The 72,089-nt window shown below is 40.1% G+C and overlaps 2 protein-coding genes across 5 annotated transcripts; one reads left to right on the top strand and one right to left on the bottom strand.

Annotated features, from left to right (window-relative positions):
- Nucleotides 1-21,092: 21,092 nt before the first annotated feature.
- zic4 (zic family member 4) lies at nucleotides 21,093-26,528 on the bottom strand. Of its 3 annotated transcripts, none has more exons than XR_004105927.2 (3): nucleotides 24,576-26,528; nucleotides 21,848-22,344; nucleotides 21,093-21,673 (listed from the first exon to the last, which is right to left on the bottom strand). XR_004105927.2 is itself a non-coding variant. In XM_031304886.2 (3 exons), exons 1-3 carry the CDS (start codon nucleotides 25,738-25,740, stop codon nucleotides 21,905-21,907), a joined length of 1,497 nt encoding a protein of 498 aa, XP_031160746.1. In that variant the 5' UTR covers nucleotides 25,741-26,528; the 3' UTR covers nucleotides 21,093-21,904. The 3 variants fall into 3 exon arrangements, 2 of the variants coding, with proteins under 2 accessions (XP_031160746.1, XP_031160745.1); XM_031304886.2 differs by having other exon boundaries at nucleotides 21,093-22,344; nucleotides 24,576-25,205; nucleotides 25,314-26,528; XM_031304885.2 differs by having other exon boundaries at nucleotides 21,093-22,344.
- A 3,054-nt stretch (nucleotides 26,529-29,582) lies between these two features.
- zic1 (zic family member 1 (odd-paired homolog, Drosophila)) lies at nucleotides 29,583-32,967 on the top strand. 2 transcript variants are annotated; one of them, XM_031304887.2, is made up of 3 exons: nucleotides 29,583-30,861; nucleotides 31,285-31,448; nucleotides 31,852-32,967. In XM_031304887.2, exons 1-3 carry the CDS (start codon nucleotides 29,901-29,903, stop codon nucleotides 32,050-32,052), a joined length of 1,326 nt encoding a protein of 441 aa, XP_031160747.1. In that variant the 5' UTR covers nucleotides 29,583-29,900; the 3' UTR covers nucleotides 32,053-32,967. The 2 variants fall into 2 exon arrangements, with proteins under 2 accessions (XP_031160747.1, XP_031160748.1); XM_031304888.2 differs by having other exon boundaries at nucleotides 29,584-30,861; nucleotides 31,855-32,967.
- The last annotated feature ends 39,122 nt before the right edge of the window (nucleotides 32,968-72,089 follow it).

The raw sequence follows: 72,089 nt of genomic DNA, 5'->3' as shown, positions 1-72,089 counted from the left end.
GTGAAAAATTAATGCCTTTAATTTTGGTTGATGGCAACATCAGTGCAGCTCTGTAAATTGCACTTTAATGAGATTTTGCTACAGGGGATAATCTGCAACTGACAGAAAAAACATCTTGAAAACATCTGTAGACCTATGATTTCACTCTGACGATTCTACCCCCCGTAAATCTCGGAGCAGAAGGATGAGCAGAAAAATGGCCACTTTATGATCTAAACTGTTAACAAAGTTAAACTAAGAGAAGTAAACTTAAAATATGTGTTATCACTCATCTGAATGGCCAAATAGGGCAGGAAGCAGAAGAAGGATGCAATATTTAATAAGATGCTTACTAGAAGGGTCTTACTGAAACCTAAGGAAAGTCAAAATAATGTCACTCAGCAAGCACTGTGCGAACTAATCATAAAAGAACAAATATTTTAGTCTGATGTCCAGATCAAAAGATTGTCAAGGCTGATCAAGAAGCAGAGCATCTGGCCAACTATTGCATCTGATGATAAAATACAAGACAAATTCCATGCAGATATTTGATCATAAAAAAAACACAGTGCTTCCACATTTGCAAACAATCCAAACTGAGCCCATCTGAAGCACTGTGGTGTAGTGCTTCCTTCCTTGGGGTGTCTGGACAAAGTCCCATGGCGTGACTCTTCCAAGGAGACAGATTTGGACGCCGTCCAGCAAAAGTAGACCAGATCATCTGCAGGCCGAGCTAAGCCAAAATCCCCCCAAATTAAAACTGACACATTCAATCTCGTCAGCACGGTATTTTTGATGTGTCTTTCTTATACTGTTACCTGATCTCTTTGCAGCACCACGACTATGTAAATCTCATCTCTTTTATAGGTTTTTTTCTCTCTCTTTCTGCAGCTTTAACCCCACTGCTCTCCATTCAGTGTAGAGAGGAGTGGCACTGAGAATCTGCAAGGTGAACTGTGAATGTCTCATTACTGTTTTACACGTGTCCAAAAATGTCCACCTGGTCTCTATTTTCCTTATTCTCTCTTTATTTCCCTGTCTATGTTTTGTCTGCCATTTGCTTGCTCTGTCTGTCATGGAAACAATAGCGTGCCTGAGCTAATTACAGAGCAGACAGCAAACTGCAAGGTGGGATGTGGTGAGGAATGCTTGCTCTCATAATGAATGTAAACGCCGCATTGGAGGCAAGTGATGGAGTCCCACCCTGTCTGATTTGGTCCTGCTTTTTTTTGGAATTCCTGACATTTATTGGCCCATCCTTATTCAATGCGTAAAGCGCTTAATGTTTTCCACCTGCAACCTCACAAGCCTGCAGCGGAGAAAGACATGTTTCCAAATGTTTCATGGTGAGAGTTTGTCTCCTATCAAAGCGGTTCCTTCACTCAGTTTCCCTTTTACTTCTGATAGCAAACAACACATATTCGAGTACACCCTAACTTTACAATTTGAGAACAAGACAAAACAATCCCTACTGGAGGCTAAGGAGGGACTTTAGAGTTGTATTAAACTAACAATAAATGTTGTGTTCATGGTTCCATGTGGTAGAGCAACCATGCTTTTCAATTCTGTTTTCCCCAACAAGAGTGACACAATTAAATCAGCTCCAGTGATTGGTGCTGTGGTCAGTGCCAACTTGGGATCTCGCTCCCAGCACGGTCCTGGGTCTTCTGCAGTTTGAGCAGACAACTCTTGTCTGGTTGGTGGCCGAGCTGCGCTGTCGGGATGGCAGCACCTGTCAGAGCCAGGCACATCATGCCAGCATCTCACTAGGAGCTCCTGAACCCCCCCAAAAAATGACGGCCTTGTGCTGCATAAATGTGGCATCTCCCCTCACCGCACACACCAAAATACACTGAGCTCAGCCACTGAGAGCAGTGTGGAAATACAGCACAGTGTGTGTTTGTGTGTGATTGCATGCCCGTGTTGTGCAAGTTGGTCTTGGTCTCTTGCTCTCCCCTCTCTGTCTCTCTCCATCTCTCGCATGATTTCCCTGACTTGGGCTCCCCAGGGGTTAGTCATCTTGGTCATCAGCTCCACTCGCAGGTCAATTGTAGCAGCAAGTGGTCGGCCAAACAATGCAGAAAAAAGGAGGAAAAAAACGTTATAGCCATGCTGCACCACTGCGCTCGTATCACCAGCGCATGACAAGATCAGAGCAGAAAGCTGGCCATAAACAAGCCAATGAGTGGTGTGAGAGATTTGCTGAGGCACTTAAAATGGATGAAGAGAATGTGGGAAAAATGGAGAAACAGAAACCCGTTTTATATATATATATATATATATATATATATATATATTTGCATCAAATGTGCCTCTGTGAATCTTTGAGTGACTGTGGCAGGCTTTTTTCTAGCTGATCTCCAGTCGGGGAAACAGTCCTACCGGGGGAAATTAACTGGAGAGCCTTTGCACACAGGCCCCATAGACTAATGAAGAGGCCCAGAGGATATTTGCAGGGTCACACAAAGGAGGTGGTATAGATGGTGAATGAAAATTGGGCATTAAGCAGGATGCCATGGGTAGCCTCAAACTACTGCAGGCCTTGCTTCTAGGGAACCATAACTGTAAGAGGATTGCCGTACCATTTTTTATTTATTAAATTTCTTTCAAGAAATGAGATGATTATTCACAGAATATCTGCATGTTTAGCAGATAAACTGTCATCATCTCTCTTACCCTGCAGACCCACAAAATGAAAAATTAACATTTATTCGGGGCCACAGGACTTTTATTGGCTCCATATGCAGGCTACAAACCCACAGGAAATTTCAATTTGAAGCCACTTAACTTCAACACTATTGCAGTTGTCTCCAACAATGAAGCATTTAGGTTTTAAGTATTAGGAGTGAATCCCAGAATGCCAGTGTCAAATGCCGTATACCAGTCAAGTGCAGTGGCCACAAGGCATCACTGTGAACGCTGGCATCCACTAATGTTTTACGACACTGCTACTTACAAAGGGATTCCAACTGTTTGCCCAATGTGAGGTAAAATGAAATTAATAGCACTGACCGTATATTCCGAGCCAAGTCCCACAAGCTATTGTGATTCAGAAACCTGTGGTGTAATATTACAGCGATTGTTGAGTTTCTGTATTTGAAGATTATAATATTTAAATCCCATTCTTTTCATGTTTCATCTATATACAATCTACTGCTAATACAATCATATGCAGATATATATCCTTTCAGCTACAACATTCTTTGCAGTTTAGTTTTCACCATTAATATGCTGTGTAGTCATTTTCCAGTGGAGAAATTATTCAATTGTTCATCAGATTTCGGATTTTTTTTTTTTTTTGCTCAGCCAAAAGGAAGCTGCAATTGCAGAATCTAACTATCCGTTTACTTGATGAATTCTATTCCACTGTGTTGTTTGATAAATAAGGAAATACGTCAACGCTTGCACTATGTACAGTAATTAAAGTGAAAAATACTGTCACAATGTAAATCCTTAATTGGACTCCCAGAGAGATATTGAAAATTTGTCTTTAATAATAGGTGATGACTGGGGACAGAAAAACAAAGCGTGTTGAAATGTGGCTCGTGAAGTTCAATTAATCACAACATAGAAAACAACCAATTTAGCATAGCTCATTCAGGGAATCACCAGGCCCAGGTAATGCACTTTTAATCATCTCACTTCAGCACAGTAAAATAGAGAGAAGTCTCACACTCTGGGAGGATAATGTTTCTCTAGGTGTTGCAAAATGTTCCATTTTAATAAGACACGATTAATAATTAATTGGTAACAGGTCTGCCATCCTTGGACTACACTTTACATTCACGACATTTGTGCTATTTGTTATGCAGCTACAAATCTGGTGAGCTGCTTATCTAAATACCTCCATTAACATGTTAGTCAGTGAGTCCATAAACTGTGTGCTAAAGTATCGGGGCAGGACCTGATTAGCTGGGGTCAATCAAATCATATGTGTGAATTGACCTCGCATTCCACTGCTTTGACAAGTGAAAGCTGTGCACTTGGTAAAACAATCTCGCATCAAAGATAAAAGTTTTCTGGTGTTTACTATTCTCTCATTAACAACGCTCCCAGCCATCTGTGGAGTGCCGCAAACACACCTGCTTCACCGTGGGCTCGTAATGGCTTTTCTCAATGTGCATGTGGGTCTCCAACTATCTCAAGGAGAGAGGGCTGTTATAGACCTGTCATTCCAGGATCATCAACCAGACGCACAGCACCTTGTATTCCACTCGCATAATTATGGATATTGTAAAGCATTCAAAATGATCAATTTAGCAGGCTCTGTCACCAGAGGCGTTATTAAGCCACTTTGTGTTGATTTCAATGTTCATAATGTGGTGTATTAAAGCACACCCAACTGCGTGAATTTGGTGCTCTGTTGCAGAACATGGACTGGTACAGCTCGAGGCAGGATACAAGTATGTTTGTTAGTAGAGTCATTTTGAGCAATATCCATTTAGTTTGAGACCAAAATCAACAAAGTCTCTGAAACCCTTAGATGCTGCCATCCAAAATTGTCACAATATTCGAATCCTTCTCATCGCATAAATCCCTGGATGACAATATTAGATTTTTTAAGCTCCGAAAAGTAATATCTGAAAATAGATTTTTGTCATTATTAACAGCAGATTGGATGGCCCTTAAGAGGTGTAAAAGGTAATGCAGTGGTTAAAAAGACATCTAACTGCATGCAGACTCATTTTGAATAAGAACTCTTAATAACATTGCCACCTTTGAAGTCTCACACTTTAAACTGAAATGCCTCACGAAAAACCAGAAGCAGTGAACCACATCAGGTGCTGAGATGAATGGACTCCAGCAAATGAACTTTGGCAAGACCCCTTTGGATCCTTTGAACTTGCTATAGGGTCTGTTTCTGGTCTGTCAGGGGAGTGTTGTGGTCACTCTGTGGTTTGGTCATCAGGCTTTGGCCCCTCCGCTCCTCTCTGCCAATGTATCCGTTTCCAAATGGGACTGACGCAGGCCTTAGACATACCCTGCTGAGGTCCTCTGAAACCAGAGACCCTTGAAGTGGACGTCTGCCTGTGTCCAGTCTGCTCCCAAAAACCCTGTCAGATCCAAGGACTCTAAATGTGGCCTTCTGCATGAAGACATTTTGGACACAGCCTAGTGTCTCGGTTGGTTATGTCCCTGCCCCCGATGCCTTGGCCCTGTACACACCACCACCACCACCTCCACCATGCTAACCACCAGCAGCCTCCTGCAGACCAGGGAGCAGACCACCCTGGGCTGGTCAGCAACCCCTGCTTACACCTGCCATAAAACTTAAAAGCTACAGTCTCATCCCCCAGCTTTGAAGTGTTCAAAGCATAGCTTAGTGACCTTTGATGCGACTTTGGCCGCAACACATGTTTTGCACCCATGTATAAACGCAGGCCGCTCAGTAGACAAGGCGGCATTGTTTACCTACATGTGCAAAACGTAAGGGCCAATGCATGGCAACCATGCATGGAGCCACTATTCCCACACGTCAAGTTCCCCATGGTGGGAAACTGACATGAGTCGAGCAGGACACCGCTTTGAGCTAACCTATTCAGCCACCATGTGTTCAGCATTACTTAAACCACTTTCACTGTGCCCTCGCACTGACCACTAGATCACAGTCGTTCTTAGATATAAGATAGATGCAGCAGTTGGGTCACTTGCCTCTACCATTATATTGGATATTCAGAGTAAAAAGTAACCAAATACATTTACTTATGTATACTTATTTGGTACTGACCAAAATGTGTCTTTAACACAAGTATGAACGCTGTAATGTACTGAAAGTAGGGATGAAATGCCTGGTCAGATTCATAGTCTTGTTAACTTATTCTTCAATCAGATATTTACCGTTCTAAATCAGTTTGGCAATTTTCAAGTCTCATCTGATCCCACACTGAACAAATACACTGTTAAAAGTAAAAGCCTTGCTTTGAAAAGTTAATGAAAGTGAAAGTATGCGAGTATTTCTGTATCTGCAATATGTACTTTAAGTGTCAAATTACAAGTACTCATTGCAGCAAAATGGCCCCTGTGAGTGTTATACTGTCAATACATTATTATTGCTGATGTATTAATGTGTAAGGAGCATTGCACTTCTGTAGTTCGAGGTGGAGCTAATTTCACCTATATACTGTTCAGTAGTTCTATCTGTAACAATGAATCATTTTCTAAGCTTTTTAAATGTTTTCTATATATGAAATGTTTTCTTAATTTGTGATGCAACTCGTACACAAATATAGTGCAGTAAAGGTTCCCTCTAAACTGTAGTGCAGTTGAAGTATAAAGTGGAATAAAAATACCCAAGTAAAATACAAGTACCTCAGATGTGTTCTTGGTAGTACTTGATTCAATGTCTTAAATTTACATTTCACGGCTGCATTTAACGTTGGCTTTTTTAGTTTTTTAAATGAATGAACCGTTTTGCAAAATATTTTGATATTCCTAAATGTAATGTTTGAAAAAAGTATTGGAAGTTGTGGTATCAGTGCCGACAACCAGGTGTTGTATTGGCATTTTATCCAAAAATGTACATGTTCATGTACAATATTGATGTACTTGTACTTTATTTTAGTCTTTTCATTATGTGCAAATCTATACTTCTACACTACTAATTTGAGGGTAAAATATTGTACTTTTAACTTGACGTGCACAGGAAGCTACTAGCTACTTTACAGATTAAATGTACTTTAAAACATATAATACGCTCATAAATGCAGTGCTTTTACCTAAACAACCAACAGTAAAGTAGCAGTAGCTTATCCAGGATCAGACACAATATCAAAATAATCCTTACACATACTCCACACAGTAATATAAAGCTCTGAAGGAACCATGCTGCAAAATGAGTTATTTTACTTTTAAACGTAATGGAAAAGATTCTGCTAAAACTTCTGCTCTTTAACTTAAGTAAAGGTTTGTATGTAAGACTTTAACTTCTATTTGAGTATTTTTAGATTATTGTATTGCTGCTTTTCCTTAATTAAAGGATGTCAACTCTTCTCTCACCACCATGTGTATCATTTTCAGGGTTCAATCACAGCAGCACCAGGTTACAAAGCAAGTCAAGTGTGTAAAATTGTATTCTTAACTCCTAAAAAATGCAGCATGCTCTGTTCCGCTGTGTTCCATAGTTTCCGGGTGTTGCTTTTTTGAGTGCAAACTTAAGTGTGATGAGTTATTATCGATGTCTGCTGGCATCTTAAACACGTACACAGTTACAACTATAATCATGTTTACTGTGCACATGTCGAGGATTATATTCTACCCTCTGCCTCTTCCTCTCTCCTAAATAGCATTGCACCATTCACTGTTCATTATAAATAGCTGGCTGTTTTACAAGGCATTAAATATTTGACAGAACAGTAAGCTCATAATTACACAAGACCATGGCTGTGTATAAATGTCAAACAAAGCAGGCTGATATATAGCCTGGCCATGGGGTTTACATGCTTCACATGCTAGTGTCTGAATGACAAGGCTCAAGATGATGTAATTATAACATGAGAGGCTTTATAAGTGCGTGAACCGTCACAGTATGCACAGAGTTAAAATAGCACAAGCTTGAGTCTGGAATAACCTGTTAGCAAAACATAGAGTCCCCTTTATTTACACAATGTGTGCCAGACCTGCTGTGCATAGTCTAAGTACACCAACAATGAATCTCAATTACAGTGCAAATAGTGCACATAGGATAAGTTGAAACATAATGCTATTTTTCTGTGCATTCCCTGCACCAATCAGAGAGGCAGTTCTGCTGATGCCAGTCCTGTCCCCGCTCAGTGGAGCCAGAGGAGCTGGCCTTCTGCTAACTATAGACTGAGAAATCCCGAGTGCGTTTCTTTTGGCCTCGGGGCGGCTGAGCGGCCCACACAAATGTTGATGAGGATGAAACGGCTCGACTGTGCGGTGTCTGCACTGTGACCTATGGAATGTGCCTTCAAAGAGGATTCTCAGGCTGCATGAATTTCTCAGAGGATTTCACTCCCATGGCACTGTGTTAAACCAGCATGTATTCACTTGGGCTTACCCTGCAATTTATAGTAGGCTGTGATATGGATAGTGCAATATGAAATGTCAGACCTGGTCTGTGCTGCTTTTCATTGCCTTTCTTTGCCCAGCAAGTTGCATGGCTACTGTCCCTTTCCTGTTGGTTCATCCACTCAGTGTGTCCCCCCCGTCACCATTCATGGGACCCAATGCCTGAAAAGTAGCAGTCATTTCATCTATGTGTTTGCTAAATGTTGACTTTCACGCAGCGCATGCTCAATGACGCAGACAGGAAGTCAAAGCAACACAAGCAACCAAACCGTGTTGTCCCTCAGCACAAAATGCCTGGACATGGCGCGTATGAGACAGCAATGCCATAGCACCAACATCAAAACAGTATGAGGCAGAAGCTGTCAAGTGTGGCTGTCAACACCTCTATTTCAGCAGACATGACAGGCCCTTTAAACCTTGATGGATATAAATCAGGAGGCCATTTTGAAACAACAGGGTCATATTCAATCCTTGTTCAAAGTGTGTGTCCACAATGTGGACTCCACATAAACCCTGCCAGCATGGGACTCCCCGAGGGCATGCTGGCCTCCCATTCTCATCTCTGCCAGGCAACAATTTAATATTTAATTCTTCTAATTGTATCCAATAATCTCTCATTACTGTTAATTGAAATGCTTGGCCTTTTAAACTAATTTCCGCTGTTTATGCTTAACTTTGAGGAATTGGCTTTCGGATTGGAATTTATATACAAACGTGTGTGGATGAAGAAATGGAGGGAAAATATTTTGTTCTATCTGAGTCAGCAAATGTTATTTCGGGCCTTAAACGCCATAATTAATATATCTTAGATTTGGTAATAAAAGTGACAAATATACAGAAAACGTGTTCCCAAACTGGTTTTAGTTAAAGTGATACAGATGACCAAATGGAAAACACAGTAGAAAAATAGGATTTTTTTTTGACATGACATATTAGTAATAATTAAGTAGTAACAGCTCTGCAAAATCTAATTATATCCTGTGAATCTGCCATGCTAAACAGGTGAGCAAACTCTTTTCTGCTTATTAAAAGGTGAGTAAACAGAGTTTAAGTGGGTTTATGCAGCCACTCCATCCCTAGTTAGGAAGGGAAATCAAGCACGACAACAAAACTTCCGTTCTTTCTCTAAATCTTCCGACCCTCTTTCAGAAATTTCCAGCCCCTTCATTCCTTTCACTCCAATGGGACTCTACGGAGAGCCTTTGTACTCCGCAGATCAGGCTGTGTCCACTACTCCCACTCTTTTCAATAGAGAGTAAGAGGACTGCTAAGGGCTGGAACGACAGTGTTACCCATGCAAGCAGAACATCCCTCTCTTTTTGTGCAGTGGGTTGGTGAGGGGGCAGTGGGAAGGATGCGGTCAGTCTGCTCCGGGATAATAGAGGGCTGGGCAGCTGCCTTTGGCACAACAAAGGGACTAGTCTCCTGTTAGTGCTGTTTACTTTAGTGTTGTTTCTATGCCGCCAGCGTGTCAGACTACCTGAAAGGCCGTATGGATAAAAATGTGCGTAGGCCTTACAATTGAGACATTTCAGCCACCAGCTTCCCGGTCCTGTCGGGTTTATTATAGGCAGAAATAGGAAGTTTATTTCTATCCCAGGTGTGCTGAGGCTTTTTCAAACCACAACATTTGAACATTTAAAGGAAAAAAATGCCAGTATATGAAATAACAATACGTCTTAATCCGTACACAGGGCAGTCATTGGTGTTTGACTCTTGATCCGTTAATTTGAGATTATGGGGAGCAGAACATATAACCATCCTAGTGTGTAAATCTTCGTGGGAGTGTGGGTCTATTTGTCTCAAAATAATTGTGTGGTTTGTTTTGTTTCTTTGGTTGAACGAAAAACGAGTTGATATATCCGTTTTTAAGCACTAACCATCTGCAAAAAAATACACCGTAGGCCTATATAGTTGATCAATGTATTAATTCAAAACTAAGTCTGACATGATGATAACTTCACAATAAAGAAACCTCGGTGTAGAGTGTTTTTAAGACACTTTCAGAGACACAGCCTGCAGAAAAAAGGGTCTCCAAAATCTTGCCAACACTTAGAAGTCAACATCGTCCATCTTTTCTTCACGCAAAAAGGCTTCTTGAGCCGAGCCTTTGATCCCTTTGATTTCCCCCCTTTCCCTACGCCAGATCTGTTATGCGCTAAAATTCTTTGGTTTTCCATAGAAACGTGTCCTTTCCGCGGGGATATTGATGTTTTTTTCCTCGCAGGGGTTATGATATGGTGAATCAGAATTTCAAAGCCGGGGGACAATACTTGCATTCATGCTTGTTTTTTGTGTGTGCCTTTTGTCGCGTTTTGTCTCGTTGTTCAAATCCTCATTTCTCAAATGAATACAAATATTTATTCTGTGAATGTCTGAGCTCAAGTCACTTCGGATGCTTTTCAAACTAGTCTTTGTCGAAGCAGCAGGTTACAGCGCCAAGACGCTCCAATGTGAGGGCGCAGAGACAAGTCTGTCTCCAAACACAAGAGTTGACTTAACGCCTCTTTTTATTCGGCTTTAGGCACCTCACTTCGTGACAAAGTTTCTGAATTTAATAAGTCAACAAATGTCTTACAGTTTGGTGAAAATATTGATCCTGAATATTCCTAAATTTCTTTCAAATCAGTGAGTCTGCTGGCTCTTTTCTCTCTGTAAAACATGTAATAAAAATCTATAATTTGCATTTACAGTACATTAGCACCCTGTTGTCACCCATGTTTAGCAAATATTCCCTCCCAGACATGGATCACAGATGCTAACTGGACAAACACTAAAGAGACTCTGCTACATCTAAAAGCTTTAAATTCCTCCAGTTGGGGTATTAAATCGACACCCAGACCTTTGTCAGCCCTCTCCTCCCTCTCCTTTCTGCGGCCTGACATGTCTGATAGACCACGCTTTCTCTCCGCATTGTCGCCCTGTCATCTCAACAATGTACATCATCGGGACACCAATTCCAGAGACCTTTGATCTGCAGACCGAAAGGAACAAAGTTATGGAGAGAAGCAGATGATAGAGGTGGACTCCCCCCTCCCCCCACCCTCAGTCCCAGTTGGAAAAAGCAGAAAGACAGAAATTGATTATCAGTACAACCCACAATGGATAAATGCAACATTTGCAAGGACTCCCTCTATTGCCATCTTTTATGCAAAACAACTAAATCATTTTTAAAAAGCAGCCCAAATGATGAATTTATTTAATTCTTAAAGAATCATGCAGCTACTGTGTCAGCAAAGACAAAGCCATGCAAGACACACAATATGTAACTCACTGCTGAGTGCAACAGCATTATTTCTTTCATAGCTTTTAACAACTACACGCTGTTTCCATATCTTCATATTCTTAAGGAGGTATAATAGACTGTAGCCTGTAATTATTGTGCAAATATTGCTGAGAAATTTTGAGGGAGCAGTAACTCAGTTTGCACGTCTTTCTACAGGCATATGGCATTCCACACATCCCCTTTGTGCCCCTAAGGCCATCAGAGCCTACATTTAAAATCTGCCCTAATTATGATATTCTGCAAGTCTCGTGGGAGCTTTTACATTTGATACAGTCTGTGTAATCCTTGTTTTCACCCAATGATCTTTACCTCTGAGCCAGAATATAAGAACATGCAGAAGTGAGTATATTGTAAAGGGTGGTGCTCTTTGGAGTAGAACTAAACCCCTGACATGTGTTGGAAGGCTGCTGTTGTAGAGTTAAAGTACTTTGTGTATGAGTTACAGTTTATTGGTGCCAAAATATTCCAAATTCACATTTTGACAGCACTGTATCAATGGGATGTGAAGTGTCAAATCACATCCTTATGTGTCTATTTAAGTCTTTTGGGGTCATGATGTAAAAGTAAGCGCCTATACATAAGTAAATACATACATAAATACACAAGTTGGAAAATGAGTAGTGTTTATACATATTTTTACTTGGGTGAGTTTACAGATGTGCATCAGGGACTGTATTTCTGCATAATTCAAGATTTGGTTACTTTAAGAACTGTGTCAGTGCATATTTGTAGAATGCCATGAAAGCATGCTGGGACGTATCAACTTTTTTATCAGTCCAGCAATTGATTTTCACCCAAAAGTTGGGTGAGCCTCACTCTTGTAGTGCAGTACACTATAACCTCAAAGATACAAATAAAAATCACATGTACTTGAACATTACATCATGTATATTATGTAAAATCTATGCATGCATAAGCAAAATCACAAAAAAGCACCAACACCTCCAGCACTCAGCAGTGTAATTATTAGTCATTTGATGAAGCTTTGTGAGAGGATCTCTGCTGTCTCTGTTTTCTATGCCATCTCACACGCTGCCACTCATGATAAATGAACACATTCCTGCTCCCCTATAGGCTGCGAGCAACGCCATCATGTCCCCCCTGTCATAAACAGCAGTCGTTTACTGGCTCCGTTAGTATTTCTATCGCTCCCAAGCAACTTTCCCGCAGTTTACTGAGTGAGTGCTGAGAGTAACTGCAACATAGAAATAAAGATACTGTGAAAACTGACAACTAGAGTGTTACAACGTGTCAAAGGCCTGCTGAAAGGAGGGTCAGACCCACTGTTGCGTGCATCAAAATAACTCCTCTAGTGATGCCACGCATATCTGCGTGCATTTATTTCTCTTTTTGGCTGATTTATTATATTTTAGGTATTGACATGAGTCATGACTCATATATTCTCGCACGGTGTAATCGCGTTATAGTGTTAAATCTAAGCACTAAAACACAAAACATTTGATATCGGGATGGTTGACAAGCTAAATAAATTATTTCTTTCTGGTTTTAGGTTACATTAATAACTTTTTCATTTCTAAATGATTAAAACATAGAAACATAAGCATGTTTACTCTTTATTTACTGCACCAGAGTTAATTTAGGAAAGTGGTCAAAAATACTGATTGTACTTCTAAAGTGAAATCTAACTAAATGTATAGCTAAAAAAAATCTTCATTCAGATGGATGCTGTGGGTAACGTAAATGTATTTTTTTTTTTTTGGAAGATTATGTTATTTTATTATTTTTGTAATAGGGCTTGCCCCCATTAAGGCCTACGGAAGATTATTTCAATGAAGACAAAAAAAAAAACATGTACTTATGAATCTGTAATTTATTTTATTTACAATATTGTTCATTTGTCTTGTGATGACTACAGTTCAGCCTAGTATAATACAGCACCACATAATTGTATGTAGGCCAGTGTTTGTTTACAGTCGACTCATGAGAGAACAATGGCAGAAAACCTGGAGGAATCCCTCCGAGAGCTCCACTGACCCGTATGTCCATCCAGCAGAGATGTAGCTAGACCTATGCGGTGACACGAATGGTAACAAGTTTATCCCTCCCGCAATATGAAGCATGTGCGTGTAGAAGCTTCACGGGGGCCCTTCAGTGCGTTTAAAACATGTTTAGAGCACACAGAAGCGAGACATTAATCACCTATGGGAACTAGTATCGGCCTGTTCACACACTGCAGCACATGTTGGCAGTTTTTAAACAGGTTTTTGAACCATATCTCTAGCATGTTTTCCTCTTTATCCAAACCTATTTCACTGTGTGTGTTTTCCGAGCAGATCACCAACAAGTTTCCAAACACCTATGAGCCATTGACGTCCTCTCCAGCCCGTCTGACTGCGAACATCCATCCGCTCAATAGGACGTGTCACGGCAGCGCATGTCCCCTCACAAAAGACAATTGTGATTTAGACAAACATTGGGGAAAACATAAAGGCAAAGGTCAAGTCCTCTTTCAGTTCAAGTGTGCTCCGATTCACCTACAACACAACGGGGACAAAGAGTTGCAGCTACCTCCGTTTCTAAAGGGGGATGTGATTACCCGCTTCATGGTGGAGGAGGAAGATGCTGACTCTCAACCTGATTCAGATGAAATTAAGAGCAAGAGTATTCTCCACAAATCAGCAGCAGGATTCTCTGGGCTCCTTAATGGCAACCCCCTTCCCCTCCTCCCCTCCTCACCCCTCGCCAACACACACACACACACACACACACACACACACACACACACACACACACACACACACACACACGCACACACACACACACACACACACACACAGAAAGAGAGAGAAGCTTGAATTCCGGATATATTATTATAGATTATTATTATTTTTCTAATTATCACGCCACCCAAAAATATGCATTTTCTACAATTTTTTTTTCTTCTTTTTTTTGTATTACTATTATTGCAAGTTCAATTATTTCTAGAACAGAGGGATTAGAAGAATAAGTAGTGTTAATTGCGCGGCAGGTATAACGAGCAGGTCTAATCCTTCTTCCCCCCTCTTTGTATTGAGTTTTTGTGGGCTTAATGAGTGGCAGGTAGGGCTGCTTCCTGCTTTCTCACATACTCAAATAGGCCTCTCACTGCTTGCAGTCCTGGACCCTGGCTGTGTACAGGAAACAATTGATTTTGAGCATAAAGTTAATTATGCCTAGAAATTAGACAGCCTTAACGTTGGGTAAGGACTCAGAGGTTGATTTCCTGACAGCTCTTAACACATTCTCACATCACATATCACTCACGCATGTGCGTTTTTACTATTTTTACTATATGTGCAATAATGTGAGGGGAGACGACTCTTACCTTGTCTGCTCCTGCACTGGCTGTGCTTATTTTTAGCATATATATTCCTTAGAGTAAAGAAAATTAAAATGTTGCTCTGCCAGTAGGTGATTTTCTCCAGCCCTAATGGAGAATTTGCGGAAATAAAATGGACAAAAAAAATCATCTGGGCTTGGTTCTGCACTGGTCTGAGTAGTTTCCTAGGCTACACAAATCAGTATTATGAAGATAGCCTAAGCTCAAAGAATGTCACAGTGGTCGACTTATTATTGAAACCAAGAAAAAAAAATCTTATTGAAACTTTTCCTTTTGATGAATTAACTCATGGACAAGGAGGATAAGCCTCGCATGGCGCCTTCTGCGCTGAAGTAGGAATAATTTAAAAGAAAGTCCTGCTTTGTGTTTCTTTGGACAGAATCAAGTGCCTTTAATTCTTAAGACTCTCTAAAGTAGAATTGTTTTTACACGGAGTTATTGCGTAAAAAGTTGTATTATTATTACCATTATTATTATCATCTTTGCAGCTGAAATGAACTGTGCCAATAAAGTTTTCACGGACAGAAAAAGCCCCTGACCTCTCTGAGAGGGACTTTAGTCTACATATGGTTTACACGTCAAATTGAAATCGCCTGCCGCTGTAAGGGGTTTCTTTAATTCTATTACCGGACGTGGGCTCGCTTTGTTTCAATACTGTCGTATCAAAATGATTGACAAAGTAATAAACGCGTCATGCTGCTGCATCTGATTATGGCGCAGCATTTGCATTGGACATTGAGGGGAATATGACAACCTTGACACACTGGGGATTTGCTCTGTCAAATAAACACGTCTCCAAGGATCTATATTGTTGCGGTGACAATACCTCCCATTCATTGAATTTCAAAGTATTTCAAGTTCGTGTGTATCGTTTTGATCAACTGTATATAGAGTGCGGGGGTGTGCAGCATTTGCAAATGCTGGGTCAAAGAAAGAGAAATAATAAGGACGATTGAATATATAAATGCTTGGCCTGAGCATAGGTTAACTTTACACTGGCGACACAGTTCCATAATTAATATCTCCCCCTCCTCTTCCTCATTCTTCGTTTCAGGTTCAGTCCTTTAAGTGCCTCTTTAGCTGCGTGCACTGCGAAACAAATATCCATTTTAACAAATTGTTCGTTACAGTGATGGAATTGTGTTTTTTTTCTTTAAGGAAGTGGAAAATCTCCCACGTGGGTGATTCTTAACTCGTCAAGCTCGCTCCAAAAAATACTCAAAATACAATAAATAAATAAATAAATAAATAAATATATATATATATATATATATATATATATATATATATATATATATATATATATATATATATATATATATATTTTATTTCGATCTACTTTAAAAAATAATAATAATAATAATATTTTTAGGTGTTTTTGTGCAGTGTAATTCTCGCAGAAAATTGACACTGCTCTAAAAAAAATTTTTTATAATCTCACAACATTTAATACTTTTTATACAGGCTACTGGCATTATAGATGGAGGCCATTTATATCCCATGGCGTGCCCACCTACAGCAGGTGATCCTGGTGTCGTAACGTGTCAGCGGTGGCCTGACATAAGTATAATAATAGTTAATAGAGCGTGATAGAGAGAATGGTATTAAACCTAACAAAGATGTGTCAAAAGCAAAAGTCTATGTCTTCATTAGCCTGATCTCCAAGGACCGTCGAACATTTCATTAGTTTGCAATTTATGAATGTTTGACAAATATTAAAGAGTATGTAAATATGAGGGGCATAATGTCTTTCCTGCGGGAGATGGCGAAATGACCCAAACTCTTCGATACTGCTAGATTGATCACGCGCATTATGTTTCTTCTCAAACTGTGCGTTTGCGTGTCTGTTTTAGAACATATTTCCCATCTGACGTGTGAAATAGTGCAGATAAACCAATGATTCATAATGTTGGCCGCATTTGCATCTCCTAATATGTGTTATTTTGATATATGATGATATACTGTCTCCTTTATCGAGTGTATTAACGCACTTTTGCCATTATGGCTTTGGCTAAATCAGTAGGAGGGTTTTTGTCCTAAAACGGGCCATTTCCTTGTTTGTGAACCACATCCAGGATAAATCCTTATTTTATTTTCATTTCAGCAGCACTGGCTATCTTTAACTTCTCAAGTTACATTTTGTAAAGTGCTGAAACTTGAAGCATTCAAGGCCCCTGGAACATGTCTATGGCAGAACTGAATATTTTTGGTTGAATTTCGACGAACCCTAACACACCTGTTCGCTGCTTTTGTCAGATATTGGTGTCACATAATACGCTCTCTCAGATCACACAGGGGTCAGCAGAAGATGAGGAATTCAAGTTATGATGAATTACTGTACGTCAGATGGACTTAATCGCCAAAGGGCAAGTCCTGAAATCCAGAATCATTCATTCTGCGTGATGCATAGCCCACTTTTACAAATCTGAAGTTTGTCTACACGAGTCTGTACAGGCCTGAGCTCTCAATTTTTACATTCATGTTGGGTTTTGGAATCTTAAATAGGCTAATTTTCTTAAGTGTGCTGTTATGTGAAATATTGAGAAATATTTTTCTAAATGACTCATGTTGGAAGAAAGTGTTTATACTAGGCCTATACGTTGTTTTTTTTTTAAATTCCCCATATTTCACACCCTCTTCATATACACATGCACACATAAGGTCTGAATAGACTCCAACATTATTTAGATCTATATGTTGCTCAAGTGGCAGCAACAAGTTCCACTGCATATATGTAATTGCTTGCATTAATGAAGTCATCACAGCTCTCTTGCTAACTAGATAGTTCAGACTGCGAGATCAGATGAGAGAAGAAGATCTTAGATCAAAAGAGACCAAATAAGCGGGTCGCTGAGCCATTCATGCAGCTGCATTGAGACCAAGGCCAACAGGCGTATCATACACTGAAAGGGAGCTGCTATTCAGAGTGCAGGTGTGAAGTATGTGGCACATTCTGCCATCTAACGTGGAGGTTGTTAGAAACCCATGTTCGGGCCTATAGGCTTACTAGGGGGCTGATTCGCATTGGAGGGAGCCATCTATGGGAGTTAAATAACTTCGTTTCCTGAAATCTCTGGATGACGGTAATCCTAAAACCTGGGGAGTGAGGTGGAGGGTGGAGGGTGGAGGGTGGGGCGGTGTATAAGGTATTACTGGCACTGATTCTCCGGATTGTGACTTATGAGGTTTGCCTGCTATATACAAAAGCTACCGCAGGGGTGTAGCCTTAAACCTGCCTTGACTCTGCTTGCTTGCCTTTTTATATGCGGAATACAGTTAATTTAGCTTTAAAGGTTGTCATAAATCTTTATGACGGAAGCTCGTGGTAGCCTATACATCACAGCCATGTGATCTTGTAAATCCCCTCGGAAACTAACCTTGGAATATTATCAGAATAAAATATTAAATATTCATGACAAGCTTTATGATTGTACTTAACTTGTGGGTGTGCATAGTTTGCCTTTTGACCTCACTTGTGCACACTCGATCAAAGTCTAAGAAATTAAGTGTAATGCCCCTTTACGAAGAAAAACAGAATACTATTTTAAATAAGCAATAATATTTAGGGGGAAAAAAGCTGTAAAATAGTGCTGACATGGGAGATATTTGTAGCCATATTTATAAATCAAAACTCTATTTATTTATGTATTTATTGACTATAATAAATAGTAAAACCAATGTATCTTTTTACTTCGATCAGTGTTTGCCAGCTCTATTATAACAAACTCTGTCCTGCTTTTCCGGTCTGTTTGTGGTGGCTCTATTGCACCTGTCTCTCCTCTTTCTCTTTATTATCCATGCCAATTTCGGCCACTTCATTCCTGATAATTATGACCTGGTTGGTGTTGGAGGTGCTGATGGTGGTGTTGGAGCGTGGGGTGGGCGTGGAGGAAAAAAAAAGTGTGATGAGTGTGATGTGTGTGTGTGTGTGTGTGTGTGGGGGGGGGGGGGGAGGCTTTTACTCCTAGACTGCTAATCCCCCTATTAAAAGGGTTTTGTTCAATAATGCCGGACAGTTTCCGGAAGTAGGATTACCGCCTCCATTATTTTACAAAGAAATGATATTTCACACTCAAATGAGCCTTATAGGACGCAGCAGTAGTGGTGAGAGGGCCTTGTGAGGAATGAAATGGATTCATTTTCTTTTATTTCTTTTGTTGCACTTTGGAAGTTCAAAACCTCCCTGTTCTTTTCCTTTTTTTTTTTTTTTTTTTTTTTTTTTTAAACATCATCTATTCTATAAATATTGATGTGAATATGTGCATTTCCTGTGAAAGTGCAGTGCCGCCCTCAGTTCCTGTTTTGGACTGGCACTGCATTCGTGCTGCTCAAATGGACATCTCTCTTTTTCACACACACACACACACACACACACACACACACACACACACACACACACACACACACACACACCTGTTCTTGATTCTTGACCCCATAGCTGATATCAGATCAGAGGTGGTCGCTCAGCTGAAAGTGGGGAGCCCCAATGAGTGAACCCAACGGGCTCAGTTGTTAAAGATCCTCTCTTACAGTTGGAACTGACCGTGGTGTCCAGTGTCTGCACGCCGGGAATTTAACTTTTACGATAAAGGCAAACAGTCATCACATGTGATCTCTGCTGTGGAACAAGCACGCCACTTCACTTCAACCTCAAGTTACTTCTACTTGTACCAGCTTCACTTCTAATCGAAGAAAGGGTGTTTATATTTGGTCAAAGTCTTAAATATTTAGGCGTAAAGGTCACTAAACTGTTGCTGAGCAGACGTGCACAGTCCTGCAGCACTTGCGCGTGATTTTATTTCTCTTTGTGGCTTCTAAATGAATTCAAGGCCATTTCTTCTTTGATCTGTGCCTGCAGTAAAGATCAAATTCAGAAATACTTCGGCTGGAGAAAATAAATGACACAAGGACCTCATGTTTTAACTCTCGCTTCTTTTTCTAATGAAACAACCCTTTTAATGTTGCCTATCCTTCACTTTCAGCGCTGAATGGAAAATGTTTTTACGCGACTCAGTTAGTTCTTGTCCATTTTGACGACTGGAACTAAAAGCTTTAGACGGCCCAATAGAGAGCAGCCCAATAGAGAGGAGCCCAACAAATCGGTGACAAAAGGCTTTCCGTGTCATCAACGTCGTTCAGACGACCTAGAAGAATCCCTCTGATATCAACTTCCACTTCAAAGACTCTCACTTTCAATTGAGATCCAACTATCTTGTTGTTGTATTTTCTTCCTTCCTTTTTTCTTTACGCACAAGAGCTGGTCACAAAAGAGGCATCATCATCATCATCGTCTTCTATTTGGTTGGTTTAGTGTTTATTCTTTTCTTTGAGCTGGGCCTCTTCCACTGAGCAAACTCTCATGCACTTAACCAAACTCTGTAAACGTATCAGAGAGTCGTAGCGGTGTTGTTTCCACCCACTTCTGCGTTAGTTAAGGCCGGGAGTAAAATGTACCCATATGACAAAAGTTTTTTTCCCTGCGGAACAGAGCTCTTCAGGTTTCTTGTTAGCTGTATGTTTACACTCCTCTACAAACTTATTTTAAGCATTTTTTTTTATAGGCTACAATTCGTAACAATCTACAAATAGTGCTCAACGTTGAAATAATTATTGTAGACGTATATCATTAACTGTTTAGTTATGATAGGCAGCCAAGCTTTTATGGTTTTACATATTTCATGTACGGCGCCTAAAATATGATTATGGTCAAATGTATCCATTGGGCAGTTCGGCCCTCTTGCAATGCAAGTCTATTATGGTGTGGGACAAGTTCGTTTCAGCGGCTTCTCCTTTGATTGTCGTAAAGTAGGCCTGGAGCAAAAGAATATATTTTTCTTCTTTATACTGCCCTCGTCTGCAATATAAAGGACATAGATTACCGTTTCCTACCCCATGGGAAGCAAATATTACATTCTTTAGAGCGGGCTTTTGAGTCCACGGACTTGGCCCCCATATCATTTGAGTTTGACTTGGCTATTGCTATAGAAATCTTAATTCACCATGAGGATTCACCGTCGTGAAAAAAAAATGGCTCTTTGTACAAAATGCTCTTTGAAGTCTGGATCAGAATATTGTAGCCCTTCATCAAACTCTGCCCCCGTCTGCATCAAATCACAGCTCAGCTGAGAAAGTAAGACTTATATTAAAGTGGTCCCTTTCACCGAGAAGCACTTTAGAAAATAACATATTTAAATGTATTATAAAGGACCTTTCATTGCTTTTTATTTCTTTGAGATTTAACTGTTTTATCTGAATGTGAAAAGTAGACGTGGATATAGTATTACTGAAGCTTCCCTACAAGCTGTGTGCAAAGAAGACAACCGTATTCTTTTTTCTTTTCTTTTTTTTTACCGAAATATTATCTTTAAAGACATGAACAAGACATAAATGTTCCCCAGAAAACTTTTAAGATAATTGATAACCGGCTGTAAATTCCATAGAGACCCGAATGGCTCAGCAGAGTTTTCACTTTAGTCATACAAGATTTATTCAAAAGACTCACAAAATACAAGGCAATTCGGTACGCATTTTGAGTGCCGCTCGATTTCAGATATTTAAAAAAAAATATATTGATGATACAAAATCACAAAATGCCCACTTTGATAAAACATTTATAATTTCACGGTCGCATATCAAATACTGCAGGCGTATGAAACAGTTCAATTGTTGACCCTTTACACAAATGGAAAAGAAATGCTGTAAACATAAAACGTTTGTACAAATAACTGCAGTAATTAAGCAACTGCTTGGAGACAGATCCTTACGAAACATCAACACATCGAAACTTACAAAATTTACAAATGTACACTTTCCCCCCTAATTGAAACATGCACTTTGGTTCGATAACACAAAAGCATTCAATATCAGATTGAAAAATAAATTAAAAACATATTGAAGTCAAAACTCGAATTTACAAAATAATCTTACAACAACATGCCTAGCCTACAATAAAGTACCACATAGTCTAACGAATTTACACGACTCTCTCTACAAGTGGACCAGTCAGGGCGGATAGGCACTGAGCCAACCATTTTCAATAGCTGAGGTTTGAAAATATATTATTTTTATTGTGCCTGGAAATTAGCACATATTTAAGGTTTGCACGTTTTCCTTCAAATGTGGTTCAAATGCGTCTCTTGGCTCTGGGTGTCTATTTGGTGGCTCATCCAAAAAGGGAACCAGTGGGCCTTCACAGGCATATATAGGCACCAAAGTTAGGCTTTTGAAAATGTGTCGTGTCACTTCTGGCACCGTGTTGGAGTCCAATTGGATTAAAACGCGTCCCTCGGTTCTGGGTTTCTGTAAGGTGGCTCGTCTGTGGGGTCAGGTGTGGAGGGCCCGCTGGGTGGTGTTTGTGCGCCGCTGGCACCTGAACTGTGGCACACGTACCATTCACTTAAATTCGCGGGCTGGGAGGCTCCCACCGGCTCCGACAGCACCGAGGAGCCTCCTGGCTCCCGGCCCAAGTCTGAGGAGGGGGAGACCAGGGACGGGGTGGAGGACTCGTAGCCTGAACTGGGCGGGGGGGACTTGCAGTGCACCTTCATGTGTTTCCTCAGGGAGCTGGGGTGTGTGTAGGACTTATCGCAGCCTCTCACTTTGCAGTTGTAGGGCTTATCGCTGGTGTGGACGTGGGAGTGCTTTTTCCGGTCACTGCTGTTGGCGAAGCGTCTGTCGCAGCCGTCAAACTCACATTTGAAGGGCTTCTCACCTGTTAACAGTGATGGTGACAAAATATAAATCAATGAATTACAGATTTAAAAAAAACAACAACTTGATGACTTGATCTTCACCCTCAGGCATCATGTTATTTATTTAAATATGTATTTATTTTATGAGACCATCTTCCAACTTCTTGAAGTTTAATAGTACTTGAAACATATCTCTAATGTTTAAATTCAATTCAATGTCGATAACCTCACTTTATGGGCATATAATAAACTAAGCAACAAGTATCCACGTGACCGAAACAAAAATAAATAATGTAACTAATATTATAATATAATATAGTTTACATTGTGTATATATATATATATATATATATATATATATATATATATATATATATATATATATATATATATAGCTGGTACAAAATTAATTACAGTTAACAGCAACTTTGATTCTTTTTTTCTTAATTTTTCAAATATAATTGTGTATACGTATATATTTTTCTGTATTTACAGTAAACACACTTCTTTCCACATGCACTTAAAAAAGTGCCTACATGGACAGAGCTGCCATGTGTCTCAGTCTGGTGTAAACAGGAGGGCTGAACCCCCACTGTCCTGGGGTCTATACCTGGCGTCTTCATGCATCAAGGCGTAAGTCAAAACAGACAAGCTATGAGCACAGACATAGCAGGCCTAAAACCAACTGAAAATAATGATAAATGAAAGTATTGCCAGGCTATACCTACTGTTTGCAAATGCAGCCTGTCTGCTATTTGAATCCTGCAAATGGTTATGGACTGGGTCTAATTTTGCGTCTAAATAATAAGTATTTCTACCTGATTATGACAAGGCAAAAGGAAGAAAAAAAAAGACAATCTGAATAAATTACACGGAAATCATCCACTGCTGATTTTCTCCTCCGATTAAAGCTTTTGAGAATATGTAATTGCCTCTGTCTAATTACACTTGCGGGTTGAATATCAATTTGACCTTCAGCTGTTGGGTTGAGAGAGCCAATCAAGGATATTAGTGTAGTACAAGAAACTGTCGAGGAACAGACCCCAGGGGCAGCCCCAGTCATAACCACACTTTGGGATAGGTTTTAAACATGATACCAAAGACCAGGCCCCTTGGGAGTCAACACACAGAAATAATTTAACAAATTTGTACTTAGGTAATGTGAGCAAATTATATGAATAATACATAGGGTGCAGAAGTGGAGCAGAGGGGGAGTGCCATGCAGTCACAGAAGAAAAAGGAATGTAGTCATTGTATTCATTTACATGTCTGACTCGACATTTCGGGGCCTTTTTCCCCTTCACTGGATCCACATCACGCCATTGGGTCACAGATGCAAGCAGCCATATTGTACCATTATATGTTTTTAAAGTTAAATCATAGCTGCTGCTTGGAGCTGCGTTGTACACACCTCAGTCATTATAGACGCAGTCAGCTCTGCCAACCTGTTGGTGAATTATTTCAGCCGTCTGCACTTGTCAACTTGTTGCTTTGGCTAAAGGCTAAAGAGCTGATCGTTCCAAGAGCAGGCTTATTATTTCACCATGCATACATGTCATATCACTCTGGAAAATAAAGCTAATACAAGGCTTCAAATACTCTTATACATATATATAAAAAAAAGTTACAGAAAAAAAACAACTACTCCCTTCTCTGTAGTTTTAAGTGTCATCATGCAATCCAACCAACTATTATTATTATTGGTTGGAATAAAGAAACATGCTTAAAACAACTAATAAACAGAGCAACAAGTGGCTGAACAAAGAAAAGAAAAACATAATATCAGTCACAATGAATGTGAAGATGCATCTTTCCAACTTTGCTGCCAGTCATGCTGGCATGCAGTAAACTACATGAACAAGACCTAACGTGGGCCTCAGTCTTTGTGCTGTGGTGTAAACAAGAGGTTGGACCGTCAAACGCCTGAGTGAGCTGTACCATAATCCCAAAGATCAACCTTTACAAAACTTGCTAGCACTGGTGCACCTCAAAACAAACAGGTGGGTAGTAGCTGTTGCTGGTGTAGAAGCAGCACATTGACATTGCCCATCAGAGGATATTTTAAGTGCATAAAATAAAATAAAAAATAATTTCAAAAATCAATCTAAAAATTATGCAAAACATAATTCACGTGTCTGGATTATATGCAATGCATATATATTAATTTCAACATGCAACTTGATAATTGTATTTGACATATTATAGTACATTTCTACCACATTCCCTTTTATGAATATATATAGCTACTGACCTGTGTGCGTCCTTTTGTGGATCTTAAGATTCTCGGATCTTGCAAACACTTTTCCACAGCCAGGGAATGGGCATGGAAACGGTTTCTCTCCGGTGTGCACTCGAATGTGATTTACAAGTTTGTACTTGGCTTTAAATGGTTTGCCTTCCCTCGGACACTCTTCCCAAAAACATATATGGTTCGCCTGCTCTGGTCCTCCAACGTGCTCCACCGTCACATGCGTTACGAGTTCATGCATGGTGCTGTAAGTTTTGGAGCAAAGTTTCTTCGGCGATAGCTCCGGCTCCAGCCACTTGCAAATCAGCTCTTGCTTTATCGGCTGCCTCATGTAGCGGAAAAAGGCACCGGCTCCGTGGTGGTGGTGGTGGTGGTGAGCGCTGAGATTCATGTTCAGATTCAGACCACCGTAGCCGTGCAACGGCGAAGCGGAGAACGGATCAGCCCTGGAGCTTGCCACTTGACTCAAATGATCAGACCTAACGTACATTTCTCCAGGTAGTCCTAACCTTATTTGTCCATTCAACCCTTGGCCACCCGGTGATCCGCTAGAAGACTGGTCGTGATGGAGTCCGGAGAAGAGGGTATGGTTCCCAGCGTCAGGGTGATGACCATAGTGTCCGGGATAGCTACCTGTTGTTGAGACAAACATTCCGTGGTGAGAGGCTGAACCAGCAGTCTGGTCAGTCAGTACTGGCATGGCTTGAGCTGTCAGATCTCTCCGGATGAGGAAATCCCTACCTGCGGATAAAGCCTGGGCCGTGTGAGACATAGAATACGGGACCGATGTCGCCTGAACCGGGCCAAAAGCTCCCGTTTGACTGGAGACCACTTCACTGTGGCCTGCCATATGATGATTGTGGTGGTGGTGATGGTGGTGGGGATAATGATGGGCTGGGCTGATTTTGAGGGCCGCGGAGTGCCCCATGTGTTCTGGCCCGAATGGACTCGGCCCCAGGCGGGGTTCCGCAGTAATCTCCCCAGGGTGCGAGTGAGCCATTGAGTGTGGATGGCTGCTGAACCCCGGGAAGCCTGTCACGCTCTGAGGGGTATGGTGGTGATGATGGTGATGGTGGTGAGCCCCTGCCAAGTCAACTAATCTCAGCGCCGTGTTCCGTTTGGAAAACGTAGGGTCCATCACGGGGCTTCCCAATGCATCCACGCTCATTACTTCCTAATTTTAGAATAACTTGACAGCAGGCAAAATAATAATGATGATGACAAATATATTTTAATCGCAATGAAAAATAAAGAAAAAAAAGACTTTATAAAGTTAAGTCTATCTGCAGACTACATGGAATCCCATTCGGTTGAGAGGCAGCAGCAGGACGCTTTGATACTGAATAGAGATTCATGGTAGGCGCTGCAGCCTGTGGAGCTAAACAATCACCCTGCTCTCTAATTGGTCAGAGCTCAGTGATTGACGTCACCAGTGACAGTTTCCAACGTGAAGAAAAATGGCTTAGTGACAGCAAGCAGCCAGCGCGCATGCGCAGTCCCTCGGGCAACGCTGGAGAAAAATAGTTATTATGCAAAGGTTATTGTACAATAAAAGTCCTAAGAGTTGATCCACATAAACAGTCCTCTTTCTTTTGTGGCAGCGAACAAAGGCTGCGCGGCTATGAAATAGCAATTTCTCCACTTTTAATCTGCAATTACAAATCAGACGGCCTCATAAGAGTATGCAAATGCCAGTATAAAAGTTGTAAAAATCATACATAATGCAGTGATATCTTCATTTTGCCCTGCAACGTACGAAGGACAACTTTACGCACAAATTACGCACAACTTTACGCACGTAAAAGATCGGCGTCAGCGGAGAAAAACTAGTCAACTTAACTAAATGAAAACTCCACGTGGGAGTTTAAAATAGTCCGGATTGCACACCATTAAATGCGCTTTGATGAATACCCATATTTACATATCCACTCGTTCGTCCTTCAGCGCGAAATACAGTGTTGACTCCGTGCTCTGCTTGGTGGGATCAGTGTGTAGTAAGTGTGAATAGTGCGAGCTGCGGCCATTGTCCCGAGGGGGGACAAATGTAATGGACGGGACCTGTTGTTATGATCCGGGGTAATTTTGCTTTAGACCCAGGACGGCAGCAGATGAGGGTCACAGGAGGTGGTACCATTGCAGACTTAAGTTCAAAATAAAACGTGTGTCTGTAAGTATCGGTTACTATAATATTATCCTACCAAGTCTATAATATTTAGTGATTATTTTCTGCTTTTTGTTTGAATGCTTAAAAGAAAGATATTAGTTATGGATCATAACAACATGCTTGACTATTTTTTCCATGGACTTTGTCTTTTTAAACCATCAGCCGACAAACAGAGATATCATTAGTATTATTAATTATGAATGTGTAAATGTTAAGTCATGTTTGGATGTTACTGTACACGGATTAAAGTCTGCAGCACGGTGGACGTTTTTTGTCTGTGAGAAACATAGACAACCGAATAGTAACTTGAATATCACAAACAGGGAATTTATAATGTTTGTTGTATTGTATAGTAATGCTCCTACAATCAGAAACTGTAATGACTTTATCGTTTTAAGTTAGTTATCTCTTGTGTATTGCAACCCAAATTGTGTTGCGGAATGCTTAAGATATTTTTCTTTTCTTTTTGCGGGGATGTACTGAAAGTTTAAATTTTTGTAGTTGCAGAAAAAAATAAATTACTGCGTGAATCGTAAAGGTCACATACAATGCTGAACACTTCCATGTCAAATACAAAACTTGTTATAATGTGGTATTTAACTTCTGCGGTGATCATAAGTAATTTGTGAATGATTTAAGACTACAGCCTCATTTTATTTGTCACTGTCGTTCCTCAGTATCTTAGCCAACTCACACTTTTCATTTTCGTTGATGAGAAAATTAACTGGACATAATGCGAACTTGTGTTTTTGGATGACCGAATGTGTTGTTTTTAGATTTAAACCCCAAAAGAAGTAATTAACTGAATATTCTGAATAATAGGACACTCACTCACATGGCTAATATTTTACATATAAGAACAATACTTTAAAAACTATATTCCTCTTGGTTGTTTCTCTGAATTGACCTGTCAAACGCTGCCTGCGTCATATCCAGTGTTAGAAATTAAGTCAATATTTTGAGACATGACGGATCCAAAATATGTTTATTAAATGGCCTTTACGCGTGGGGTTCATGAGGCTCACAGCTGTAGCCTTCAGAGTCATCACAGCACCAGCGTAATGCAAAACTTTGAAGTGCTATTTCTGGTCCAAGTTGTGCTCGCACTCACTCTTGGAGATAATTAAGCAGGGGAGTTGTATAAGATCACAATCAAAAGTTGAATATTGTACAGAGGTCCCATAAAACGCTGTTTGGCTGGCTTAGTTGCTTTCAATGTAAATCCTAAATAGCCCCAGGTAGCCATTTTAAATTCTACAGTTTGACTCCAGCACATTAGGATCATGACGCTAAACGGTTAATGGAGTTTTGATTAGGACGCTACTTTTAGCATATCTGTTAAATATGTTAGAATCATTTTGAGGCACACGAGTGGCATAGAGACTTTTAAATGCACTTGCAAAGTTATGTATAATTCCAACAACAATTTTCTTGGCAAACAATTTCTCATATAGCCTCACTTGTTCCAAGTCTGAGTGTATGTCCTCCAGTCTTGACTCTCATTTTTCAATGATCTGCCGTTCTTACCGTTTTCCACCTGTTGAAAGAGATCCCTCCAAATTGTGCATAGAAGAGTAGTAGGCTACCTAAAACGCGGGATCAAGCTGAAGGTGTACTTGTTAAGTTGAGAACAACAAAACTTCCCCTCTTTCCTTGGTCTCCCAAGACTGACTTGGAAAAAGCCTTGCAGAAACTAGCCTAGTAGCCAAGAAAATATTTTAATGGTTCGCATGGCACTTCTGTGCATGTGGCTTTGAACTCTAGCAGCCGGAGGTTCCTGCAGAGAGCGCCGCAAATCCCACTTGATAACTTCGACAACCCACAACGTTTTACGCACAGGCTATGCATCACTGGCCTGCAAAATATGAGTAAGTTGCATAAGCACAGCCAAACTGTGATGGATACATTAGGCATACTAGTGGATCCAAGTTAAATACTGGCCTATATATCCAAGGTAGCCTTTATGAACCTGGGCTGCTGGATGATGTGAAAATCTAAAGCACAGATGTTCCACTGGTGTGAGCTCCAGTGGACGCAGAAACGTATTTAAGGGAGACAGAACTACAAAAGCACACAGAGTGCGCACAAGAGTCAGACAACAAAACGTCCGGTGGATCCCCTAGCAGGGAAAGGGATACATTGATAATAACAGACCTTTAAAGAGAGTGATGACAGTGGGAAGACTTTATATCAAAACTCAAGGTTTCCCATGGGAGTTCCTAAGGAAAGACGTAAAATTCTTATCACCATACCTGTACGTGACAGGCGTAATGAGGGTCCACCTTTGAATGCTATAAGGGTTGTTTACATCCTGGGAGTCCATAGTTGCAATAAATTAAATTATTGTCATAATTCATTCTTCAGGCATTGCCTTTGTTTATGTATCAAGCTCATGCCAATCGTCAGATAGATAGATAGATAGATAGATAGATAGATAGATTCTACAAAAACGTTACCAATTATCACACCAAAGGGCTTTGCTTGGCAATCTAATATCCCCAGGTTAACAAAGACAATGTTACACATTTGCTTTACAAACTGTTAATGCAGTTTGTGGCTGCAAAACGTGCGTTGACTTTCTACAAGGCCAGTTTGTTGTCTTGTGTTTCTCAACTTTTGTTTTGCTGTTATTCAGCCTTTTTACCAAATCCAAAGTCAGCAATCTCCCAATATCTGGGATTGATGATGCAAAGAGGCCAATAGAAGTGTGGGCCCTGCATCGTGGATTGTTATTTGGTGAGTGGATGTTATTTGGGGGAAAAGGGGCTCCGCCAATGAGCGCTTAGCTCCGGGGTCACATGACTACCCCCCTCCTCTCCCATTCATCAGGGCTGGACTGTGTTGTCTTTTCAATTCATTTATCTGCAGGAATGATTGCGACTATCAGTCTAGAGCTCACCGCCTGACTGAGGAGGTGAAAGTTGCGCCACAGGAAGATAAACCGCAAAAGACAATATTGCATGTATACATGATTTTGCGTGTGCATCGGATGTGCATCGATATAGGGGAATTCCTCGCGTCTTAAAAAGTAAACAGAAAATCGGTGGATTTGAGAGTTTGCTCAGTCGAGTGAGGTCCAAGAGACATAGAGAGGGGGAGGAAGAATATCTGTGCGTGCTTTTTTGATTTCTGCTCTCAGTCGTCTCGGCGAGTCTAGACTGAAGATGCTCTTGGACGCAGGACCGCAGTATCCCACCATAGGAGTCACTACTTTCGGCTCCTCGCGGCATCACTCAACAGGCGAAGTCACAGAGAGAGAAGTGGCGTTGGGGATAAATCCGTTCGCCGATGGGATGGGCGCCTTCAAAATAAACCACAGCTCCCACGATATTGGCTCCGGACAAACGGCGTTTTCCTCCCAGGCGCCCGGCTACGCAGCAGCCGCCCTGGGACACCATCACCACCCGACCCACGTTGGCTCTTACTCCACGGCGGCTTTCAACTCCACCAGGGACTTTCTCTTCAGAAATCGGGGTTTCGGGGACGCCACCGGGCCGCAGCACAGTTTGTTCGCCTCCGGAAGTTTCGCAGGGCCACATGGACACTCAGATGCAGCGGGGCACCTGCTCTTCCCAGGGCTCCACGAGCAAGCGGCAAGCCATGCTTCTTCTAACGTGGTCAACAGCCAGATGCGGCTGGGCTTCTCGGGGGACATGTACGGACGGGCCGACCAGTATGGCCACGTTACAAGCCCACGGTCCGACCACTATGCTTCGACCCAGCTGCACGGCTATGGCCCCATGAACATGAATATGGCCGCACACCACGGAGCAGGGGCCTTCTTTCGATACATGAGGCAGCCGATCAAACAAGAGCTCATCTGCAAGTGGATCGAGCCGGAGCAGCTGACAAATCCCAAAAAGTCGTGCAACAAAACTTTTAGCACGATGCACGAGCTTGTGACCCATCTGACTGTGGAGCATGTGGGGGGACCAGAACAGACCAACCACATCTGCTTCTGGGAGGAATGCGCCAGAGAAGGAAAGCCATTCAAAGCCAAATACAAACTTGTAAATCATATCAGAGTACACACCGGCGAAAAGCCCTTTCCGTGTCCGTTCCCTGGCTGTGGCAAAGTATTTGCTCGCTCGGAAAATCTAAAAATTCACAAAAGGACTCACACCGGTAAGAGCCGCTCAGATTACCCGCTTTTTTCCTGCCAAATCCATGTTGACAATATCCAATCCCAAATATGCATGCGATCCGGGTTATTATTTTTTAAGGCAGCTGGAGTCCATTACTGGCATGTGATTCAGTGCAGTTGTCAACAGAAAATATTTCATGTTATTTTTAAAGTCTTGTGATACATATTTAAATGTAATTAAATGAATTAATCCATAAGCCTAAGTGGCTTAAGTCAAATTAATTCGTAGTCCATAAGTAAGTCGAGTTGTCTGTCTGTCAAATTTAAAAGGCTGCCTTTTTATTATTTTACTATTATTGCCTTAGTCTGTTTCCACACGTTAAACATCTTTACAATAAATTAATGTAAAATATGGAATTTTGAAATCCAGTGTTAAACATTGTATTTATGTTTTCTTTATGTAGGTGAGAAGCCTTTTAAGTGTGAGTTTGAAGGCTGCGACAGGCGATTTGCAAACAGCAGTGACCGCAAGAAACACATGCACGTCCACACGTCGGACAAGCCCTATCTCTGCAAAATGTGCGACAAGTCATACACACATCCCAGCTCCCTCCGAAAACACATGAAGGTAAAAACCCCGATGGCTTTCATTCTTTCTCAGTGATTTTTTTTTTGACAAAATCACAAAATGTTAACAGCTTAAAGATGTTTTTGCAGCTTGACTGGAAATGAGAATAACAACCTTTATCTTGTGTAATATTGTGAGAAGAGGTCCCAGCTTTTTTGTTTTTACAGAAACAGAGAAACATAATTTGCCTTGACATTTTCTTTCTTTCCTTCCTTTCAACCGACAAATCAGATTAAGATCTTAATGAGAATAATAATGTTGTGGGTATGGTTTTTGCAGATGTTCAAAACAGTTTTAATTTCTTTTGATTCATTGCTTATGTCTTGTATTTACACAAAAACAAACTCGGGACAAAACAGCCTTTGCAGGATGCTTTTTTTTTTAAACATTTGTCTTATTGTTGAAGGTCCACGAATCCACCAATCCAGCACCGCAGCCATCTCCAGCGGCCAGTTCAGGGTACGAGTCGTCCACACCTCCCACTATAGTATCCCCGTCCACAGAGAACCAGAGCAGCAGCTCCATATCACCAGCAGCCTCAGCAGTACACCACACAACCAGCCACAGCACGCTGTCGTCAAATTTCAATGAATGGTACGTGTAAATATTTTTGGGGAAAAAAAGAAAGAAAAAAGAGACTGCAGAATTAAAAAAAAAAAAAAAAAAACCTGCTTGGAATCAAAGACTTTATAAAGTCAGCCAGTGAAACACGGACTGAGAAAACACGGGAGGCCCAAACGATCAATTAAAGGCTGTCTTAATGTCAATGAAAGAGAATGCATGGACAAAAAGGAGGCAAGGACAGCCACCGAGTTAAACTTTTTTCCTTCAGTATTTCTTTGAGTCTTTTATTTTTACTGAGAGACTGCTCAGAAGAGATCTCAAAAAAGCATGCTATCTCCGGGTAGAGGCCTGCATTTTTGTACATAAGGATTTCACCAAGTTGGGAAAAAATGTAATATTTTATTTTGTAAATAGTTCTATCACAGTTTAAGGGAATTTGTGAAAATGTGGTCCCTAGATATATGGAAAAACGAGATGGTTTTAAGAATATTGCGATGAATAGACTTCATTGAAAAGAATGTTATAGTTGTGAACCAAATGTGAATTATTCAGTATTACTACAGTCTACACGTCGACCTAACCGACTCTTAGTATTAATGTGCTTTTGTAGCCTATTCAGTGCAACATTTTCGTCCAAGGTCCAGTTTGAGTAGCACAGTATCATTGTTGTTATTTAATGTCATGTCGATAAATCGTGTAGTGAAAGCCTGAAATTCCGTGTCAATCTGTTTATGTACGTGATAAATATAAAATCTCTGTCAATTGCTTTGTCTGAAAGGAAGTATTATTACATGTAAGTAGCTCAATTTTCCATATTTATCCGCATGTAAAGGACCGGTAACATGTTAGAAATGATCGGTATTTATGGAGAAATGCGCTCGTATGTAAAATTTAGTTTACAAAAAAATGTTTGGATACATTTCGTACTATATTAAAGGATTAAAAAATACAATAATGGTATGCCTTGGAGGTTATTGGTTTCATTGGTGTTTGAGGGTGATCTCAACATGGGTGCTGTGTGAAACTAATGGATTGTTTTTATATAGGCTGCATCAAAAATATAATAATTAGCTGCATACTTCTTTTCAGCATAATAATGCATTTAGTACATTTCGATGAAATAATTATTGCATGTTTAGTTGCACAAATAATTTTTTACTCTTTACTGTGTGTGTGTGTGTGTGTGTGTGTGTGTGTGTGTGTGTGTGTGTGCGCGTGTGTGTGAGGCAACATTTCATTTAAAGCTTAAGGTTGTGTTTTAAACGCACTGTCACAACTTCCCTGACAGTCAATAATAAGTAAATTCACTCCCCCGTCTGCATCTTCTGTTTATCCAAAATTAACATCCAACACTTTGCCCTCCAGTAATGTGCAAATTAAATCGATTAATCACGGCGGTTGTTCCTCAGTTGTAAACCGGGATAGTTTGCGTCACTTAATTGTTCGGGAATCTAATTTTCGAATCTAATTTATTTTCTTTGCCGCGTTTGTCGGATTTCATAGATTTGGAGAGAGCTGAGGAGTCAATGTGGCCCCCTCATTGTTCCTGGCTGCAGCTTGCTTGACCGCCCCATTAGGCAGAGATCACATCAGCAGCCGCCAGTGATCATGGTTAACACTGCCAGTGTGCACGGAGCCACGATCTGTCAGTCTGCAGCTTTGTCAAAACTGCTGCACACACCCGAAAAGAAACAAATAGCCAGTTTAATTGTAAAAAAGAATCCATACACACAGTAGCACAAGAAGTGTGTGTGTGTGTGTGTGTGTGTGTGTGTGTGTGTGTGCGTGCGCGCGCGTGCTTTCCCGTTTATATCCGAAGCCAAAATAAGAAAAAACATCCACCATCTTAGATGATTTGCTGAAATATATTGAAATGTATTCATATTTTCTTTTCACGGACTATTACATTTGGAGATAAATGAAGGATGGTAATAAAATGACTTTTTCGACTCTATTTAACACTATCTATCTAGGTTCCAGTGCTGATGCTTCACTGATGCACTGCTATAGAAAAAGACGCACTCCACGCCGAGTGAATTCGTTTGAGAATGTCACATTGCAGCTTTATAGAAAAATGCTCACATGTAACTGGAAATATAAATAGTTTAGAGTGGATGTGTTCAAACTATCTCATGTGGTTACTAGGCTGACAGGATATCCCGCACATGCGCCATATTTAAATGTAAAGCTGATACCAGATTGACAAATATAGAAAAGTAAGCTCAAATCAGTTTATTCATCATTTGAACTTGAGAAAACCCTTTTAAATGTAAAAATTCTATTTTAGGGTCCAGACTGATAATGGTTGAAAAATACTTCCCTGGGATGTATTTGAGTTTTGTTTGTTGGGATTGGTGGTTATTTGCATAATTATGGACTTCAGTTCATAGTTTATCCTCCTTTTTATTTCCCTGCGTGTATTTCTTTTACTGAAGAGAGAAACTACAACCTTTTAGTCCTAACTAGCCAGCCGCTGCTCCTTTAACGCGCCAATATGACAGAATTCAAAGCATGAACCTTGACTGTGCTGTTTAATTTCCACTCCATACCTCTGCCGTATTACTTTACACTGAACCTACACACGGCATCTATATAAAATAGCCTACTCGTAAAAAGAGTCGACGACAGGCTGCAGCGCGTCTCCTATCACACTGCCTATAGAGCTCAGGCGACTACAGATCAAATAGGAGCGCAGGGAAAACATCCACTTTAAATGTATTTACGCTCAAGTCTGGAAATGACAAACACTCAGATATCGGGAGAGCGCAGGCGCCAGCATCATGAATATTTATTACCAGCACTTGTGGCCAGTAAACCGAGCCTGACGTTTGTGTTACCAAGGTAGACACTCTGTAGTTTAGCTGCGCATCAAATATCACACAGAATGGTGGTTCAGCCTCTCACTTCATGTTGTTTTTACACGTCTGAAAGTCAGAATTGTCTGTTTTATCTAGACATGACATTCAGTAGGCTACATCCATACACGCTATAGAATAATGGCAATGCAAAGTGGTTGCATTTTGTAACTTGTGGTTCCTCTTCGTGCCATTTGGATCTAATTTTGCATTTTCTGGAGAGACAAATTGAAGATGACTGTTCCTGTTTTTAAACATTATATGTGCAGATAAGTGCAACTTTTGGAGAGACTTTGTGCAGCCACTGACACGCGGAGTATATAGCCCAAGATTAGAAGGAAGCTATAATCCGTTCCCCTTGATGGATGAGGTGCCCATGCCTCTGCCAGCACTCTGATCTGCATGGCCAGCTGCCGTCACTCACTGAGAACTAAATCGATAAGTTAAACATTTGCAGTTGAGTTTAACTATTGGGTTTCCGGCAAAATGACACTCTACGCAAGAGAGAGGGACATGTGATATCTATTTTTTTACCAGCTCCAAAGTTTAAAACGCCCCAAGTTGCAAATCATGGAATATCTTGCAAAAAATGGTATCGTACCTACTCCATCTGCAGAGTTTAAGAGACCTAATACAAAAAAGGTCAAATTCAAGTCAAGGCCTCTTTAGTTTATTGGCATGCAGACATTTCAGAAACCCTGTCGTATCTGCAGCCATAAAACGATTTAATTGCCAGACTGTGTGTAATGGAGCAATCCATTCCACAGTGCACGTCGAAGTTTGCATACAAAAATAATCCAGACATTGATTTTTACAGAAAATGATTTATAATCTTCAGTAAGAGACTGGACTGGTTATTTTGTTCTTTAGACGTTTGGAAACGTTTTTTTGTTTTTGTTTTTGGCCTTAGCAAGAAGACCAACAGTAAAGATAGAAAAATGTAATATGTAATTGATTATTGAATTTAAATAATATAAAATAGTAATGTAAAAATAATGTGTAAATATCCTACCATGACCTTTAAATTAAATCGCCTATACTCCAACATCAAACTATCCTAAAAAATGTATTGGCACACTATTATTGGCACATAATCCAATATATAAACTATTTCTTTAAGTCTTTATTATTTCTCAAACCACAGGTCGTACATGTATATTTGAGTTGTGTAGTTCAACATCTCTGTTGTATCTGCGGAATAGGGTTTATCAATCTTTAGAAATAAAATGTCAAAACTATTGTAAAAAGACTGTTTTTCATGTCTTATTTCCTTATGATAATCCTGACAGGAGATCGTATAGTTCACAGCTCTTTTTACTTAACCACATCACTGATTGGGACATTAATCTCCGCTTTGCCACTGCAGTCCCAGTGCCGGTTTGGAGAGGGCTCGTTATAGTGAAACATAGGCTCTCGGTGACCCCCGTTGCATCAGTTGTGGTCTCTGACATCCTATTAAGTTTAGACCGTGCAGGAGATTTGTGGAGGCGCTGACACGGTGTTGTCGCGTCCCCTTTGACGTGTTGCTAAATGAGGCCACTCCAATTAGCTCTCTGCGACAGGGTGAGACTGCTGCTGCACACCTCTGCTCTGCAGAACGGGAAACAGTCGCTGTCTGAGCTCTGTTTATTCATTGGGATGTCGAGTGAACGTGCAGCAACGTGATTCACCCCTGAGCTTTGAGCTTTGAGTTTTGGTGGTGAAATGTCTTGCTTAAGGGCACTCCGGCTGTAGTGTCTCAGGGAGGCTGAAGCAGCCCTTAAATCCAGGAAATGGAACATGCAACCAACGAGCGTCCGGTTCCAAAATCTGGCTTATTTAACCCTTTTGCAGCCAGCTTCCCAGTCAGTTAAAGGACTGATCCGTAAATATATATTTTTTTAACTAGTTGAACAAATTGACTTATTTATGAAATATTAACATTTTTCTTTTTTTCTCTTAATTCGAAATACAGATAATGTTGACTTGTGTTTACAAGCATTACAACATTAGAAATCATAAATAACTTAAATGTAGCTGTTAGTTTGTGTATTATGAGACCTGTCCATGAAATTAAGAGTGAGGGCAGTTTCCATTCTTGTTGTTTCTAATTGTGCTAATAGAGCCACAGCCTTTTGTTTGTACAGCCCATTTGTTATAACATAGAGCAGTTTTAATAAATTCATTAGCCGGTATGAAATCAGCACACACTTTTCTGTCATGTGTTGAAAAAAGCGGTATAGCCTACATATGGTGTGTTAATGCGCTGTTCAATGGAGAGGTCTTCTCTCTTACAGAGCAGCTTGTCGACATCTGCTTATCTGATGAGTCTAATGACTTCTTATTTCGCAATGAGGATGACCAGACAAAGATAATGACTGACAGATTTCTACTGATCCATTCCATCATCGCAGTGTTTTTGTCAATGTGCATCATGAGGTGGCCCTGAGGGAAACATGGCTGAAACCATATGAACTCCTCATTTATAGTGACGTAAGCCTGATGCAAACTGATGCTTGGGTTTCATCCTGTTGCATGCTTTGTATCTCCTCCAATTTAACAATGACTCCCAATTAACCCATTTACTATTGTTCTGTTTATATGGCATATGGTGTTTTAAATTAGTAGCAGACCCAAATTATTTCTCACTGCTGGCAAATTGCTCATCTTAGACGCCTACATCCTTGGTCATCACCACTTTTACAAAAGCAGGAATTTCACAAACTAATGAAACAAACTGATTAAGACAGGAGTGTGTGTGTGTGTGTGTGTGTGTATGTGTGTGTGTGTGTGTGTGTGTGTGTGTGTGTGTGTTTTTTTAAATAACCCCCCTAATCAACCTATTGCATCAGTTTTCTTCTAAATAAATTAATTTTCTATAACACTAGTCTATGCTCAGGGTGGTTTCTGGTTTCTAGGTTTAGGTTATAGGGTTGCCAGATGAAAGTGCATCTCTTCAAAAACTTTGCTGTTACAAATGGCAGTCAAAGACATACAAACGTATTCTTAAACTCGGGTTAGCGGTTGAAATATGAAACATCCAGCAGTAGTTTTACATACTGTATTAATACCATGTCAGCAAATGTAACAAACTCACTAGCCTCTGCACAACCACTTTGTCTTTGGGTTGCCTCGTTGTTGTTTTCCTGTTGGGCTGCTGCCCAAAGCCTTCAAATATTTGTCAGAGACAAGGGGCAATAAATACCGGTCGTTTTGCTTGTCTGTTGTTTTGAGTGCAGATATTTGAACTAGAAATTGATTTATTTTTTTTATTTTCCTCACGAGTATGTCATTTAAGGGTGGAAAAAACATGTGTGCAATGAAACAAACTGGAATGTGAATTCCCCTGGTTAGCTGGCTCGTGCATGTAGAATTGCAGCAACTAATGTTAATATCCACACTTTCTTTTTCTGCACACATTTGGTGCTTTGTAATTGTTTTTGGCTCACTATTGATCATGGATTTACATACATCATTAGTCCATCCATCAGTACAGTCCAGAGCACACTAAGGTTGTTTGTGTGTGCATTTCCATTCCTTATTATTGAAGCGTTTACAGAATGGAATAAAACCCTAAATCCTGTAAAATGTTACTTCTCAAAGAAAGCATGTTGATGGCCAGAAGCATGTCTTCTCACTGACACGTCATCTCTGATTATTTTTCTTGACCTTAGCAAAGAAAAAAGAAAGCATTGTGCCATCTTGGATACAGTAGGTATCGACATTATTGCATTTACCAGAAAAGCAAATCAACATTAGACCGTTGAAACACACCGACTGATGCAACACTTCAATCATATCCGATATGTTCCACCTCTCTGCAGTGCAGTCGTTTATAATTATACTGGTATCTCAGAAAGAGAGTGATTAAAAGTCAAATTTGGCAAACAAAACGTGGTATGTGAGGTATCACCATAACAGCGTGCTTGGCGTGGAATATCTCTCACCAGCTGCATCAGCAGGACACAGGTGGAAATGCAACTTGACTGGTGACGGGAGCCAAGAAAGATCTGGAAGCTGAATGTGTCTCTGTGTCTGCCTATGTGTGTTTATATGACTGTGCACTTCAAGTGTTGAACTCAAGCAGGCAAAGACTATTAGCTACCTAATGTTGCCAGAGGATAGATCTGGGAGTCTAGGAAGGAATATGACTCATTACAGAAAAAAAGACAATGAGAAAATTCATTTGGTACAACCATAGGCGTAATTTACAAGGGGGGGGGTTATAACCCCCCAATAATCCAAACTGGCCACTGCAACACCCTCAAATATCTTATCATAATGATGAATGAAACATATTAACCGTTTAAAAAGCATCCAGAAACATGTGTGATGTTTTTAAAAATGCAGAAAGTTTTGAACAATAATAATATTTACATTAATGAAGACATTTGCACCATCAATTGATGCAGAAAAATTCAAAATTCAATTTCCTGAGGCGACCCCAAGACCCAAAATGTTCCCTTAAAGATGAAACAGACTGCCACGCAAGATAGGTGGAGATCTCAACCCCCCAATGTTGAACCCAAAGTTACACCCTTGGGTACAACCGTATATGAGCAGTAGTGTGTCAAAATGAAATGTCATGTTTTACTGAATAAATAATGATCAGCTAAGAGACATGTACCAAACCCTACTCAACAATTCCCGTGTTCCTGTGTGCAGCAGCTGATCCTGTGTGTATCTCTCACCCTTCGATTTGATGTCTTTGACTCCTTGATATCACACTTAACTGACTCAACGTGGTTTAGGTGAGAATAGATGAAAACCTGTGATGTAACAGTCACTTCCAGAAGCTGCAGTGACCTCTGTGCTCCTTTGACAAGGATGTGAAGTAAGTGTGTGAAGGCACCCCTCTAACAATATTAAATACATACCAGGGCTTTTAAAATTATTTCAGGCCACGGCGCTAAGTTTAAAGTGCAGAGAGGTGAGACGCTGGCAGCCCGTGACTGCTCGGTTTCTTGTAAACATCCAGGGTAGTAATACACAATATGCCAACATTCTAATAAGTGAGGAGGAGGTTGAGAAAAGGGCTATTCTGTTAAATGTCAAACACACACCCCAAGCTGAAAGGTCATGTTTTAACATCTTGATGCTACTTTTGCTTACATTTTCATGACTAAAGGTGTAAGGGATCTCGGGGGGAAAAAGCATTATTTTTTCCATATTATAACAGGTCACATTTTTCAGCATGGATAGTGCATGACTCCATGTAAACATCCCAACAGACAAGAAATCCATCTATTCTAACTGAGCGACCAACCGTTAGACAGTTTCAACTGTGATAATTCAATTTGTTTGCTGATAATAATTCCTAAATAAAATGTCACACATTTCCAACATTATAGGGAGCGTGTTTCCCATTAATTCCAGTTGCTCATTGCTCACTCATGGTTTGATTGATAGTGATTGGCCCAAATTTGCTTGGTCCAGGTGTTTGCCGTTTATTATTTTTCCACCCCCTTCAATTAATCACTAATTGGTGTTTCCACCTGCAATGGAAATTATACCACAACTGGGGCCAAAAACCTCACACTGCAACGTTTTGTGGAAAATGTATCGAAATGTTAATCGTTAAATTGCCAGGATTTTGGGCTTAATGAAATATAAAATATCCAAAACTATAACACATTTTCCTGACTGCACGCAGACAGCGCCTGTATTTGTTGTGTCATTGTAGCTTGCACAGCATGAACATAGTCAGTGTTTGAGGAGTTTGAAAATAATGACAACAAATGTCCAGAGCTGATTTCAGTGCTTGCCATGTCAGGGGATTATGTCTTGGTTGAGGTCAGGTCACTGTGTGGGGCTTGACATGATATTTAATGTCTGCATATGGAAACCCTCATTGTCAGAGTGGAATGTGTTTAAATAATGTTGCATTAATAAAGACTTTTTATTACAAAATGTGTCACAAAGTCTGAAAGTATTGTGTTTGTTTATGATGAATCATTCTGAATTTCTCTAAAATATTCACTTGGTACCAAAAGTATTCAAACTCAGGATGTTTTTTTTTTTTCTAATAACATGTAGTGCTTGAACACTCTATGCAGAGTTCTGCTTTACTGAGGTCTCGTAACACCACTGTACTCCACTGAAAGGGCAAGTAAAATGTTAGCACTCACAAAAGGTCAAGTCTCTCCAGAAGATCAAGTTCTGAGAAACAAGGAGGCTTTAACCGACAAATAACATCTAAACGGCAAAGAAAAAAATGTAAGAATGAAGACTTAAATCTAGATGAAAGTATTTCTGGAGCACAGAGGGAAGTGGCATTATACAACTGAATGCAAAGCCACATCAGAACATCAATGTTAGAGCTGCACATGTTGCACTGGTGGTTTATGGCTTACTGGGAACTTGTCAGCAGCTTTTGCAACTTGGAAACCAATGTTGAAACTCTGCATGCTCTGCGAGATGGATCTTCTATAGCAACTAGTATCTTAATGCTGTGATTATAACTATTATACATCATATATTGATACATGATTATAGTTTCAATCCACTGAATAATCAGTCTGTTTACATAGCAAATCGCAGGACTAGTGTTTAAGTGTCATATGACTTGTTATGACTACTTGTTTTTTTATAAAGATACAACAGCCCCCTGCACTGCATCCACACTCAGCTATTTGGTACAAAGCCACGCGCAGCAGTGGTTTGTGTCTAATGGACAAGTGTTGATAAGTCCTTAAAAAGAGCATCCAGCTGAACTTCTCGCTAAAGGTTGTTTCCAAACTTATGCGACATAAGTATCCATCTGTCATCGCTTCACAGAAATCTGCAGCCCCCATCAACAAGCAGATAAATGGTGGCATGTATATATATATATATATATATATATATATATATATATATAAAATATCCAAAACTATAACACATTTTCCTGACTGCAAGAAGACAGCGCCTGTATTTGTTGTGTCATTGTAGATATATATATATCTCCTCCAGTTTTTTTGTATTTTCTGTCATGTAATGAAATAATTGTTTTTATGCTTAAAAACTACAATCTGTAATTGAGCGTCACTGTTGAAACTCTCTCGCTGCACCACTGGCTTTGTTTATGTTTTGATTTATGTTTTTGTGTAAAAAAAAAAAAAAATAGACTGAGATGTTATATATCAGAGTAAAACATCAGATTTAAATGTATAGGAGCCTGCACAAAGTTTTATCCGTTTTGTAATCATAATTTTGGTTTCAAGTTTAATAAGAAAATCATTGGCTGGTTCTTGTCACACAATCTCGTTGGTCCTGTACTTTACCTGCCAGTGCTTTAAAAAAGGAACTTTCCTCTCTCGGTTGTCCTTAATGTATTTAAGTCATAACACCCTGTGACATTAGGTATTGAACTGATAATACAACATGTGAAGAAAAGAGTGAACACAAAAAGCCACCCTCTTCTTTTTTCCTCTTAGTGTTTCACACAGGAAAAGAGATTGAATCAGGATTAGAGTCCATAGAAACATATCTTTAAAATAGTATTAGCATCAAGCACTGTGAGTTAATTATAACCAAAGGGAGTGTGGGGGGATTAGTGTTTTGATCCCTAGCCTTGTTAAACCAAATGGTGACGTACTGTAAGGTTTGAACACTTTATCCCACTGGGTTACACTTGATTCTCTGCACAAGTGCACTGCAGTCTTTGTTCTCTGAGCCTTTAAGAGTAGACAACATATCGCACACCTGCTTATGTGCATTACAAGAGTTATATTAATATATCAGGATGCTGCTTTTTGTCTGAGCCTTCTTCTTGAAAATCAACTTTGACTAATGTCTAATGTTTTGACATACACATTGTATAAAAAAATATATGAATGCTACATGAGGACCATTTAGGATTATTTGCATTCCTATTTTGGGAGGCCTAGATTTGAGCATCTGACTGATGATATGTCATTGACTCCTAAATAATTTCAAAGTTACATCACTCAGTGGCTTTCAGCTGCTTCTGCTACAACCCAACCTCATGGCCACGTGTGGCATTTCTATAAATCACTCATTCCTGACACTTTTGCTGATGGTGTTTGAGTAAAAAGTCAAACATCCATTTTTTTTCCTTCCAAACTTATGTTTCAAACAAAAACATCCAAAGTTTAAAACTATCATTCTTTGTATTTTCTAACTCTTAAAAGTGTTTTTTTTTCTCTTCTTTTGCAATTAAGTTCATTGAAGTTGATGATTGTTGCATGTGCAGATGGTTTTGGAGACGCATCAATCTCTGTCAGTGGTGTAATAATGCAGACATTCCATACTGGGACACTTCATGAGCAGAGGAGGCACATGAGAGGGGGAGTTCCCTAAATCAAATAAAGGCTTGTGTTCTGGCTGAAGTCTGAGAAGCAGCACCCCAGTGAGGATGCAGTTGGAATGAAATTATACGCAGCCCCCTGGTTACACTGTCTGCATTTTTATACATTATAGTTACAGAAACGTTGTTACGGTTTATCAAATGAGGTTCAAATGTAACATGCAATAAAACGCTAATCTTTGTGATGTGGTAGTCTGAACCTGGTTGCTTTAATAATTTGAATCATAATGCGTTTAGAAAAGCATTGCAGTTTAATATTAAGATGGTATTATTGCAAAAAAGACTTTGTATAATGGTCAGACATTTGCCTGCGCAAATAGGGCGTTTTCATATTAATGGTTCTGGTTATGCTTATCAACCTTTCATGAATATTATGAGCAAAAGGTGTTCTTACCACACTTTGTCACACAAACATCAAGCTACTATTTATACCATTTCCCCAGCTTTCTGGTATCTATCTCTTATCTTACATCCACTGAACAATCTGAACATAGATTCCAAAGCCGTAAAATGTTTGGCAGCACTTCTGATTCAACCCCTCGTACCTCCCTTGACTTTGGGTTCTGGCTTGATGTTGACATGTAGAAATTTCTCAAGCAGCACACATTGGACTAACACATGGAAATTATTGGGGCTGCAAGGAGACATGGGATGGAGAGTGATAAGACTGGATGCCCTTCATCTTTCTCTGTGAATACAGGCCTAAGTCAATTTTACTCTCAGCGTGAGACTTTCTCCAGCCCAAGTTTTGAGTAAATCCAATCAGCTGTCGGCAGGATTGAGATGTAGTGTGTCACTGATGACAGAGTTCACTGAACAGCGATGATGCAGTCCAGCATTTTTAATAAGACACTACACTATAAGCTCCTCCTAAAGTAGTAATTATCATTTACAAGGGAATTACGTTTTAAGACTTAAGGAATGATCAAGTAGTTACATACTTTTAGTTGAATTTTACATAATTTGCTCCCCTAGGACAAAACTGACACAGTTGGGTATAAATTTCTATTATAAATTCCATTACCATTTTAATACACTCAAATAAATCAGTAAATTGGACCAAACTCTTTCTGATTTACAACATTAACGTTGTCTGAGACACACTTTTACTTTTTTACAATCACACTAGCAAAAGTGTGTATATTTATTGGCCCTCTGTCCTTTTTTGTGTGTGGCGACAAGAGAATTAAGCTCTGAGTTTGGCATGCCGTTGCTTAAGTGCTTTGGCATAGCAGCGTATAGTATGAAATCCCTCAGTCTGCCAGGTGCGAGCTCCCAAATCATACTTCCCCCAAATGTGCATCAACAGTTTTGACAGGCGGACTGTACAATGCTATTCTACACTCAACAGTGCGGCTGTTTCAAGAAGACAGAGCACACATACATCACATTCATGCGGCCCACCCCACATGCTCATCTTCGTTATTTTTTTTTTTTGGGCACCTTCCCATCTCCACCCCTCTCTCTTTCTCTTCTCTCATTTTTTGATTGGCTTGATTCCATGCTCATTAGCATGTCCCATTATCTTCTGGAATATTCAGGGGAATGTTTCCAGTTGCTGCCATTCCAATTATAATAATATACAACATGGTACATGACTTTCAAGTTTCTGGAAGTGCTTCAGCTTTTTGTCAAGGTCCTCAGTCACATGTGAAGGCTGTAGTTTTTTCAAGGGCATCTGTTCCAAGCTGGCCCAGAAGAGAGACAACACAGCAAAGAGGGAGTGGGGGGGGCTGGAATGATCCACCTAGAAATTGTTGAATCAAATCCTTGCACCTGGATATAATTGTCCTGCTGCTGTGCTGGGAGTTGCCACTGCCACAAAGAGAGCAAATTAGTGGCTGGAAAATGGCGACCTGTCAAGACACGCAGCCTCACCTGGTATCATATTTTACCAAGACAAAACGCTTTCCTTGCATTGCTGGTTAATGATTATTTTGTTTACTGGCTCAGATAAATACACCGCTCTGCATTACTGAGATGATGAGCATAAAATCAAGCCGCACAACACCAAACAATACAGCAGTGTGTAATAGCTCCTCAAAGTGCTAAATGAATAATTTACATGTGAATTAAATCAAATGCAAAATGTTTTAGTTTAGTAATTTAAACCCTTTTTCTTTTGTGTCGATTTATGTTTTGATGCTCATGTGCTTTTTAAACAAAAGATCAGTTGCGCGGTTCAGATAAGTCAACATCTGGTTTGGTATCTTTTGAATTTGCCATATGGATTCATGATAAACAAAGGACTTACATAAATGCCTAATCATCGAAGGAATTAACTGCAGCAATAGTAATATCTATCAGTCTCTTGGGTGCAACCTAACTTTAATCACTTCTTGTGTGAGAGCAGGGGAGTCCTTTCATCCGGATCCTTTCATATCTATAACTTAAACACGCTAAGCCTTTACATGTGCAAACTCACTTATGTGCGGCCGCTTTGGGTCGGCCTGGAGTCTCGCTGATTGTGTGAGGGGAATAGAATTACATCTTCTTAACTAAATAATGCAGTTTACCGAGATGGCAAGGATAAAGAATTACAACCATGGGGGGTCTGGACAATAACCACTAGCATTGATGAATCTTGTGGAAGATAACTCCAGGCTTAAGCATTCCTCCAACAATATTAATAGAATACCCTCTATTTATATTCCTTCATAAATTCAGCTGTATGTGAAGTTTACGGTGTTCATTTTCAGTCGTGACAAATTAGTAGTTGTCACATTGCAAAAAAGATTATCATCCGTTTTTTAATTTAGTTTTTAATCTTGGCAAGTTATCCAGTGCAGAAAACACCATCATTTATCACACTTTTCTCTATAAAAAAATGGCCATCTTGCAGTTTGTATCCCATATGGAAAACATAGTATAAAAAAGCTTTAAAATAAAATGATAATTGCAATCTGATTTTTGAATTAAACCCAGTTATGGTATTCACTTTTATGGATTGGAGTGAAGGAAGACTGTTATATTCTGTTTCTATGAATCTTCATGGGACTGTTATTTTGGGTTGGACCTGGCACGGTGTTAAAGCAATGCGGTCAGAGGTTAGGTGTACAGTGGTTGCTGGGTGAAGCCATACAAGCAATGTGGCAGCTTTGTGGCCTCTGAATGTTTCCAGTGGGAGAGAGAAAGATGTTTTGGAGCTCGAACAAAGTCAACAGCAGTATATGTACTCACATGTTTTGGACTGGAGGCAAAGATTACTACCCTTTCCAACTATTTTTTACAATGGTTAGAGTCTAAATTCAACCTCATTAAATAATGGTTCAGGTGGGTGTAAAATCATCACCGTATTTGACTTTGAGGCATGCTTTCTTGTTGAAAACATTTATTGCAGTAAGAAAACAAGTGTTCTCAGTAATGCACGGGAAACATGCATCCAGTTGACTCATTCACAGACGATGAAAGAGGTTTTGGAGGAAGCAATTGCTAAATCTGAAGTAATCCATCATGGTTTCTTCATCTCTGCACCTGCATGGTGAGGGACATCCTCAGGGGACCGGGGCTATAGACAGTGTGGTGCGTAGTCTAATGGTTGAATCAGCTGGCAGGTGTGCCCCCAAAAGTTTCCTCTGCCACCTGCACACTGGACAGTCCATAAATGGTGTAACTGTTGTATTGCTTAGCTGGACAGAGAGAGACACACCTGGGCCAGGCAGAATTAAATGCTTAATGGGTCTGTCTTCTTCTACTTCCAGTCTGTGAATCTCTGGAATCTCCTTCTCTTTATTTTTAAGCCTCACACGGGCTTTGATGAAGATGCAATAACATACAGAAAAGAAGCTCATCCTCTAACTGTGAAGTTGCTATTAACCTGACAGCAAAATCAAGATGTTTTGATCAATCATCCCATCAGATTGCCATGGATGTCTTGTGATCATTTAGGATACTTGTTGGCAAACCAACATGTGAACAGTAGAGGATAAATGCGATAAACAGTCTAAGTGGCTTTGAGCTGCTAGAGATAAGCAGAAAGCTCAGAAACACCAATAATTCCTTTCAAGTTAGAATAAATTGACCCCTTTCCTACCCCAGAGTCGAGCTGCGGAGCATGAATGGCCATTAGTGCCACCATAAAACAAATGAATCCAGCAGAAGATGCAAGATAGCTGATGCTAATTTCCAACTACAAAATTCAAAGTAAGCAATTAACAAGAAGAAAAGCTCCAGGTAGTTATATTTCCTTTTCTAGCCTTTCTTAAAGCTTCTCCACATTTTATTCACAAATGTAACTCATCAGATCACGATCAATGTCGCATGCTGCATATCTTTGATTAATTTTAGGTTTTACGGATTCAAAAGAGACTTTTTTTTTTTTTTTTTTTTTAGCAGATCAGTGTATTATTGTTACAATAATAAAAATTTTGTAATACACTGATGTTATTATTGGCAGTGTTTCTCAAAACTGGAGACAGACCTTCCATTAACCCTTTCACTTGCTGCAAAGAGGTTGTTCTTGCATATGCCCCTTCACCCTATTTGGCATCACTCTGCATGCATTTACTGTAAAGAGCAGCAAGACTTATAAAGGCTGATAGTGGCACTCAAGCAAATATAGATTTCAATGAGGCAGCTAACAACTGAAAGCACCCACAGCATAGATAGTAGTAGTTATATGTAAGTTGTACGTTGCTAACTACTTAGCCTTGTTGCCATCAGTTGCAGCTACTCTGTGATTCTTTACTACTTTGGAAGTATTGGAGATTAAGAACGATATTTTGAAATTAAGACTTTTGGTGAAGTCATGTTGTATTTTTTTTTTGTCACAGATGTATATGATATATGGCAGAACAATCCTGTCTCCTGCAAAATTACATTCTTATACAACTAAACTGAATTCTCAATTACAGCACGTTTTGAGGGAAACTCAATCCCGGATTACACTCACCCTCATACCACCGTCAGCCACACATTGTGAAACGGTTGTAGTTTTAAACAAGTTGTGAATGAAACAAAACTACTTGGTAAGATTTAGGAAAAGGTCATGGTTTGGGATAAAATGTGTACATTTGTTACGTAACTTTTTATTAAGTACAGTACGTTATGTAAGTTAAGTTAATTACATCATGTAAGTTAACTTACATTCGAAAGTTAAAAGAAATTGACGTTGACTTTTGGTTTCACACAGGACACGCAGTGGTCTCCTGGGTGAAAGTTCTGTTTGTTGGATCCATACATTCACCTTGACCTTAGTCTATATTGCCGAGGTTCCACTTCCGGGACTTCGGCCGGATGTCTTTCATTTTGGCCGGATGTCCCGTTACCTTCTGCTTTCTTTCTGTTGGCATTCTAAACTGCGGTGGATTTATGAGGACTATGGTTAACTGCTCCTAAGATCTCTGCAGGGTAAATCAAGACAGCTAGCTAGACTATCTGTCGAATCTGAGTTTTCTGTTGCACGACTAAAACTACTTTTGAACATACACGTTCCACCAAAACAAGTTCCTTCCCGGGGCTATTTTGCAGCAGAACCGTGGCTCCGTGCGGCACTTAGCGCCGCCCATGACGATTGTGATTGGTTTAAAGAAATGCCAATAAACCAGAGCAGTTTTTCTCCCATCCCGGAATGCTGTGTGGACTAGCCAGACCCTCCTCCGCAGTGCTGTGGAGGAAGGTCTGGCAATGCAAACTACCTTGACCTCCTCCCTATGCGGACTTTGAACACGGACTTTGATTACAAACAAATTTGTGATACGTCAAAAAACAAACTTAATCCGGGTATCCTTCAAAATGTAATTAGGAATGCAGTTTAGTTGTATGGGAATGTCATTTTTAGGAGACAGAGCTGGTCAGAAAGTACAAGTTTCATCAATTTGGTATGTTCCTTGCCAAGCCCCTAGGGACAGCACTGGTACGTAAGGTGATTTTGGCACAATGGCCACAGTTGGAATTGCAGGTCACGTGGCACCCACTGGCCCATACACAAATATTTAAAAAGAAATTGTAAAAAAACAACTGTAAAACGATTTTTCAGATCATCACAAACACTCTGATAATACACTCTTTATAGCATCTTATGTTGAGCCATTATGTCCAATAAAAAAAGGAAAAGCTGCATTAAAAAAATTACAAAACGCCTGAAAAACCTGAAGAACCATTTCCGCATTATAGTCTGGTGAGCAACCTTTATTAGAATGAATAGGGTACAATCTTGAAACACAGCATCCAGGTCCCCTAAATACATCTACCGTATGTACCTTGCACGTTTAGCATTAACAGTACTTTGTTAGCAGAATGGTCAAACCACAAACCATAAAAACTCATCGATGCACAATCAAAGAGACTTAAAGTGCCCATATTATGAAAAAAAACACTTTTTTCTGGGATTTGTTGTTTTTTCTGGGTGTTATTTTGTGTCTCTGGTGCTTCCACACAAAAAAAACATCCATGCTGTTTTGAGTCGGATACGGGTTTCTGAATGTATCCTGACTTCAGTCTCGGGGTGAGCTGGTCAAAATCGGCAGGGTCGTCTACGTCATTGGCCGAAATATTTGGTGTTGTGCTAACCACTTTAGCTAATACCACATCAGCTAGCTGTTTCTCCAACTTCAGTCAGTACAAGGCAGGATTAGCTGGGAGACTTCTTCTAAATGAGGGGGCACTTCCAACTTTGCGTGGAATACCTGCAGCTGAGGGACATGTAAGTAGTTCTATAGTGGTGTAGCAGTGTTTTGCCATTGGGAACTAGGTGGCTAACCGCTAGCAGCGCTAGCTTCTAGCTGGTATTCCTTACCTAGCTACTGCGCATGTGCGACTCCCAACAAAGATGGGATAGAAGTGTGATGTCTCACTCTGTAGCTAAAACAGAGAGCTCAACACACAGGATCAAAAGAGGATCTGCAGCAATGTGCAGTACAACAAAAATATGGTGTCTTTTGAAAATTAAACCATGTAAACCTATTGTGGTACAACCTCTAAATACAATTATGAACCTGAAAATAAGCATAATATGGGCACTTTAATTAAAGGGATATTTCACTGTTGGAAAGATGAATATATCTTTAAATTGGGTTACTTATGTAGTAGAAATGTGAATTTTTTTTTAGAAATTGGTGGCTTCTAGGCCGAGAAAAGCCAGAAAATGTGTTTTTGGCTCATGTGGATGAAGGACACCAAATCCCAGAATGCACTTGCTTCGCTGCTTTAGCGTCTACTCCCAAGCCACGCCTACCGTTTACAGACAGATAGTGAGGCAGCATTCAACTCAAGTGTGTTTTATTGTCATTTCAACCATATACACGAAACATCGTTTCACCGTGGCTCAAGTGGTTACACAATTAAAAATAAATAAAAACAACATTATATAAAAACGACATACGAAACTACATTTAGTGCACACACATATGCTCTGTAAAGTTCAGCTAACACATAGCTACGAGCATTAGCGCTTGGTGGGGTGTAAACACCGAGTATAAACTTATATATTTGCATGGAATGTAGAATGGTCGGCATTTAACAGTCACAAACTCCAGCAGTTAGCAGTTAGTTGGATACAAGCACCAGTCCGTGTTAACACAGCCCTCCTCCACTAGTCTTACCCGGCAACAGAGCAGCTGGCCTGGTAGCTGGATAGCTGTTGTTCAGCCATGTTTCCACAACAACAAAAACACAGCAGTCTCTGAACTTGCGTTGGGAGTTTCGTTGAAGTTGGATGTAGTCCAGTTTGTTGTCTAATGAGCGGACACTTGCAAGCAGGATTGATGGAACAGGTGGCCGGCTAGCATTAGCTTTCCACCAGCACTCGTTAAGCGTTACCAGCTGATGATGTCCCTTTACCGGCCAGAGGCATCGAGCAACACCTCTGGTCTCCATAGCAGGCGAGCGAAGCTGTGTCGAGTATTCCGTCTGTAATAAAGTGTCCTGCATATTCTCCGATCTATACCAATGTATCCCGGTGGTACACGTGTGCGGTAGTTTGAATGCATATAATTGTTGTTCTAAAATTTTCTTCGGGATGAATAAATCTATCTATCTAAAAGTTTTCTGCTGAGAAGGGAGTAGCAAAAATTCAAGATGGCTGACACTCGTTTTGGTTCGGGAATCTTCGGAGAAAGACAACAGTCCAACCCCCAATGGGCGGGTTGAAAATATGCGGAAGTAGCACCTACTACTGCCTCTGGGTAAAAAAAATCTTCCGATGACGCAAAAATCGTCGTTTTACGTCATCGGAAGATTTTTTCCAGACCCACAATACAGAGATCTCTCCTCTCAGGGGGATATGAGGGAGGGAAGCACGGTCATTCAAAAATACTACCATGTTTCTACTGATACAAAGCTTAATGCTAAATCTGTGAAGTATCCCTTTAATAATAAAAGTTCAATACTTCGCAACACAGTTTATCATCATACCTCCACACACATGAATACTAAACATTCAGTATTTACAATAATTACGGTATAATAATTGCAGTAATTACAATCCATTAAAAAGATGGCATTGTAATTTGTTCTTCCTTTTCAACTGAACAGCCTCATCACACAAATCCAACACTTTCACCAACAACTTGTACCGTTCACTAAAACTACCAAGCTGGTTTTTACTTGATCTCATCATTAAAGTGATAAATATGCATTACATCTCACAACTGTTTGTTTTGATAATGTCATTTATGATGTTTTGAAGCTACTTTTACTAATTATGATTATCTATTTTTTAATAACAGGAAAATCATTCGTTTTATCATGTTTAATACATTTTGGCACCTGTCTTGTACGTAAATGATGCATCTGTCTTATTATAAATGCTGTGTGAATAATTTGGCCTCGTCACAGCTGAGATGTGTGATTTAAGAAAGAACAGGCAGTGGGGAGGAGGAAAGACTTTTGAAGGCAGATTTACTGTCTACTGCGCTAATGGCTGCAAGCTTACATAAAAAGATTTGATGTTTATCTCCCCGATGATATCAGTTACAACTACTCTGAGTCAATTTTTGAACTTGATACAAATAGGACAGTTTTTTGCTTTCTACGCAGAGCTTTCGAGCCAGCCTGAGCTCCCAAGTGTATTCTTTGCGTGGGCCAACCCCGTCTGTGGCGCATTAGTTTCTAGTTCTTGAGGTTTAAACTGTGGCAGCAACATATAGTGTAACAGCTCCCCAGAGAGAACCAGTGATTGCACGTCAGTGCATTAGGTGATATTATGTTTAATGTGTCGGTTTATTCCTTGAGGGGTTCCCAACATCTGCCGTGCTTTGAATTGTTGGGATGCTGCCACTTCCATGTAATTCACTTCTCAGTATCATTGGTACAAAGCTTGGAGACAGTATTTTTTTTTTTTTTTTTTTACATATTTGTGTTTTACAGTTGTCATTATCAATTAGGTAGTGTGTGTTGTAGTATTCCCTTTTCTGTCCTCGTTATCTTGATTTCCTGCAAGTTTTTTTGAACAAAATATGGCAGCATATGCCATCTGGTAATACAAAAATAATTTGCACTTGCATGTTAGGATACTCTTTTTAAGTTTCAGTGTTACCCAGCCTCACAGGTACCTAGCAGCTCTCTGCAGCCCCCCTCTGCAGCCATCCTTTAGTTAGCCATCCCATATTAGAGGCCAGCTCTCTGCAGTAAAAGATCCTGCCGGAAACTGGGTTTGATTTGTTGATGTGAGTGTGCTGAGGGCAGAGTGGGGGCCAAGCATTAATGGGATCGAGACAATAGGCCATCACTAATCAGAGACCTCAAGGTTGCCATGAGGTTAATTGTAATGCAGGTGGCACTAAGGGAGGGGGCGAATAAGAAATGCCGACTCCTTCACTGCCTTTGCGGCCATTGTGTTCTAACATTAAGCCCTGGGGCTAGGATTTGGCTTTCTCTCGCTCTTTCCCCTGTGTCCTCTTTACCTTTTAATTTCTTATTATCCACTGATTCCCATTTAACTTCCATGGGTTAAAGAAAACCTTTTTGCCACATGTCAAAAGGAAATGTTAATATTGAGCCTGTTCTGGCTGTTGTGATGCGTGGCAAACCATTGTGTGGCTCCACTGGTGATTCAACAGTGCATTTCACATTCACTGGAAGCACTCCTGTTGCATCATTGTTATTTGTTTAAACTGACAGAAACAGCAGACCCTGCTTGCTTTTGTGTCAGTGAAAGACCATCTCCAAACAAGAGCCGGGTCATGAATACACAATAGGACAGTGTCTTCAGAGTAGCATTTGTTTTAGGTTTTGTTGTTTCTTGTGACCATTTTTCCGGGAGGTTGGACTAAGCTGCATTTACAATGCTCATGTTTTTCAGTTTTCCTGTGAGCTGTTGGAAAAGTGGTGGAGTTTACAGAGAGGGAACCATTGACTTTATAAACTACTCTCATAAGTGTGTGTGTGTGTGTGTGTGTGTGTGTGAGTGAGTGAGTGAGTGTACCCAACCCTGTCTCCAAGACAGTACATTTATCTTCTACTAATTTGCAACAGTGAATATGTTTAGAGGGAAATGTTATGATGCCCGGATTACGTTTTTTATCAACGTAATGAGGAAAAGTTTATAATGAATGGGCAAATTGCAAAATGTTATTACTGGCTCTGGGACGCTATATTAAAACACAGTGGTGCTTTGAGCTAAATGCTGACGTGCTTACAATGACAATGCTAACATACTGATGTTTAGCGAGTGCAATGTTTCATTTTTGTGCTTTTGGGGTCCACAATAACACACTGCAAATAAAATCACTGCAAGTTAAACCACATCCCAGCCTCCGCCTGACTCTCTGACTGCAGCATTAGCACGCTAACATTTGTTTATTCACACTTAACACAAAGTACAGGTGGGGCTGAAAAAAAAGGACATTTTTAAATCATGATGGCACTAGAGGAAAAGATGAGGGATCCCAAAGTTATCACATTTCATCCTGAGGGGAGCATGCAAGTTGGTACCAAACTTCATGGCAATACATCCAATAGTTGTCGAGACATTTCACTCAATAACACAAATGTCAACCTCATTGCGACGCTAAAGGAAAAATCATCGGATCACCAAAGTCATTAGGATTCATTCTCTGTGCACCACGGATACCTGTAACACATGTCGTGGCTTGTTGAGATATTACAGTCTGGACCAAAGTGGTGGACCGGCAAAAGCAAACAGACATTGCCGTCTGCGTGTCTAATAAGTCGACAGTGACTTGAAGCAAGAGGCACATATGTTTACTTTATCAATATTTAACTGTAACATCACCAGATGTAAACCACAATCTTTCCCTGAACCAAAGTGCATTTGTTGCTCCAACATACAGTAAGGATGCACCTTGGTCTGCAGTTTCAAAGTCCTGCCCTTTATAAGCCCCCCATCCACCCCGCACACCAACTTCAGTGCACTTTGTTCCCTGTAAAAAAAAAAAAAATAATAACATAATCCAGACAGCAATTACATTTTCTTCTGGGGCTACTATAGCATTTGATGAAATGATTATAATCAAATATCAGGATTCTTTATGTCATTGCTTAATTAACCAGAGTATCAATATTTGCTTTTTATTCTAATCTGTGTCTCAGTTTGCAGATCGGATTTGTTATTTCAGTTCAAAACCATCTTTTTCATCCTATTTGATCTGGTCCCTTTGATATAATGTCCTCTAAAGTTTGACGTTTCTTCTTCGTCGGTCCTGTTAGAACTTAAAATTTTGCCCTGGCACTTGAAACACCATAAAGGCCAATCACAGCAGCTATAGTGCTGGAGATCATAGTGACTTGTACAGTTGTAAGCTCTCGCCATCTCTTCCCCTTTGCAATTGAGAAGGAAGGGGTCAATTGGAGTAAAGGGAGGGAGGTGGATTGCCTTGAAAGACAAACATCTCAGTGTCTGCCAACCTGCAAATGGCCCCTGTGTTTATTCAGCTGAGGATTGGACAGCAGCCAGAGCATCACTGTTGCAGACTCCTTCTTCCACGGCATATGTGAGGGCAATACGTTGAAATTTGCGTTTGATACATGACAAATGAGATGTATTGAACAGCGGGGATGCTGGTAAGGCATGGCTGAATGAGGTACAGCCGGTATGGTCGAGGGTAAGAGGAGAAACAGGGGCACAGTGTTTCTGCCAAGATCCTTCCTCATCAAACCACCGTGTTGGGGGAATTACTTTTACTGATTTATGTCATAAAAAGTAGGAATAAAAAAGTATGAGAAAAATGAGGAATGTATTGTTATCGCCATTCCCGTACAGTTACAAGTTTAAACAAAACTGCCATTGATTGACCAAAGGCTCTATACTTGTCTGCTCTGATCACCTGTCTATGTTGAAAATGCTAATTAGCCTTAAAGCAGCCGCCTTCCGTTTAGAAAGCCTTTACATCTTGCATGCAAAAATATGCATTTCAGCTTTATTTTTAATCCAAGAGTTTCAAACTTGCACCATCCAAATAGTATTAACCTGGTGATTATACAGTACACTGGCATTACAAATTGCAAATGTTACATACACCTTTCATCTTTCACCCACTTCATGTGACCAAGACCTTGGTCTGACAAAACCAGATAAAGTGGCATTATTCCAACTATGGGCTGATATTTACCACATTCATCCGAAAATGTGACATTGAGAGGGACAAGCAGAACCAGCAGGGCGATTAAGGCCCTATTATCACCTGTGCCTCCAAGACATCCGTGACTTCGCCACACATCCACATGGGCAGGAAATCTGTCGAGCCGCAGACTAGCAGTGACTTTAAAACCAACCTCTTACGATGAGTTGCAATGTAAAGCACTTTGAAACGCAAGATGGTGCTTACCTGAGCAGATCATCTGTTGTCACTACACGTCTTTGGGGGGTTGGTCGATCACATCCGTCAAAGTGTTTAGGAGGGTTCGTATCAAGCGGAACATTCTTTCATCTTGCTTAAGGAGGAGTGTGGCGTTTATGCCTCCAGCTAAGCTCTGAACTGACACCCGCCGTCCTGATCGGTTGGCCTTAACTGGGGGTTGATCAGCAGCTCTCAAATTCAATCAGAGTGGAACCTTGTGTCAGTGTCGGAGTTTTTTAATCCGAATCTTTTCACAACTTTGCGCCTCAGTGATATTCTTTCAAACTTATGTCGCAATTGCAAGAATTGGGGTAAACTAATCTGGATATTGAAATTGTATTTTTAAGGGTTTCTGATTGGAAAGTCACATTATAGCAATATATTTATATATATATATATATATATTGTTGTTGGTATGTGTTAGGTGGCTAAAGCTAAATAGTGTCAATTCGATGTTTTTACTGTTTATGAAAAATAGTAATTCTGCCTCGTTCAAACGGAATAAATGCATGCTCTATAATAGGTCATTTGTGCTGTGTTAAATACGGCATTTATTTCAAAAGGTTTTTTTTAGTGTCGGCTGAAAAGCAAACCACAAAATTGTTATAACGGATGGGATCTGTGAGCGATAACGTACATATTCAGGAATCACTTTAATGTTGATTTGAAAGCATAGATAACACAGTTTACACGTTGATATTGACTTATTAATTTTTTTGTGCCTGAAGAACTAATGACTGTCAAGAGTCTGGTGCAACAAGTCTCGTTCTTAGGGAAATCCTGTTTGTTTGTCACCATCACATACCATCTCTCATCCTAGTTATAGCACCTATTGCGAGGTGTAGTCCGTCTCAAGTGAGGCTGTGAAATTCTTTGAGGCTTGGTGATGGAAAATGTGTCTAAATTCCCAACTTGACACCCAGCTTCTGCCACCTCTGCTACTGTGGGATCCAGTGTCTTTGGGTGAAGGGGATGTCACAGGTTACGAACCAACTTCATTGCAGCTACTCGAGCATAAACACAAGAACGCCTTCATTAGGAAATGTTTCTATTTAAGGTATACATGATGAAATGTCCCCTGATAGCACTGATTACAGAGTGTTAAATACAAGTGTGGAAATGTTGTAGGTGGATAATTGTGTGCTTAGTGGATAAATGAATTTGTAAAAGACATCTGGTACTTTTAATTGTAAAATTAGGGAGCATGGAGGTTTGTTTTTGCTATTATTTACCTGAAATGCTATCAGATTGTTTGTACAGAGGCAATAAAGACATCTCACTTGAGTATTTAGCACTTAGTCTTGTTTCATTATGTGCTTTTATGCTACGAACAGGACTGAATTATACTATATAAATGGCCCTGTGAGGGAGGAAACAAAATCCACACTCCCTGCCTTCTTTCCAGGAACCATCCAACTGGGATGGTTTTAATGCCACAACATGATTGGTATTTTTACATTTGCTTTACATATGATTATGTTATTACATATTTTCCATTTGCAATCACAATCAGGTTGCATTACAGGGTTAGATGTAATCCCAAAGTAATACAAATTCAGTTCGCAACTAATGATATTCATGAGGTGCAGCGTGCCCCAGTGCTCTGCCTGTAGCTTGCACCTATTGTTAAGCCTTCCTATCTTTCCCTGAGGTATAGGCTTGTGGTAACATTTAAGGAAATGACATAATCTACACTTATGCGTAGTGTGGAAAAGACGGGCCAGTTTGTTAACATTTGCATTTTATGAAATGGCTTCCTCTTTTAAAAAATGGCTAGGGAATAAAATATAAATCTTTAAATGATAAAGTCTTCGATGAGGTAAAAGACTTATCCTTGGAATTATTAGGGAAAAATCTACTCTTTGCTCTTCTTTTCCTTTCAAAACATCACAGCGGCTCAGTCCGTTGTTATCCTTCATGTCATTATCACAAGCTTTTCTAAAGGACATGAAAACTTGCAGTCATCGCCTATGTCACTGCCTGCTATTTAACATAAGACAATAACCTCCTTAAGTATGAGGCTAAGTCTCAGCTCCGCCTGCAAGAGGCAAAAAACGGCTTGTGTAATTAGTCGTGCACTATAAATCAAGTGGTGTGAATCTATTTCGCCATGCCCTAATTGAAAGTGCTCTCTTTTTTTTGTGGGTGCTGTAGTCGGACACAGAGCTCCATCGGATGGTGATAGATGTGGAATCCAGCACAAACAGTTTGAACCAGTCAGGCCGTGATTGATCAGTACCCTCTGGGATGTCGGGTGGATCTTTCTCCTTCAACCAGAAGATAAAAGCCTTAACGACTCTCCAGTCTTGTTGTACCTCCCAATTGTGTGTGTGTGTGTGTGTGTGTGTGTGTGTGTGTGTGTGTGTGTGTGTGTGTGTGTCTCTCTCTCTCTCTCTCTCTCTCTCTATGTGTGTCGGGGTTTCATTATTTTGCAGTGTTTGACCTTGAAGGTTCTGTGTGCATTTGGGCTGTGATGTCTCAATGATTTCTCTTTTAAGTGCCAAAATGTGCCTTTTATGCACTATTGATGCTGCTATACACACACTACATAAATGCCCCATGGAGAAGGCCATTTGCATGAAAATTTAGTTGATTTATGACTGGATTCTATAGCATTTTCTATAATCACCCAGCACATTTTTGCAGGGGCTTAGTAGTGGCCGTAGTGATGCCACAGTACAGTGCTGTATCCCAACTTCAAAGACCGTTTTGTTCACACGCAGCCTCACAAAAACACAGGGTGACTTCACTGGCTTCCAGTGGCAAAGGTGGACCAGCTGGGCTGTTTTGTTCTCCACTTGTGTGTTTTTTTTTCTCTTTCTTTCTGTTTTCACCCTCTTCATCGTCCCCAGTTCTTCTCCCATCTCTTTTTTCTCCGAGCATTTGCTCTGGAGATTTACACTTGCTGTTGTTGATAGAATAATAAAAAAAAAAAATAAAAAAAATTGCAAGCAGGAGAGCGGGCAATGCTGGTGATTCAGGTTTGGTGTGTGGTATTTCAATGAGGGTCTAGGCTGATTGTCCTATAGTGGCGATGGATGTGGCTTTTGGAAGTGGAGGTGCATCGAAGGGGATCACTCGGCATCTGGCCCAATACTCTTGTGTCACCGTGACCCTCTTGCGGGGGAGGCAGTGAGGGCCACAGTAGGGGGTCCCACTGAAAAGCAACATAAATTTCAGTGGGAGAATCAATAGACTGTGAGAATTGTAAGAGATGCATTAGTTTGGACTCTCTCACTGTGACCCTGGTACTTTGCTATATAGAAGTTGGTGAGGACGCACCTACAATCCTCAACAACAGTGAAAATAACAACATAAAACAACAGCATTTATGATCCACTAAAACTAGTCGGATATGTACGTCTTTCGATTATTGCACTAACTCAACCAACCTACACCCAATTCTGTGGCATGGCTGAAATCTAGGGATAGCCTCAGAGGGAAAAAAAGGAAGAAAAAAAAACTCTGTTACGTGGGGGAAACCTATTCTCCCACAAGATGTATAAATAGCCGCAGCCATGGCTCTCTGTGTCAAAGTTAGGACACTCAGTGGGGTGCAGACTTCAAAGCAACCAGGGAATTCTCCAAAACAACTGCTGGCAATTTCAAATCAGCATTGCCTATGAAAGCAATGTAACCTTTCACCTGTATTCTGGGCATGAGATAACTAGAGGAGAAAATGTCATATTCGGATTATACAGTACAGTGTATGTCGTACAAAAAAAATAAGTGAAAACTGTCTATTTAGGACTTGAGAATGGGGGTTTTCCATTTAGAATGATTTTTTCAATAGGGATGATGCATAGATATGCCATTGCATGTCACAAATTGATAAAAAAAGATTGATTTTGAGTTGGCTTTGGCATCAGATTTCATCTTTAGAAACTAAAAAAGCAGCTGATCAGACTTCAAATAGACGCTTCATTTGCCACTTGGTGGGAAATGAAAATGACCCAGAAGGGTTAAAGGCCAAAAAACATGTCAAGAATTTCCCCAAAATAAATGTAAAGCAGCAACAGGACAATGAAGCTCTTAATTTTAATTTGGACAAATACATGTGTGTTGTATTTATTTGTTTTGATCTTCAAAAACCAGACATTTGAATTCATTGTAAGCAAAAAGAAAAAGAAGACGAAAGATAGCCTTAATCCTATCCAATAAAGACATGGGGTTAACATGGTATTGTGTCTTTGATGGAGTCGGCCTGTGGTGCATTGTGGGTAGTGGGGTGCTCTCTGGCCACAGCAGGATACTGGCGGCTCTGTCCAGTTTTCAGGTGATGTCGCTCTCTCCTCGGTCATATTAATTATGGGATAAAAAAAAAACCTCTAATCCCTCAGCCTTTGAAGCGGTAGGCCACTTTCTGAAAGGCTAGAGCCAAAATATCACACACACACACACACACACACACACACACACACACACACACACACACACACACACACACACACACACACACACACAAAAGCATACAGGACCCAATGTATGCTACTTCAAAATATAAACGATAGCATATGCACATTTATTTGTATGCTTCTTGCTAGTAGGACTATGATTTAGTGTGTTTTTGGTGATGATGATCTTCATATGACATTTTATAGCTACTAAAACTCTATGGATCGTGGTTTCTTTATCTGCATAATTAAACCTTTACAGCATATAATTTCCTCCGAGGATTAGTTCACCCAAATGGTTTGCTGTTAGTCATTTGGCTTCTGCAACATTATCAAGCGATAAATGAAGATAATATCGATGTTTAAGTTGTTTTCAACAGCATCAAGGTGCTCTGTATTCACGTTTCATCTCCCCCATCGCGTGGTCCACAGAGAGCTACACTATGAACATTCCCGGAATTTTACATTATCAACTCATTACCCATAATCTTCTTTTACTAATCTTCTCAAAGAATGATGTCAGCATAGCAGTGGCGATGTGAGGATATCTTGCGCCTTTTTTGTTCTTTTTTTTAACTTTGCTAATACTGTTTGTTATTATGTCTGAAAACACATTCACGCAGATGGATAGTCCCGTCCTCCCAGATCAAAGTGGAGTCCCTGCTGAACGGTCACACAAGACTGTCACCCCGTCTCTCGTAAGCAGACTGTGGTCTAGTTTTCCCTCTGTAATCAGATCTCAGGCCTACGCTTCATGGAGGAAAACAGCCACTGGAGATTGGCAGCCTACAACAGGTTTTTACGGCTGTTGTTTCAGGTGGGAGACAAGTTAGCCGGATGGATGACTGGCAGGGGGATTTTACACTGCCCTCTTGTGCTCTGACACATACTGTACTCCCTCTTCCCTGTTCATGCTGACTAATTTTTACTGCTGTATGTCTCTGCAGCTCAGACGGCACAGCAGCAAACAACAAAAGAGGCAACAGTGCAGTTAAATATTATGTAAATATCATGCAAAATGCTGAGGGATGTGAGTGCTGTTTTGTTTTTGTTGGTCTGTACAGTCATACTGTTCATTTTTATGGAACCTGCAGGTTATACAAACAGGCATAACCACTGGAAAAGTGATATGCATTCCTGTTTTAATACTCAGCCTTGGAATGAGCTTACTTAGCCCTAATACAAAAGGATTAGTGGCATATTGCTTTTGCATAACAGTTTTAAAGCACTGCTTACACCTCACAGTAAGAAATTGATTTTTTTTCCTCTCCATTTGTTTTGTTCATGTTTTAATAAAAAACCTGACCTTTCACTTCAAAAGACGTGTCCGTCTCTTTAGAGATTTTTAAAAAACAGATTCTTATTTCAAATAATAAAAAAAAACATTTTTGAATAAAAAAAAAAATCAAACCTTAATATTTTTTTCGACAGATTAAAAATGGCAGAAATTGTGAGCTGCACTCTTGCTGCTCTGCCACATGTCAAAAGGATAGAGAGGAATAATTGTTTGATCTGTCCTTTTGCCTGTCGCTGCCCTAATCACTCAAGACTGATTCAGAAAATGCAGGCTTGAATGTCAGAGGGCCTCCTGTGGAGAGGTGGAGCATTTCAGAGGCTTTGGACAGCCGTGCCCCGGTAATCACCACTCTCAACCTGGCCGGGTACTCCAGCACTCCCCTGATTGAGCACCTCAATCTAACAAGGTGCTATTGCTGGAGCCGGAGATTCTGCCAGGTTTTGACAAACCAGTGGATTGTCCCTGATCATCATGGGACATTGCTTTTTCGCAGCTCAGCCATGCATGCTGCAGGCAGCCTCAGAGTCAGGCACACCTGCCAGTGCTGTGAACGTGAGCACTGCACGGGAAATTAAAAATGAGATTGAAGGTTACCGTCCTTTTAAAAAAGCCCAAATTCCACATGATTTGAAGGATACATCACCAGAGATCAGCTTGTTTCCTGTCATGTTGTACTGTGGAGCCATTTTGGGGAATACAGTTAACATTTCCCCTGTGATTTCTGACTGCTACCACGCTTCCTCTGACCTTGTTTCAGTCTGTGACACCAGGGCTTGCCTGAAGGGAATACACATCCTGATCTTAGCTAGATAGCAGCATGTTTACAATTACCTTTAACCTTAAGCTTTTACCTATAGAGATGTAATTGATTACAGTAGCAAGCTGCCGTCCGTCAGGCTTTGAATTGTGATATTTTGTTAAGGGTTAAGACAACTGGGGCAGCAACTAGCAATTACTCTCATTATAAATGAATCTGCTAATTGTTTTCTCAATAGATCGATTCATTTAATCTATGAAATGTATAAAAATAGTCAAAACAATTACGCAGAGCCCAGGGCGACATCTTCATATGTCTTGTTTTGTCCGATCAACAGTCCAAACCCCAAAGATGATCAGTTTACAATCATATGAAATAAAATAGTGGCAAATTTTCACATTGGAATTAGCGAAAGTTTTGCTTTAAAAGAAAAGAAAAAAAGATTGGGGCGATTAATTCAAAATAATCGAATCAAAATAGTTGCCGTTTAACAATCTGTCGTAATCTGCATCCTGCAAATTCAATGCAAATAATACCCTATGGACTTTAGACATAATCATATAAAAATGAGCACTGCATATAGCAACACACAGCAGACAAAAACAAACCACTACTGATCGTCAAAACACAAAATCATTTTCTCTCCAAAATGCAAGAATCAGCCCAGTTGTTCTCTACAACTTTGTAACACACCTCATACAGCCAGCGTCCAAAATTAACTTTTTGGTCTATCTGCCAACTGAAAAAACTTAGCAGCCAAAATATTTTTCAACCGGCCATAAAAGTGCATAAGATATGATGTCAACACTGCAGCTCATTGTTTTGCTGTCGCTATCAAAAAAGCTGATCTCTCCCCATCCCCTTTATCTGTGAAGCGCCACTTCTCGGTATGTTAGACCCTCTTTGCGGTTTGCACGAAATTTTCCTCTGTGTTACCCAACCAGTAGTCTCGCTTTGCCACCACCATGTGGAGCAGAGAAGGGTCTGGCTACTCCACATAGCATTCTGGGATGGGAGAAAAAACATGCTCCGGTTTATTGGCATTTCTTTAAACCAATCACAATCGTCATGGGCAGTGCTAAGGTCCGCGTGGAGCCACTGTAAAATAGTCGTGCGCGAGAAAACTCAGATTAGACAGACAGTCTAGCTAGCCACCAGAGTAAAAAATTCAATCACAAAGAAAGCGGAAGGAAACAGACATGCATGCATCCGGCGGTATTTCCTGCAGCACTGGAGCAACCTCGGAAGTGGAACGTCAAGAATATAGACTACCCAACCAGTACCACTGGTCATCAAGCAGGGTCACTAGCTAGACAAAGTGAGCGTAACTTTAGCGATGGTGGACAGCAAGGGTCAATCAAAGAATTCCGACACAATTATTGTCATTCGTTGCATGCTTCCACCAGTATGCGAGTCGATGCAAAATAAAACGTGGTCGATCAACTTATGTGTTGTCGTGCTGAGAGTTTGTAGTGAAGTAGGCCTATTTCAACAACTGAACTCATTTATTTTATCCGCCAATGTAGATTTATTTACTCGATTTGGCGAGTGGCAGGTGCCACTTTTGGACCCTGAAAACAACATTTTTAACATGACTTTATAATATTAGCTTCTTGGTTCGTTGAGGGTTACTCATAACTCAAGAATTCATATATTTTACTTCAACAGTCTGGTACAGTCCAAAGCATATTTATGCCAGTGAACAACTCTCAAAGCAACTGTAGATGTAAAACTTGTAATGAATGGTAGCTGATTTCACACATGCCATTTGAGTTCACAAATTAAAATGGGTTTTTGACCTGAAAATCTGTCTGCATCCTCAGAATGACCGCACAACATATAGGTCGTAAGGGAGTACAGGTCTAACTGGACAAAGGTACTTTCAACTGTGGTATTTTATATAAAATGTAGAAAAGGAAATTAAACATGCAATTAAAAGTGTTGTATTTATTGTTTTTTAAAAGTTGGATGAACGTCTAACTAGTCTTAGAGTTAACTTCTAACTTTACACAGACAAGGTAATACTAAATTAATTCCTTAAAAATAACAAGTCTAAGGACTGTGGTGATTTCTGGAGTTATAACCTTTACAGGTAATTTAGGGACAATTTAAGTGGTACTTCCTGATAGTTTCAACCTGCTTAAGAGGTTACTTGTAAAATCCTTCACATAACACATCATAACACAGCTGCAGAAAAAAAAGACTAGAGTACTTTTGAAGTGTTTGAAGGCATTTGGAATAACTACTAGCTGTAGGATGTTAGGCAACGCATTCGGAAATTATGATCAATTGTAGTTTTTACAAAGCTGGATTTAAAGTGTCATAAACGTCTCCATTCAGTGGGAAATAATAGCCTTGTACAGACTTGTGAGAGTTGAAATTCATTGTAGCCTTGCCTCCAGTTCTTTAACCTCTCATCTGTTTTCAGCTTAATATAACATTGTTGATTTATCTGTGATATATTTGGAGCTGCAGGCATTTTTACGCTCCTATTCTGAAATGAATAGATGGTCTTTGAGGGTGTGGACGGGTGTTTCATTATTCTAGTTGGCTTGCCTGTGAATTGTGGCAAGAACATGGCGGTCACTCCATCAAAAGGAATTATGTTCAGTTTCTCACAAAGACATTTGTCATAAGGGACAGGAGGTATTAGAGCAATGAAAGACTCTTAACTCCTGTTAAAATCAGCACCTTAGACTTCTTGCGACAGGAGCCGAGGGAAAACAGCCACTTGGTCTCCTGCGTTCCTGGTGGCATTTTCAACGCAGCTCCTCATAACTTGATGCTGAAAGTTGATTAATAGTACATTTAGCACAACTCACAGCCTTCTTCTCGGTAATAAATTAGGGTCATTAATCAATAAAGAGCACAGCAATTCCAGGAGACAGGGGACATGCTGGTTCCTAATAGAAAAAGAGAGGAGTGACGCTCAGGCCTTTCCCACCATTGACCACCCTGGCTGAGGTGTTCATTGTGCACCTGCCTAAATCCAATTAAATGACATAATTAATGAACATCTTTCTCAACAATAATGGGCTTTGCCTCTCGGCCAGCCTATTGATTTTTTAGTGACAAACCATTTAGGATAGGCTCTCACTGTCAACTTGAAGATTTCATGACATGAGAGTTGGACTAAAACTAATATTTTGGGGTATTTTTTAATTTCTCTTCGTTTAAAACTGTACGATTTCCTCATATGAGAAGCATAAAGATGAAACATCAATGTTGCAGGAGGCTCAGAAACATACAAACCCAAAAGGAACTGAAGGACTGAAGATAATGAATGTGTCCTGTGTGTTAATTTAAAGACTGCATACATTCTCCTAATGATCCAAACAGGAGTAAAACTACACAATCAATTAATGATAATAAGCAAAGTATAGTTAGGAGATACAATTGTACACAAGCAGAAAACAGTTATGTGCTTGAATGGTGGATGAATGACTCTCAGGTTCGCCTGGCTACCTGAAAAAGCGCCTTCCCCATCCAGCGCTGTCTAAAGCTGTCACATTGCCTCTGCTTCATTCAGCTTGATTAATGATAAGCTGTGGGGCACAGCTAGAAGGTCTAGTCTCAATTATGAAAAAGGCAGTAACAAGTCCATTGTGCTGATGCCTTTATTCCACTGACAACGCTGAAAAATAGCAATATTTCTAATCAGAGTTAAATCATTCATCACTCATTTATTGGCGTTCTTTGACTCCCTGCCTCATCCATCCAACCCTGACCTATCCTTTTAAGCCACAGAGCTGCACGCTACACCCTTTTCATCCTTTATCAGTCATTCCTGTGTTGAAACTATTTTCATAGGTGCTGCTCTATAATAAGAAATAAAATATGATGTTGTGACAATCTCCTAAATGGCTATTTGCCAGTGTCAATTTTGTATTTTAAATAAATTTGCCTAGTAAGAAAACAGGCAACTTTCCCTAGTTCACCATTAAATTCACAACGCCTAGAGTTTATAGGGCAAGATAAGTGAGTTTAATATGCACTGGAGGGTAAAGAAAATATTCTATTACTGCATGTAGTATGGAAATTACCCTATAAAGAAACTAATATGGCAATTTGGGGGGCAATTTTTTATATGGTTTTTATGATGAACAGTTCTACTTATGGTAATGAAGTTGTCATTGTACTTGTTCACTGCTGCTAACGCAGAGCCCATCTTTCAATTTGTACGAATTAGACTAAACTGTTACAAATGAACTTCATTAATGCTGGGATGAGAAAAAACATGTTATTGCATTTCTAGACCACTGGCTCTGGGATTGTGTGTTTTATATTGTTTTGAGTTTGAGAGAAAACGTTCTCTTAGGTATATAGGACTGCTCTAAAATACAAACAAACAGCAGGGGATCGTTATCTATTCTGAAATGGATACTACACCAAAGTCTCATTGAGAAGAGGGATGGTGCGGTTTACGATTGTTACTGAACTAACAGTTTATCTATTCTAATTCTAGTATATTTAGTGTCACATGGGCATCTGTTGGGTATAACAAGGTGTCAGGATCATAATGTCTTAGTCTACATAGGTCTAAATTTAATGTGGCATTTTCCTATCATTATTAAGGAAAGCTAAGCTCAAGCAAAGCTAAAATCAGAAATAAAATAAAAACACATTGAAGGAACCATGCAGGAATTGTTCACTGTGGTGATCTGTGTATTATATTCTTTTATTGACCAAATGATCATAGCTGGTCTGTCATCAGTAATTGCTCCACTTGTCCTCAGGAATTTGGTTGATGTCAATGGGTTCCAAAGCTTCCCTAAATAATAGATGTTAATATGAGGGTTATACAGTTTCCAAAACCACATTATCCCACTTCATAACTTCCTCTCGGCTTTTCAGTAGTAGTATATGTAACTTACTGTTAAAGTCATTAAGAGGAAAATGCATAACTTCAGTAATTACACCACATTTTGATTAGCATGTCAAGCTTATTATGTAATCAGTCTACCCCCTCCTGCTACCTCTAGACCTACTGGAAGGACATAAAATCCATATATTTAGTAAAAATGTGCTTTTTTTTAAAGTTTTTCAGGGGTTTTATATTAATCATATAAATATATAATCATTTTGGGTATTGATAGCAACCTCAGGATAAGTACCTTGTTTAGTAAAACCAAAATGTTGTTCCCAGTGATCATTGTCCTAAACAAAACTCTGAGAAAACTCAGTTATCTTTCTCCAGTCTGGCGAGAGGAAAAATCAATACCAGGTGGAGTAATTACCTGTTGAGTCTTCATTCATTTCAAAGTGAACACTGAGCTTGGCTCAATGAGTACAATCCCTTAATCTCATTCTGTTCACTGATTAGGAAACCCGGAAACGTTCAAATGTGACTGGACAGATGTTGGGAATCAGGTTTGATTCTTTTAATTGCTTTGTACTCTTCAGGAACATTTCTCTCTCTGCTTCTTTCATTCAATTTAACAAATGCATAATGCTGAAATGTCTGTTCTAGGATTCTGGCAGACAGTGGTGCAGTTCATTGTTTTGAAAGAAATAGCAACAACTGAAGAGCATTGGTGTAAGGTTGAGCAAGCAGCAATCAGGCACAAACAGGCTTCTGAAGCTGTTTAGCAGTCTGAGTGTTTTTATTTTTACAGCAGCAGTGGCATTGTGCAGCATATTTACAGTGCAGGTCTGGCAACTGAGGGAAAATAAGACTAAATACCACTCCACTCAAAAATGTGTTTTCCTTATACAGTAGTTACTTCACATAGAGTTTGACACTAGAAAGATTGTTTGCCTACATTACCCACAATGCAACTCGACCACTGGCCTCAAGAATGGATGAACAAATAAGACTAGATGAACACCACTGTCAGCTGACCATAGAGAGAGTAAGAGTATGAATACATATTACCAAGCAAACCAAAAACTTGCCTGCAGTGGTGATGTACAAGTGTGTGTATCTTACTTTGGAGGGTGCAGGGTAACAATCTGTTTCCTCCTTACTCTTTTTTTGACTTCTCTGTCTTTATCTGACACTTGTGAAATAAGGGTATTCCAACTTGTCTGCGAATGCGGTGACATCTGCTATTACGCATTTCAGAGGTTGTCTTCGGCGATTTATTTGCAAGTTTGGAAAATGAATTTAACATCACGGGATTAGAAAGCATGGGATTTATTATATCCATCACCATAGCACTGAGTGACACTAAGCTGTCTTTCAAGCATCCAAATGATACTCTCAAATTTAATGAGATCTTAAGCCCTGCCAACATATAATTAAAAACGTTGACACGGAGAAATAAGAATGCAAAAATGTCTCCCAGGACTTTGCAGTGAACTACAAGCCACGATGCTTAGCAAGTACTATTCATTAAATACATAAATGGTGGAAGTGCAGTGTGAGGCTATCCATTATTCGCTGCTGTCTTGCAACTGTTTAGAGATGTCTTTATTTCTGTTCTGTTCTCATCAGTAGAAATGACGTTTATTTCACCCCCCGCCTCCTCTCTGTTTTCAGACTCAACTGCTATTGTTAATAGATCCCTGTGCTGTGATTTAATCATTAATTGGCAGTCTGTCACTGTATGAACCCAACAAGGCCTTATTTTGAAGGGCAGTAACTGACTGAAGTGTCAGATACAGGATGGCACCCCATTTATATTTGGTCCTATGGCGCGATTAACGGCTGCTTTGAGTTTTCAGTTTTCTGTCCAACACTGAATTACATTTCCAAACTCGCATGACATAATTATTATGAATAGCCCATTAAATTTGGTCCTGTGGTCCTTTTGTAGAACAACACACAATCTGCTGGCCTTTAGTGTTAAAGTGAAAATGTCCACACTGTACGACAATGTTTGAAAAATGACTGAATGCACTGAATTATTGTTTTTGTGATGTGTCTGTTTTAAAAGATGCCATTTGTTCATTAATTTAAAAGGTGCTCTGCAAGTTATGATTACATTCAATGTTTCTCACCAAAATGCATTGCATCTTTTTTAAGGTCAGACAAATTTGCTGATTATATTTCCATCGCTGACATATTAAAACGGAGGTTTTAAAAAGAACACAACTAATATGATCTCTAACCCAGTTTTTCATCCTCACCATATATCCTTAAAACAGTTTATTTTCCTGCTTCTGTCAAAATATCTCAAGCAGTGTCCGTTTCTTTCTGTTTTCTGGTTCAGGACTCCAGCTCCTGGATTTTAATAGTTTCATGCGGCCTTCTGCTCGCAGCAGGTGAGGGTGATGACAGGGTCTGGTGGCAGGCCAAAGCCTGGCTGGCACGTGTTGTGCCTTCGCCCAGTCGCTTCCTGCCATTGCGAGCATATGGGTGGAGACATTGTTATCCATTGGCTCTTTACCAACAATCTATCACCTTTGCCCACAAACTGAGCAAGACCCCACTGGATTGGAAACAAAATCCATCTATTGATGTTGTGTTTGAGTGACACTACTGCATTGACCTGTTACGAAACAAGCACTGAAGCATAAGAATACTTGAGATATGATGCTTGTTTCTTAAATGGCTGTGTAGATTCCTTTTAAATACTTTGTGACTTTTTGGGCTTTGGTTGAAGTTATACGGTTTATTGAAACTTCAGCACATTGTCTGACTTGTGAAGTCGCCCTCAGAAATGATTAATTAAAGTCCTTGAACTTGGGCGATGATCATGCAAACAGATCTTTCCGTTCTCTCAATGCCATGTTTTCTCACGCTTGCAGTGAGGAAGCGACGATACACCAGAGCTGGCTTGGTGTCTTCGCAACTGTCGACCTGAATATTTGTTATGGCGCAGACTGCAAAAACAGCATATGGTGTAGGCGTTCACTGTATTTTCCATTCAAGGTGGTAGCGATGCTTTGGAGCAGGAGCTTTGCTGCAGTGCTTGCTTGTGCAAAGCCATTCACCTTGGTGTTATAGCTGATTAAACCCAGATAACAATGGAGGCAAGAAGTGGAAAAACCAACCCCCACCCTACAAGCCCTTGCTGGACTTGTGGTCTTGCTTACACTTTCAGGAGCTGTCACTTTGAATCGGCAGAAGGCAGCCAGGCTGAAGATTTCCCACTGACTGGAGAGGAGTCGTTGGCCAGGCTTTCCTTGTCACTGGGAGTTAAGGCAGTCAGTGATCCTAATGCTTACACTGTTGTTGCAGCATTCCAATTTTTAATCACTGCGTGACTTGTCAGACTTAATGAGGGCAGTCGGGTAAGAATGATCAACATACCAATAATGAGAACATCACAGGCTGACGACGACTTCCTGTTTTGAATATATATCTAGGGTGGTGTGAAGCTAGAAGTGTAAGAAAATACAAGTTTACTGAGTGCACTATACAGAACGGTCCTTCACGTTGATTGGTTGCTAAGGTGACTGCTAACACTGTGGCCACCTTATGCAATCATAGCTCCAGTACAAACTCTAGTGGGCTCACCTTTTCCACAAATCATGCAGACGACAGTGTTTAAGACAGAGGGGGAAAAAAAACAGCATCTGTAGCATTATTGATGTGTCAAATGTGAGCCAAATATCTGAATTGATTTGTAATCTGCAGGTTTAAATGAGTTGTAAAGTGTATCCTCTGTGTGCATGTGTGTGTGCAGGCACCTCTGTGTGTGTGTATATGTAAAGAAATCAAAGCCAAGGCTGAGTGTGGCTGGCGTGTGTTCTGTCAGATGTCTCTCCACTCTTTAATCCTTTGTGTGTAAGAGGGTCAAGAGGCAGGCAGACTCCTACAGTACTGTAGTGGCTGGGTGACTCACCAGCTCTCCACCTTAAGTAGCACGTCTGTAACAGAACTTGGCTTTAAAAAAGCCTCCAGCAGGAACTCTATGTTTGGTGTGCCACTATGCAAAACTGTAATTGTATGCTGACTTTATAATGAAAGTTGTGCAGATAGGTTATGTTGGAAAGGGATGGGAACATTTTATTAGAAGATGTATTAAAAAAATGTACTACAATTAATCTGTTGATTATTTTTCTTGATTTAGAAAATGAAATGATTTCAAATGCCTCATTTTGTCTGACCAAAAAGTCAGAGATATTCAAAGATATGCACTTTACTATAATGTTAAGACAAGGAAAAACAGCATCTTTTGGCGTTTTTGCTTGAAAATTGAAAGTTGTTCCTATAAATATTCTGCCAATAAACTAATTGATTAATAAACTAATCGTTGCAGCTCTAGTTCAGTATTGCCTAACTGAGACTCTATTTTACATAGAAACTGAAATTCAGCCATCGTTCATAAAGATACATACTGTATCTATTGAGAGAGTGAGTTCCATACAGTATATAATAGTCCATATTCTTTAAATGTTTATTTGCTTTTTAAGCATTGGCTGCATGAGTCAAAAGTAAAGCCCTCAGAGAGAAAAATGGCAAATACTAGCAATAAGAATAGCAATTTTAGGGGGCACAGTAGGGGTTAAAGGTTGACTAAGGGCGCCAGTGTGTTGCTGTCTCTTTTATTAATAAACAACATTCATTAGAGGAGGACTGGGGAGCACCGTAACTGAATATTGCTACATCTCTCCCTTCCTTTGTGTGATAAGAAGAACCCTGGTGATTCCTCATATGGCTCCAAAGGCTACGGGGGAATTTCTCTTAGAAGCTGCCCCTTCAGCTCAATTCCTCCCCACATTTCCGAAAGCTTTTCATTCGTATCCCCTGGAAACCGCTCCACATTCTTTAAACTCTCCTTCAAGAAAAAAAAAGGAGAAGAAGAAGAGGAGGAGTAGGAGGGGGGGAAGGCCCTTACACGTTTTGTTATGCCCTTTGAT

The sequence above is a fragment of the Sander lucioperca genome, chromosome 23, assembly GCF_008315115.2.
Source record: "Sander lucioperca isolate FBNREF2018 chromosome 23, SLUC_FBN_1.2, whole genome shotgun sequence".
In the NCBI taxonomy this organism is placed as follows: Eukaryota; Metazoa; Chordata; class Actinopteri; order Perciformes; family Percidae; genus Sander; species Sander lucioperca.
The sequence above is the reverse complement of the archived record's forward strand: the minus strand, read 5'-3'. Positions and strand labels throughout refer to the sequence as shown.

Coding starts and splice junctions, on each gene's coding strand:
- zic4 (XM_031304885.2), bottom strand. CDS start 25,740: ATGAGCGTGGATGCATTGGGAAGCCCCGTGATGGACCCTACGTTTTCC. Junction 22,345..24,575: donor CCACAAAAGGACGCACACAG/GTCAGTAGCTAT, acceptor CACTGTTAACAG/GTGAGAAGCCCTTCAAATGT.
- zic1 (XM_031304887.2), top strand. CDS start 29,901: ATGCTCTTGGACGCAGGACCGCAGTATCCCACCATAGGAGTCACTACT. Junction 30,862..31,284: donor TCACAAAAGGACTCACACCG/GTAAGAGCCGCT, acceptor TTCTTTATGTAG/GTGAGAAGCCTTTTAAGTGT. Junction 31,449..31,851: donor CCCTCCGAAAACACATGAAG/GTAAAAACCCCG, acceptor GTCTTATTGTTG/AAGGTCCACGAATCCACCAA.